Source organism: Artemia sp. Qi Xiang Cuo, chromosome 5 (assembly GCF_049724085.1).
Source record: "Artemia sp. Qi Xiang Cuo chromosome 5, ASM4972408v1, whole genome shotgun sequence".
Taxonomy (NCBI): domain Eukaryota; kingdom Metazoa; phylum Arthropoda; class Branchiopoda; order Anostraca; family Artemiidae; genus Artemia; species Artemia sp. Qi Xiang Cuo.
In genome coordinates this window covers 65,771,179-65,843,267 of record NC_142798.1, presented here as the reverse complement: position 1 = coordinate 65,843,267, position 72,089 = coordinate 65,771,179, and the positions used below count along the sequence as shown (strand labels likewise).

Here is a 72,089-nt window from a genome sequence, read left to right as displayed (position 1 = left end):
CCTAAAAGTAAGAATTTGTACGATAAAATTGCAAAAGATTTTGTCTCGTGTCGGGCACAAAATAAGTTTTATTATGCCAGTTCGATTAAGCCGATTATAAAATGTACTTTTGGACCTTCTCCATTCTGAAGAAGAGGGGTAAACATAAACTGAATCTGCTCAATTTTCCATATCATATGATTAATTCAATCAGTTCAAAACCGATAATCGTGTTTTTTTTTTAATTTACTCCGCTTTTTATTTTTATGGATCTGGTCGAAGTTGCCCTTGAACAATTCACTTTCTTATTTTGAATTCTAATAAAAAAAAAGACAATATCTAGGCTGATGGTTCCTAAATGTGCAATCTAAAATCTAGCTTATAAATAAAAAATTGGCAAATAAGAACAAAACAAATAGTTTTAAAAGTATAAAACGGTTAAGCATATTAAAAAATTAATGCACATCATACGTAAAAAAAAATACATCAGTTCTTATCATTATAAGGTTTTTTCTTAATAATATGTCGAAATTTTTTAATTTACTTGGCGAAACGCTAACAATTCTACATTTAAGAAAATAGTACTTTCGAGGGGGAGGAAACATGAGAAAGGACTTCCTAGTGTACCTTGCCATTTTTCTCAGGATGATTTTATTTAGAAGCTTCTGGATGCCCTGTCTTGGCTCTGCCATTTTTATGGGAAGAATCTTGGCGTCATTAATGACGATAAATGCCGCTAGTCATGGCGATTACTTTCTTTTTAGATTGGATGTCCTTTTGAACAAATTTAAGCATAACATTGGCAAGCTCCTTGATTTGCTGTATAAATCCCACGGACTATGATAGGTTGTGGAATAGCTAATTTTGGCTCTGTTACCTGATAGAATTCATCAGCATGAAAAAAGAAAAACTCTCGGCTTTGTTCAGGACATTTTTAGGTTTTGTTGACACTTTGTGCTGTAGTTAAATTGTCGTTAAATTCAGTTGAATAATAACTTAAACAGGCTGACACTAACCCGTAGTAAGGTTGTGCTACCATCTAGTTTTATGATTATTTTTTTTTTTTTACTAAGAGAGGTTCGATGGCGCTTGAGTTTATTGAAGCACCACTGGTGATTTCCGCGCTTTTTTATTTATTAATGAGCTATGGAATGAAACAGAAATAAATAAACAATAGATAAAATATCAATTAAGTCCACTGTTTTAATTAACAGTTAATTATCGATTCATGAGCTAAGAACAATTTTTTATAAAAATGCTAAATTGTATCTTAACTCACCACCGTAGTTCGGTAGTTGCTTTGTAAGTTGTGCTTGATTTATTGAGGATCCTTTGAAAATAATTAAATTTTTTTAAATTAAAAAGCACCTCCGGGCAATGATTCTTATCTTCTCCTCCATTTTATTTGTTTTCTATTGTCATGTCTCGTATTTAATGCTCTCTATGTTCGTTATTATTTTAATTCTCTTTTTTTCTTTAAATTTTGTTCTTTCTTTTTGATGAAAGGTAATTATTTGGTAAGAAATAAAAATTGCCGAGTTCTCGTTTCCATTAATAAGAAAACAAAATTCCCACAGAAAAATTACATTTTTCTCTAATTGTTTGCAAAGCTTCGTTCTTGCCGAGTTTTCGTTTCCGTTAAATTACCGAGTTTTCGTTTCTATTAATTAGAAAACAAAGTCCCCACGGAAAAATTACTTTTTCTCTAATTGCTTGCAAAACTTTATTCTTGCTGCAAGAGTAAGATTGAATTCACTTGGTTATTGGCACAAAAGGTGTTGGGGGGGGGGGGGGGAGGAGGAGCAAGTGCTACTAGGAGCTTTGTTTCTCACCGAGACTTAAACAGGAATATTTTTTAATTTCCGTGCTATATATATTGCTTACTGTTTTCTGGGAGGCATTTCCCTCGCTGGTTTTCATGGGGAAATATACTCTTTTGTTAGTTGGAGATAATTAATTTTTGCAGTGTTATATTTTGAAGATTTATTTTGGCGAGTGTCTTCCATTCTTGTGTTTGTTATTTTTTTTGTACTATATTACTAACGGATTATTATATACGAATGTTGTTTGTAATTTCTAAAACTTTGTAAAATTGTAATAGGAAAGTATTGTTGTAGTTTTTCCTTTGTTATCAAATGACAACTTAAATAAAGTGGGTTCTAAGGATCTTTTTCAGGATTTATATAAATGTGCTGCTAGATTTCTATTATGTTAATGTATTGTTTTATACATATTGCTGTTTAATTTTATAATCATTATTTAAACATATTTACAAAGAGTCGAAAAAAACGTGCAAATCAAATTCATTTGAGCATGGAAAATCCTTCCCTGGAAGATTTTTCCCACATGTAAAATAACAATAGTACAAACAATAAAATTTATGTTGAACACCAAATTAACGAAACGGTTGAATGCCAAATTGAAAGAACTCTGATGTCTGTTCTTTCTTCTTCTTTGTTTCTCTCAGGGGTGATTGCGCCAAACCAGTGAGTATAATCCACTGTCCGGGCTTTTCGTTGCTACCGTAAAGTCACTTCCTGCCCCCCCCCCCCCGCCCCACTATAGAGTAGCATTCAACTGTTAATCCCTTGTGGTCACGGTATAAGTATATATGAACAGTAACGAAAAGTTTGTTCAAAAATGACACATACCATAGCGCGCTGACAGGTAAGTTCCCAGTACGTCAAAGCAATAATTTCAGTTGCTTCTTAGCATTTAGCAGCCAGATCATAGCATATGTAATGCGCTAAATATTTTTCATTGTGCGTGTGCGAAGAGGCGGAGTCATGAAGAGAAGTCTAGACTAATATGTGTAAAAAATCTTTAATGGAGAGTATGATTTTTCGCTACTGATCAAATATACTTACACTGTGCTTGTGGTATAATATTTATTCAGTTGTCTTGTTTTGATCCTCAGAAACGTATATAAAAAGGCTTGATGAAGGACAAATCGTACCATTACATTCACTGTGAACAGCATTGCGCAAAAAAGAATTTGCTTATAAAATGGAATAATGAAGAAACTAAAGAGGAGATCAATAAGTAAGACAAAAATAAAGTGCTTCCCTTTCAATATTCATTTTTATATCCTTATGTCTTTTTTTTTGCAAAAAAAGACTCAACGGTAGGCAAATATGATATGGCTAAATCAAATTTGACATATTTTCGCATATTGAAAAAGAAAACTTCCCGTGTGAAAAAAAGCATTGAAAAAACTTGCTCCATTTTAAAAACACCTGAAATCTGATATTTTATGAAAGATAATTTTATATAATGAACAAAAAGTCCAGCAATTTTTTTAACGACTTTCTTATGTCTTTATGAGAATCTGTCAGACAAATTTGAGAACATTCCGGATGAAAATCCTTAAAATTTGATAAATATAGTTGTAGATGAATCCGAGGATATATTTGAAAACAATTTTGTTATAAATGAGAGGAATCCTGTGGAAAGTGATGTACCACTCAAGAATTTTAGAATCTCTTACCGAACATAACTTAATTTCAATTTAGTTGCCTCTGCTCTAGTCTACTTACATGGAATGCTATTGATACTGGGGTCTTAACGGGGATGCTATTTAATGATTTGGGCTTATCAAAGTATAGGGGTATTTAATGTCATTAGGAGTATTATTTGACGTCATCCTACTAGTTGAATTTATGGGGGTGACTGACAATATTAACGTTCTACATATCTCTACTATTTTAGATATGTACATATCTGTAAATTTTGCTAAATATCTGTAGCAAAATTTGAGTTATCTTCTTCATAGCTTTGCGAGGTCTGTGGATCCAGTAGGAGGTCCATTCACCTCTATGAGATTCTAGGAAAACATTTACTGGTTATGAATAATTCTTGCCTTATTCCAAAGAATATCTTCTAGTTGATTACAATCAGCGTGCTGCTAGTACTAATGGCGTCTTTTTAGGATCATAATCATCAATCTATAGATTGTGGCTTCCAAATCCTATGATAGAGAGCAATTAATAAGAGCATCAAAAGATATGGGGATCTTCAATTGATGACAGTAATTTCTCAGTCTCCTCGAATCTTGATCCCTTGGGTTGCATTCAAAGAGAACATGTTGTGCATTTTCTGAAGTCTGATGGCAATTTCTGTATAGGGGTGTGTGGTGGATTCCCCATTTAAAAGGATCAGGATTAATTGAAACAGTTCCAGCTTTTGGTTTATAGTAGAGCATATTAAAGCCTTAGATTTGAAAGGAGGATGCCCAAAACGTTGGGAAGCAATTTTTGTTCGGGCTCTAATGACCTCTCTAAAATTGAACGTCCTTAATCTTCTTGGGGGAGGGATATCTGCTGCCTTATTTGCAAAATTATCTGCCATTTCATTATATTTGATTCCTTTATGGCTTGGAATATGAAGAAATGCTATAGAATATCCAGTTGAAAATTGATAACTGATTTTTTGGCGTATCTCTTTCAGGTCTAAGTCATCAGCATGATAATTTATATGGCTAAGAAAATGGATTGAAGAAAGAGAATCTGACAGGAACAGAATGTTCCTTGAAGGGGTCTTCAGATCAATTAAGGCATCTAATGCAAGTCGTACTGCATATAATTCAGCCGAAAGTACTGATGAATTACTCGGAAGGAAAGCATAAATATTCAAGTTTAGGTCCGGGATACAGACGGCTGTCCCAGCTTTTGAATCTTTAACAGACCCATCCGTGTATACATGTACATAATTGGGGAAACGGGAATTCACACAATTTTCAAAGATTATATTAACATCTTGGGCTGAATAGCATGATTTATTTTTTGGTAGCATGTCCATAAGCCACTCAACATGGGCCATGTCCCATGGTGGGGAAATCACAAAGGGAAAAGAGTCCATCACCGGAGTAGACCACTCTGGAAACTCCTCTAGATAGAAATTCCAGGAAGAAGATACAGCACTCATAGGGGGTAGTTTATTAAATCTTTTCTTATATACAAAATTCTGATTACCGTATGCTTGTGCACTTGTAAAATACCGTCTTCTTTGAATCAACGCTCTTTCCTGTAGAGGGGTGATATCTGATAGTTTTCTTATTTTAAGAATTGGTATATGCTTATAAAATCCCATAGCAATACGGACTCCAGAATTTTGCAGTGACTCCAACGTGTTAAACATACGTGAAGAACTATTAGCAAAAAACTGTATGCCATATTCCATCTTTGCTCTAATATAAACTTTATAAAAATCAATCATTGTCTTAGGTGATGAGCCCTGTTTGGAATTAGCAAGCCGTTTTAGGAGAGCCAGTTTCTGGATAATGTTACTCCTGAGTGATCTGATGTGATCCTTCCATCTTAATTTGGAATCAAAAACAATTTCACTGAAGATTCGTAATTTAGGGGTAACTATTCAAAGCAATATTTGGTATGGATGCATGTTTTTGCCTAGTCTATAAGATTGCTTTGGATTTAGAAGTGGAGATAGACAGACCTAATGCTTCTGAGATGCAAGAGATTATGTTGACGTCTTGTTGAAGATCTCAGACTAATTCAAGGACGTTTCTGCCTGACTTCCATATTGCTAGGTCATCTGCATAAAGCCCAAACGATGCATGGTGTAATTGGAACTCAGATATATATATATAAATTAAACAGAAGGGGAATAAGGATTGCTTCTTGGGGTAAACCTTCTCTAATAGGGTATTCATGGCTCCTGGAATTACCAATCTGCACAGTAAATGTTCTGTTGTTAAGAAAAGCATCAATAAGGGCCACAACCCCAACAGGAAAGTCAAGATTCATTAGCACCTCCAGTAATTTCTTGTGAATGACTCTACCATAGGCATCAATCCAATCAAAAAGTATGGCAATGGTTGAATATCCTTGATTAAAGGAAGTTGAAATATCATGCTCTAGGCAAGCAATATTGTCCTGTGAGCAGTGTCCCTTTCGGAATCTTGGTTTTTCAGATGGATATAGGTTGTTTATTTCTACAAACCATTCAACCCTAGTTAAAATCATTCGCTCCAGTATTTTACCTAGTGTTGTTAGCAATGAAATTGGTCTGTAAGATTTAATATTGTTTGACGGCTGGTTAGATTTAAAGATGGAGTTAACAATGGCTATTTTCCATGATCTTGGAATTTTATGATGGGTCCATATATAATTATAAATGCGCAGAAGTGCAAATTTAAATATCTCTGGAGTTAGTGTAATCCACTTTATATGTATGTCATCATGTCCAGGAGTTGAACCCTGGTTGCTAATGTCAATTGCCCGCTCCATCTCTTCAAAAAGGAAAGGTTTTTCAAGGGAAAGTTTATTTAAGCAGGATTTTGGCAGAATAAAAAAGGGAGGTCGTCTGTCTTATGATTTCTTTTTTATATTGCTCTGCAAACAGTTCAGTTTTTTCACCGTCGCTAAGAATGTACCTGTTATTGATAGATATATCATATTTCCTATCATCAATAGGTTTATTATAGCCATTAAGTTAGCTAATATATTAGTGGGTTTTAGTTGCCGCAGTTTGGGGGTCTATCTGGGAGCAAAACCTTTCCCATGCCGTCTTTTTTGATTTTCTGCATATTCTTTTAAGCTTTGCTATTGCAGGTTTATACTCAAGATGTGTGATAGGAGAGGGGTGTTTCTGGAAATGTTTTCTGTTTTTTTTCCTATTTTGTTTCGTCAATTCAGTCTTCATTCCACCATGTCTTAGGCAATTTCTTGAGATTCAGCCTTTCCTTCTTACTATATTTTGGAATAGCAGCATCTGCAGCAGTGGTCAAACATGATGAAAATTTTTGAGATTTTTCATTTATGTCCAACTCGTTATAAACCTCTGAGTAATTTTCAGATGCTAGTATGTCTTGGAAATGTGACCAATTTGCTTTTTTGTTATTATACTTTGGTTTGGGATTGGTGGACACATATTGTGTGTTGCTTATGGAAGTAAAAACTGCTGTAGGATCTGTTTGTAGTTCAAGAACCTTTATCGGGTCTGTAAATCAAATGGTGTGAAAAGAGAAAGACTTGTATCATTTACCAGAAGCTGCTCTACACTTTTTCCAGCTTTATTTTCATAAGTTGCTACTTCCCATAATGTGCTGTGAGCATTAAAATCACCTAGAATAAGGTTATTACCTCCAATTGTTTCCTTTTCAAGAATACTAAGGATATCTGTTTCACCTCGTGGGTTATAAAAGGATTTAGTGTTGATATGTTTTCCAGAACTTAACTTGACAGATACTCCAATCATGAAAAAAGCTATCATGAAACTATTATTGAAACTCGAATTAACTATTGATTTAGAAGGGGTATTGTAGTCTAACGTTAATCAAAAGTTTTCGTACAACCGGAAGTCAGGAGAAGTTTTCTTAGTATATATTTCAACTGAGTCAAACAACTCTTGGCCTGTACAAATTTTAGGGTGACTCATTTAGTAAGGCAAAAAGATTAGTGACCACAATTGCCACTTTTAATAAGAGGTCTTTTAATAGAGAATTGAGATTTGAATCTCCATAAGTCTAAAATGAAGTTAATGTAAAGAAGAGTAGACAACATAAACAAACGAGTTGTCATCTGAATTTAAGGGGTTGTCAAGAGGTGCAAGTATTACAGTTCGATACTGTTTGGCCATGGTGCAAATATACTTCTTTTGACTGCGGCACACAAACCGTTGGCATGGTATACTTTACTTGAACGTTCTGACAAGTTCACCATGCGACGAAGGAGAAAATTACTCCGAAAAATAGTTTTAAAAGTTGGAATGGTTAATTCCCAGTATCCACGAAAGATATCGCGATTTCCAAGTGAGCAAACCAGCATTTAGGGGTGGTAGTTACTGTTCTAAACACAGCCGGGATTGATTGAAATAGATCCAACCTTAGATGTAGGTGATTCAAGTGTCAAAGATCATTACATCTGCACTGGACGACTTTTAACACTAGCAATTTTAAAATTGTTACGTTTTTTTTCTTTTTTTTTCGTCACCATTCTTTGTCACTTTTTACAAAAAGCTCCTTGAAGAGGGAGTTTGTTTTGATGAGCTTCAAAAATTGGATCCGAATTTCTCTACATCGCTGATGTCAATTGATGTGGAAGATCTTGATATTGATCAAACTTACACTGGTACGTCTTCAAAACCTTGGATTATCAATCTCATATAGTCTCTATAGCGGTCATAAAGGTACCACTTGCCTAAATGCAATATATATCAAACAGTTCGTGGTAACGAACTGTAAGTAAGGAGCGACCCGGCTCAATAGTAACCGAAACTCTAAAAACAGAATTCTGATCCCAGTAGATACATCAAAAGAATCGGATTTTTATCCTTATTTCAAGCATTAAAGTTTCATCAAGTTTAGTCTTACCCATCAGCAGTTACGGGCCTGAAAAAATTTGCCTTATTTTCGAAAAAGGGGGAAACTCACCCTAAAAGTAATAGAATTTTATTGAAAATCAAAGTATCAAATTCAGCATATCAGAGAACCCTACTGTAGAGGTTTCAAGCTCCCATCTGCAAAAATGTGGAATTTTGCATTTTTTGCCAGAAGAGAGATCACGGATGCGCGCTTTATTGTTGTATTTTTTCAGGGGTGATCGTATCGACTCAGTGGTCATAAAATATCGCGAGAGGGCTCATTTGAACAGAAATTAAAAGTTCTAGTGCCCTTTTTAAGTGACCAAAAAATTGGAGGGCAACTAGGCCCCCTCCCACGCTAATTTTTTCCCAAAGTCACCCAATCAAAATTTTGAGTTAGGCATTTTGTTCAACATGTACGAAAACCTAATAAATATGTCTCTGAGGATGACTTAATCCCCCACGGTCCCCGGGGGAACGGCTCCAAGTTATGAACTTTGCCCATTATTTACATATAGTCTTTGTTACTTGGAAGTATGCAGATGTTTTCAGGAGGGATTTCTTCTGGTTGAGAGGGGAGGGGGGGTCAGAGGAGCAGGCTACGTGGGAGGATCTTTCCATGGAGGATATTGTCATGGGGGGAGGGATATTTCTATGACGGGGGCCGCCGGATTTCCTAGCATTATTCAAAAAAACGTTCAGAAATTAAATAAAAAAATACAAGTTTTTTTAATTGAAAGTAAGGAGCGACATTAAAACTTAAAACGAACAGAAATTATTCCGTATATGGAAGGGGATATCCCCTCCTCAACGCCTTGCTCTTTACGCTAAATTTTGACTATTTCTCACAGCTCTATTTGTTAGAACAATAAATAACTTTAGCGTAAAGAGCAAGGCGTTGAGGAGGGGACAGCCCCTTCCATATACGGAATAATTTCTGTTCGTTTTAAGTTTTAATGTCGCTCCTAACTTTCAGTTAAAAAAAAATATGTTTTTTAAATATCTAATCCTTTAGTAAGACTGGAAACTTCACCCTATATTTTTTCGACAGGAGTTGCATATCTACCAGAATGAATTAGACCAATAAATTTAATGTGCTTAGATTAAGGAGAACGGATTTAACTGCTAAATGGACGAATAGTCATAGGCAGCGCAATAGCGCTGCCTAAGTAAAGAACGATGTTGGCACAATGTATTTTTTTTTTTTTTTTCATACCCGTGCACCTCGTATCGAAGGAGTTGTCGTAGAAACTTCGAAAAGGGCTCATTTGATTGGAAATTGGAGTGGCTAGTGCCCTTTTTAATAGTCGAAAGTGATTGGAGGGCAACTATCCCCCCCGCATGCCCATCATTCCCCCAAACACATACAATCAAAATTTTGAGATAGCCATTTTGTTCAGCGTAGTTGATTTTCAGATTGAAAATATGTTTTTGAGGAGGGCACTCCGCCACAACCCTCAGGGCAAGGGTTTTAAGTTATGCCCTGAGGGCATACAAGAACGATGTTGGCACAATGTATTATTTATTATTTTTTTGCTTTAGAGCAGGGCACTTCGTATCGAAGAATTTGTCGCAGAAACTTCGAAAAGGGCTCATTCAATTGCAAATTAGAGTGGCTTGTGCCCTTTTTAATAGTCGAAAGTGATTGGAACTTCACCCTATATTTTTTGGACAGGAGTTGCATATGTACCAGAATGAATTATACAAATAATTTTAATGTGCTTAGATTAAGGAGAACGGATTTAACTGTTAAATGGACGAATAGTCATAGGCAGAGCAATAGCGCTGCCTAAGTAAAGAACGATGTTGGCACAATGTATTATTTATTTATTTTTTTTCATACCCGGGCACCACGTATCAAAGGAGTTGTCGTAGAAACTTCGAAAAGGGCTCATTCAATTGGAAATTGGAGTGGCTAGTGCCCTTTTTAATAGTGGAAAGTGATTGGAGGGCAACTAGCCCCCCCCCCACGCCCATCACGCTCCCAAATACATCCAATCAAAATTTTGAGATAGCCATTTGTTCAGCGTAGTTGATTTCCAGATAGAAAATATATTTTTGACGAGGACACTCCCCCAAAACCCTCAAGGCAAGGGTTTTAAGTTATGCCCTGGGTGCATATAAGGACGATGTTGGCAAAATGTATTATTTATTAATTTTTTTCCTTTAGAGCAGGGCACTTTGTATCGAAGAAGTTGTCATAGAAACTTCGAAAAGGGCTCATTCAATTGGAAATTGGAGTGGCTTGTGCGCTTTTTAATAGTCGAAAATGATTGGAAGGCAACTAACACCCCTTCCACGCCCAACATTTCCCGAAACTCATCCAATCAAAATTTTCAGGTAGCTATTTTGTTCAGCGTAGTTGATTTCCAGAAAGAAATTATGTTTTTGAGGAGGACAGTCTCCCACAGCCCTTAGGACAAGGGTTGTAAGTTATGCCCTGGGGGCTCATAAGGTTTTTTTATAGAAGGCGTTGTCGTAGAAACTTCAAAAAAGGCTTTTTCGATTTGAAATTCAAAGGGCTAATGCCCTTTTTAATAGTCGAAAGTGATTAGAGGGCAACTAACCCGCGTCTCACGCCCACCTTTTCCCAAACACATCTAATCAAAACTTTCAGATAGCCATTTTATTCAACGTAGTTTTAAGTTCTGGAAATTAGGTTTTTTAGGATGATAACCCCCCACAGCCCTCAGGTTAAGGGCTGTAAATTATGCCCAGGGGGCATATACGGTTTTTATAGAAAGCGTTGTCGTAGAAACTTCAAAAAGGGCTCATTCGATTGGAAATTGAAATGGCTAGTGCCCTTTTTAATAGTCGAAAGTGATTGGAAAGCAACTTCCACCCCTTCCGCAACTAACACATCCAATAAAGATTTTGAGATAGCCATTTTGTTCCACGCAGTTCAAAGTTCAGGAAATTACACCTTTGAGCAGGACACTCCCCCCACAGTCTTCAGGGCAAGGGTTATAAGTTATGCCCTTGGGGAATGCAAAGTTTTATTGAAATCTTTGTCGTAGAAACTTGAAAAGGGGCTCATTCGATTGGAAATTCAAAGGGCTAGTGCCCTTTTTAATAGTCGAAAGTGATTTGAGGGCAACTAACCCCCTCTCACGCCCATATTTTCCCCAAACATATCCAATCAATATTTTAGATAGCCATTTTATTCAACGTAGTTGAAAGTTTTGGAAATTAGGTCTTTAAGAATGACAACTTCTCCCCCCCCCCACAGCCCTCAGGGCTAGGATATTAAGTTATGCCCTGAGGGCGTATAAGGTTTTTTATTGAAAGCGTAAAAACTTCAAAAGGGCTCATTCACTTGGATATTAAAAGGGCTAGTGCCTTTTTTAATAGTTGAAAGTGACTGGAGAGCGACAAACGCCCCTCTCACGCCCACCATATTCCCAAACACATCCAATCAAAATTTTGAGATATCCATTTTTTTCAACGTAGTTGAAAGTTCTTAAAATTAGGTCTATTAGGATGATAGCCCCCTCAGAGCCCTCATTGCAAGTGTTGTAAGTTATGCCCTGGGGACATATAAAGTTTATATAGAAAGTCGTTATACAGAAATTTCAAAAAGGGCTTATTTGATTGGAAATTGAAATTGCCCTTTTTAATAGTCGAAAGTGAGTAGTGAGTAATTAACCCTCCTCTTACACCCACCATTTCCCCAAAAACATTCAATCAAAGTTTAGAGATAGTCATTTTGTTCAACGTAGTTGAAAGTTCTGCAAATTATGTATTTAAGGATGACAAACTCCCCCAGAGCCCCAAGGGCAAAGGTTGTAAGTTCTGCAAATTATGTATTTAAGGATGACAAACTCCCCCAGAGCCCCAAGGGCAAAGGTTGTAAGTTCTGCCCTGGGGGCATATAAGGTTTTATAGATAGTTGTCGTAAAACTTCAAAAAGGGCTCATTCAATTGGAAATGGATAGAGCTAGTACCCTTTTTAATATTTGAAAGTGATTGGAGGGTAAATAACCCCCCTCTCACCCCCACCATTCCAATCAAAATTTTCAGATAGCTATTTTGTTCAATCTAGTAGAAAGTTCTGGAAATCAGGTCTTTAAGGATGACATCCCCCCCCCAGCACTCAGGGCAAGGGTTGTAAGTTATGCCCTGGGGACATATAAGATTTTCATTGAAAGTTTTGTCGAAGAAACTTCAAAAGAGCTCATTAGATTGGAAATTGAAAAGGCCTGGGGCCATTTTTAATAGTTGAAAGTGATTGGAGAGCGACTATCGCACCTCTCATGCCCACCATTTCCCAGAACACATCCAATCATAATTTTGAGATAGCCATTTTGTTTAACGTAGTTGAAAGTTCTAGAAATTCGGTCTTAGAGGATGACAACCACCCTAACAGACCTTAGGGTAAGGGTTGTAATTTATGCCCTGGGGGCATATAAGGTGTTTATAGAAAGCGTTGTCGTTTCAAAAAGGGCTCATTCGATTCAAAATAGAAAGGCCTAGTGCCCTTTTTAATAGTTGAAAGTGATTGGAATGCTTGACATATAATGTGCAAATTTTGTTCTGGCCTTGGGAAGGCATAGGGGTTTTGCACCCAACTTATGTTAATTTCTGCTCGTTTTGAGTTTAACTCGGTTATTTACTGTAATTTCTGTTCGTTTTGGGTTTAATCTATTTACAGATTATTGTCTGTGGTAGTTTCACCCTTGGTATATTTTTTGATTTTATTTTTGCTAATTTTTTTTTTAATGGAGTTCTTTACTTTTCTTTGAAAAACTTATTTTGTGGAAAAAGTTTTTTTAATTAACCCAATGCCCCTTCAATTACTACAGCAGAGCTTTGGATGTACTCATTTAATCCAGTCAGAGTAGATCTAAGATTTAATTTTTCTTTATTATTTCAAAAACTCGAAATATCAGTATTTCTAAGTATGAAATGAATCTGGAAAAAAACAACAACAAAGAAACAGTGTTGCCAGATGTTTGGTTTAACGGATCGCTGCCATAAATGTGGAAATGTGCAGAAAGCTCCATTTTTCTAGTGAAAATGCGCTGAATGAACGATTCAGCGCCCTCCCCCCAAACAATAAGCCGGTTTGAAAAACTTAATTCGGAACCGTAACATAAAGCATCGAAATGGCGCAAATGCGCCCCATCTGGCCACTCTGCAAAGAAATAGTATTAGTAGGAAATAGTTGGAAACAAAGTCATAGTGGAAGACGTCTTCCAAACTAATTTTTCGCCATTTAAATCTCTGCTTCTGTAGTACAGAACTGCCGTTAGAACCTTGGATCATTCATAAATACTGACTTCTTTATCAGTAGGTGTGACTCGGCTGTGGCTAGGACCTAAGTTGCTGAAATCAAAGTTTTACGCTTGAAAGTTGAACCGTGCTCAACTAAAAAAAAATACTGCTGGGATACATACTTGACGCTATAGCCTAGTCCTTGGTACTTTCTATTTTCTCCAGGTCTGTGACTACAACATGACCCGGGCATTACTCAGTCAATTTTCTGGGACGAAAAAATCCTGAATCACTTTACAATTTAATTTCACAAAAAAAAAACTATAAAAATATTTTTTCCCTTAAAATTAGTAACCAAGAATTTTCATACGCACAAAAGCCGTTACAAAAACCCTCAATATTCAAAAAAAAAAAAAAAAAAAAACATCATCTCCGCATCATTTTTCTTTCTAGCTTTCTCTGCTTCTTTTCACTAACTTCCTCAACAGGTACTTGTTGAAAAAGCCATGGTGATATAATACTCCGCCATGCCATCCAGCCAAAACGACCAGGAATCTAGAAAAAATACTCTTAGGTAAATGTTTTTTGAAAAATAACTTTCGCTAATAATTAATATTCAAATTGAACCAACATGGTGAAATTAATAGTTATCTAAATTGCAATATTTGACGCTTCAAAATTTTTTTTTTGGCATGATTCGAGGAGGAAAAAATAATAAGCAGATGTGGTCAAAATCTAGTCTCCGATTGCATGACTAAAGGGTGACATTAAAATTAGCCGTAAATGCCTCAAGGGGGATAAAAAGGTGTAAAGAGGAATAAAGTAAAACTATATAAAGAAAGGAAAGTTTAAAAATATTGGGAGGGGGAGAGCTTAGGACGTCAATAGCTAAAATTACCAAGAAAAATCAAATTATCCACACAGATGTAGTCAATTTATTATATTTCTTTATTTTTTTTTTACAATTCCATATCACGCTATTACTGCGTTGTTCTTACTACATACTGTGTTCTTACTGAGAAAGTTTAAATCTCCTGCTTAATCCTTAGCCTAGAGGCTAAGACTTAATACTAACTTAGGGAGCAACTCTTCTTTTCTGAAATAGGCGACCGATTGCATCAGTGAGAAGCAGCAATCACAGCTAAGCATAGCAAATGCTTCTTTTTAAATATAGCTACAAAATAGTACGGAAATTGCAGTTTCTGTGAAATTGGTATTGCTTGTATACAGCTTGACATGTAACTGTTACCTGTAAATTAATTTAAAAAAAACTTTTTCCACAAGACAAGTTTTTAAACGAAAAGTAAAGAGTTCCCTTAAGCCAAGAATGATCAAAATTAAGTCAAATAATCTTCCAAGCGAAAAACTACCACAAATCACTATCAATAAATAAATGAAACTCAAAACGAACAGAAACTACAATAAATGGCCGAGTCAAACTCAAAACGAGCAGAAATTAACATGAGTAGGGCTGATAGCCCTATGCCTTCTCAAAACACAATTTGCACTTTACTGAAAAAAAAAACAACAAACAAATGACCGTAGATTGTGAGTTTAATTGACATATACGACATTTGTTCCTTAAGGTTTTGATAAATTTTTTTTTTTTAATAAATTACTTTCATAAGAAAGTAAGAAAGGTGAAAACATTTCAAACTTACTTTTTTTTTCAGTAAATCGCAAATTGTGTTCTGGTCTTGAAAAGGCATGGGGGTTATCAGCTCTACTCATGTTAATTTTTGCTCGTTTTGAGTTTGAACCGGCTATTTATTGTAATTTCTGTTCGTGTTGAGTTTCATTTATTTACTGATAGTGCTTTGTGGTAGTTTTACGCTTGGAAGATTAGTTGACTTAATTTTTGCTCATTCTTGGCTTAATGGAGCTCCTTACTTTTCTTTGAAAAACTTGTCTTGTGGAAAAGTTTTTAAATTAATTTCTGTGAGTTTTTTTTTACATAGTCTTTTTCATGGAAAAAATAATATTGTATATCCTTTCAGTTTTTTTTCTACAAGAATCCATAGTACGGGACTATGGGTTGCTATTTGTATGTTGGAGAAACTTTTTCAACAATTTTTAATCCTGACACAAACAATAATTTTTAATTGAATTTTATAGCTTCTGAAGTTGACCTGAAAAATAAAACTTAATATCATCCCCAAAAGATTCTATCTACGCTCTTTGACAACCTGGATACACTTACACTCTTTTTATTTATTTAAACTGTAAGATCAGAAGTAGTGATAGTAGTATCCCCAAAAGTTTCAACTTAATTTCCCCAGTCGTTGTCGATATATTGCTGAGGTGTCTTATTGGCAGCCATAAACACAATGCCTTTTGATTTATTTTAAAGCATAATGAACCAATTACATAATTTTGGGGGGTTGACATGCCTAATATCCCTAAAGACCTAGTTGCTGGACCTTTCTACTATGCTGAACAAAATGGCTGCCTAAAAATTTGACTGGATGCGTTTGGAAAATGAATAAGCTTGAGAGAAGGGCTGCTTGCCGTCCAATCTCTTGTTACTCTTAAAAAGGGCACTAGACACTCGCGCTGTAATTGGAGTGCAAGGGAGAGAACTTCCCCCTCATATATCTAGTAAAAACATTTTAAACAAGTAAAACAAAGCGAAAACATTTCAAATGTATTTTGTTTTCAGTAAAGTGCAAATTATGTTCTGGTCTTGAGAAGGTATGGGGGTTGTCAAAGGCATAGTTTCCAGAACTTTCAACTACGCTGAACAAAATAATGGTTATCTCAAAATTTTGATTAGATACGTTAAGGGAATTCATGGGCGTGGGGGGGGGGGGGCTTGTTGCCCTCCAATCACTTTTGACTAATAAAAAGGGCACTTGTACTTTCAATTTCCGATCGAATGAGACTTTTTCGAATTATCTACGACAACAAATGGCCATCTCAAAATTTCTGTCAGATTCATTTCGGGAGAATATGAGAAGGGGGGGGGGGGTGATATCCACCCTCCGGTCACTCTGAATCTTACAAAGGGCATTAAAACTTCTGATTACCAATCCAATGAGCCCCCTCCGAAGTTCAAACGATCATCCTTTTGTATATATACCTTATATGCCCCCAGGGCATAACTTAAAACCCTTGCCCTGAGGGTTGTGGGGGGTTGTCAAAGACATAATTTTCGGACCTTTCAATTACGTTGAAAAAATGGCTAGCTCAAAATTTTGATTGGTTGTGTTTGAAGAAATGGTGGGCGTGGGAGGGGGGTTAGCCCTCCAATCACTTTTAACTAATAAAAAGGGCACTAGTCCTTTCAATCAAGGGCACTAGAACTTCTGATTACCAATCTAATGAACCCCCTTCAAAGTTTATAAGATCACCCTTTCTATATGTACCTTATATGCCCCCAGGGTATAACTTAAAACCCTTACCCTGAGGGCTGTGGGGGGGGGGGAGGGGTTGTGTTCCTCAAAGGCATAATTTCTAGACCTTTAAAATACGTTGAACAAAATGGCTATTTCAAAATTTTGATCAGATGCGTTTAAGGAAATGGTACGTGTGGGAGGGGAGTTTGTTGCCCTCCAATCACTTTCGACTATCAAAAAGGGCATTGGCCCTTTATATTTCCAATCGAATGAGCTATTTTTGAAGTTCTTACGACAACAAATGGCCATTTCAAAATTTCTATCAGATGCATTTCGGGAAAACACAGGGTGTGGGGAGGGAGGGGGTATCCCCCCACCGATCGCTCTGAATCTTAAAAAGAGCACTAAAACTTCTGATTACCAATCCAATGAGCCTCCTCCAAAGTTCCTACGACGACCCTTTCTATAAAAGCCTTATATGTCCCCAGGACATTAGTTACAACCCTTGCCCTGAGGGCTATGGGGACGTCATCCTCAAAGACATAATTTCCGGACCTTTCAACTACGTTGAACAAAATGGCTACCTCAAAGTTTAAATTGGCTGTGTTTTGGGAAATGGTTGGCGTGGGAGGGGGTTAGTTGTCCTCCAATCACTTTCGACTATTAAAAAGAGTGCTAGCTCTTTCAATTTCCAATCAAATGAGCTTTTTTCGAAGTTTCTAAGAGAAAAAATGGCCATCTCAAAATTTCTATCAGATGAATTTCGGGAAAATACGAGGTGTGAGGGGGGGAGGGTATCCACCCTGCGATCACTCTGAATCTTAAAAAGGGCACTAGAAACTTCTGATTACCAATCCAATGAGCCCCCTCCGAAGTTAATACTTCGAACTTTAACTCCTTCGGTATGAAGTGCCCTGGTAGTAACAAATAATTAAAGCGACATGACGAACTCGAAAATAACGAATTCTAGAGGATTGTAGAGTATGAATTAGAAACCAAAATCAATTCAGAAATAAAAATATAGCAGTGAAAGTGTTTCCCCACTATTTGTCGTCGAAAAGCATTGGTTCTTAGGCTCTTTACTTTTGCTGTGTAACTTTAAACTTGACAAACTTTACAATTTTGGAATTAACGTAAAACTGGATTCCTTTAACATATATTTTGCTATCTGGCTTTCACTAGCAACGATATCAGTACACTTTAGTATACAATTTCTATTCTCTCTTTGGTAAAGGACTAGTTTTTCAGAATTCCACAAATTCAAAGAAATATTACCAGTCACTATATTTGTACAATATTGCACATATATGTTGCATAAACCCGAAGCAGCAATTTGTTGTCGTTATGTTTCAACTTTGCTCTTTACTTTCATTTTTGATTAATAATTTTTAATTAAACAATTTGTTCTTTTAATTAATTTTTATTAAGTGCAATGGAAGACTTTCAACTAACGATTAAAAGATTTTAATCCTTTGAAAATACAGTTGTGGGGTACGCAGATATGAGCCAAAACAGAAGCGACACCATCATTGGCCAATAGAAAGATGGATTTGCTCCTCGGGTTGAAGAAAAAAGGGTGGGGGTGGGGGGGGGGAATCAAACTCTTCTGTAAGAATATATCTTTTATATCGGGAAGATTGACTTCGCTTCTATTCCACATCTGAGTCGAAAAGTTGGGTTCTCCAACCACCAGAATCCCAAATAAGTAAATATCCCATTGATATTTTTTTTTTAATATACGGAATCCAAAGAGTATTTTTTTTTCAATAAGCTGTTTATAAAGATTCAAGGGAATCTCTGAAGAAAGTTCAAAAAACTTACCAACAAAAGGAGGAACCAAAAGTAACTGGAAATTAGGGATAGCACTTGACAAACACATGTCCAAATTAATATGTCCTTCACATGCCTGAAGAAAAAAAATGATTAGAAAAAAAGAACGGAAATGTGACAAGGATTGTCATCGTCAAAATTTATGTCATAAGAATCATAATTTATGATTTCAAAGGCAGTGTAAAGTGGGGAAAACATCTCACCGCAATTTTTCTTTAAAATTTGTTATTTTTTTTAAGTTTTCAGCAACTGCATCAGCCCCTCATGGTACGCTTCTTTGTTTCAAAGTGACTCCACTTCATAAGTGTATTTGAAGGAACTGTACCCCTAAAAAAGTGTACCACTCATCGTGTTACTCTTTTATTTATTTTTCTAATTTAACATCTGTTCGTCTTTAGCATCTTATTCACGGTAGTTTAGAGGTTTTTCTTTCAGACATATTTTTTGGCATATTCAAATTTTTCTCATGTCCCCACGCTAACTATATTGACTTTCAATCTCACATTAAGTTTTACCACGTTGTGGCCTTGGTCAAAATGGTAAGTAGGAGACTTTGTTACGCCACCCTCATATTTAGCTCATAAAAAGCAAAATAAAACAGGCAATTTCCATTGAAGGACCCCGATTTAAATAACCACTGGAACGATTTGAAAAAAACTCATAATCTTCGTCTTAGGGAGATACAGGGAAGCGGGGGACATAGAGTCCATCAATAAAGTTCATATCTACTCTCAACAATCAACTTTCAATTAGCCCAAAGTTTATTAATTAGCCCTTTTTTTTTTTTTTTATTATTATTAATCCCACCTCCTCTCCTCTCAGTGGCACTAACATTAAAAAAAACTACTTTTAAACATTACAAAAATCTAAATGCCACCTACACTCTATATTTTACTAAAATTAGCAGCCAAAGAGTGGTCTTCGCATTATTGTACTTCTACTAAAATGATTTTTGATCCATATTAACAGTAAAATAAAATTCTCTCCCGCAGAGAGGACGTCCCACCTCCACAGGAAGTCCCCGCTTGCGGTGGCCATTTACAACAACAGACAAAATTTTCTCAAATTCCAATTCTGCAAAGAAGCCACTACTAAAAAAAAAAATATAAAAAAAATATCCCAATAAAAATAAATAAAAAAACCAACAAAAAACCCAAAAAAAAACCTCTTTTACATTATCATTTCAGATTATTTTTACAACACACAAAAATGAACACACTAATATTTACGAAAAAAAAATAAGCTGAAATGACCACCAAACCCCATTTTTAAACTTCATTTTTTCTCCTTTTTTCCTATTTTTTCCTGTTTTGGCTGCTAATTAAAAAAGAAAAAAAAAACAATTATCAATAATTTTCTTTAAACTACCTTACTGGCAACGCTGTTTTCTCACTCACTCACGCAAAAAAAACTATCTCTTACCAATAAAAAACTCAAACTCTCTCCACTACTTACTCTCTCACTCTCTTTTTCCACTCACCGTATTTACAAAAAAAAATTCATAATTCAAAATAAAAAAAATACTCTCTCCACTCATTTCTTATCTTCAATAATTCCATTTTCTTCTCAATGAAACTCCTAAGACCCTCTAAACACACCACTTTCTTTCTTTTCCTTCTACTCCACACATAATGACACATATTTCCAATAATATAACACAGAGAATTTTTCTTTTTCAAATCCAAATCCGAATTCATGTCAAATTTCACCAGCTTCTTATTTTCTTCATCACTTTTAACTTTATTTTTCCAGTTTTTACTTAAATCAAAAACAAACTGAAAAATTCTCTTATTTTCATTACACTTGATGAACTCGTGGTCTAAACAATCTTCAACTACTTAAAAACAAAAAGAGCATTTTTTATCTTCATTTCTCAGGAAGCGTGACACTCTATTTCAGTAAGGCAAAATCATGCGTATGACTTGAAACATAAGCTCTCTCACTTTTGGTTCCATGGGGAAAGAATGTAGATTTCTAAAGGCATTTTCAAAATTTACAAATGGTTATTTTTCTCTTACGTGATATCCGTTATTTTCCTCTTCGGGAGTTAAAATCCAGGTTATCTCAGTTTTTATTTCTGTACAATCTGCCATGAGAAGCCCCTTTTTTAGCAGTTGCTTTAATATTGGGAAAGAATTTTTCATTAAAACCGGGATGTTTGTGTCTGAATTTAATGAATAAGGATTGTTTAGTAGGGGAATCAACAACTCTCTGGTTATTTGAAAGTGTTCTTGTGGTCCATTTAAAAATTCAAGTGTCATTCTAGCAAGTATATTTTGGCACAGTTTTCTAAAATCCAGTACTCCTAGACCTCCCGATTCCTTTGTGCAAAAGAGCAACTTCTTACTCAGTTTTTCTAGCTTACCGCTCCATATAAAACGCCACATGTAGGTTTCAATTTTCTTTGCTATAGGTTCCGGGAGGGGTATTACTGGGGCCAGATAAAGTATTCTTGATACACAATACATGTTGACAAAAGTTGATCTCTGGAACAACGAAAGATTCCTGCCTTTATCTTCGCCACATAGCAAACACTGAATCTCGAGTACTTTCTTTTCCCATGCGTTCTGCCAGCAATTTCCTCTGACTGAAAACTCCACGCCAAGTGTCTTTACTGTAGGACTGACTTCCAGCCAAGTTTCCTTTTCCAAGCTCCTAATCCAACTCGCCTTTGCGCTTTTTGCTAACGGGAGGATCTTGCTCTTTTTCTTGTGAGTCCTGACGGCAAAAATTTTCTCGTACCATTCTAGGCCCCGCATTACAGTTTTAATGTCACTCACTCCATCGGTGAAGAAACTCGCATCGTCCACAAAGGCCTCAGACTTGAGAACTAAAGTTAGCAGTACTCTGATACCCGTTATTCTGGCTTCTATGTATTTTATCAACGGGTTGAGATAGATCTCGAACAGAAATGAAGAGCTTGGGTCACCTTGCCGGAGGGATATTTCAAGGGGAAATTCCTCAGTGAGGCTTCCATTTACCACCACTTTCGCCGCTGCGTCACGGTATAGGTTCTTGTAAAAAACGACAAATTCACCACAAAACGAAATTAATTAGCCCTTAGGGCTAGAATATAGTAATTGTATAATTTATTCATTTGCACAAAAGGAACCAAGTCCTTGGCATCCTACAACCGTTTTAGATAAAATGTGTAAGCGATCCAAGTTCGAACAACCTATAACATTATCACAGTTTTAATACAATTTACTGATAAACGTTTTCATTGGCCTGAGATAGGTCTTCTCCCAATAATGTCTTTTAAGAAATATAAAATGCTCAAGACCAAAGTATCCATAAGATGTCGACTTGAATAGTGCATTACAAGTATAATAATGCACAACAACCAAGTATCTATGGATGAAATAAATCTTCTATGTGAAATAGATAATTCTTGACAACTTTGAACCCTTGTCACGAGGTTGTACATGGTCGTTTGGGATAAAAATAGATACCTTGAAATTTTGATTCTACGCCATGCTTGGCCCTGATGGGCCATGCGCGCAAGAGTTATTACGGGAGCGGGTCTAGCAGCCACCTGACCACTGTTAGACTAAAAAAAAAAAAAAATAGAACAAAATTTTTTGTTCTAACGCGAAATTCTACAACGATGGGTTCTATATGAAGAAGTATGGTTAAACAATAATTTAAGGGTTAAACTATCTCAAAATATTTGATCTTTGTATTGTTTGACAAATGCTTTTCAATTCTCTTATTGCTTTTTATTTGAATATTCGCACAATTATTTATCTTAGTAGGGGAGAGTGGTGGACCTGTGACCATTTAAAAAAAAATGTTTTTACGATAACTGTATTTCAGTATGAAATGATTTATTAAATTCATGACAAACTTTAGTTCTTAATACACACATTTAATCCCAGGAACAAATGTTTCATCAATGTTTTTATACTAAATAAAGGTCAATATAGGTCATGTACCTTTGACCACATACATAAACAAGTACAAAACCAGAAAGAAACACATTTACTACTTCTTCCTTAGCAAGTATCAACTATTCTAAATTAAATACTAACAAATCAGTTTCAAATCGTAGATTTGAAATTGAGGAAGAGTCCCACAGGTTTTCACTGGAACTGGAAGTTTCAATAAAATATCTGATTTATCCTTTGATCAGTGATACTCCTTTTGATCAGTCCTTACATTCTAAAAGAGTTGGTATCACCTATTTTCTTTAGATATTTAATTTGTAACTCACTCTCATATACGTCTATTACTGCTGCAACAAAATGTTTCACATTCCTTTTGGAAGCCAACTTTACGACAACAGAATTGCCTTTAGAAATTTTACTTCTTTCAGAATTTTTCCTCATCTTCCAAATAGGCCAAACAAACAAAATCTGTGTCATAATCTTCATCATCATCCATTACCAAACCAGTATCTGGACAAGAAAAAGATGTTGAACCAACCTGAAATCACTGTTTCGCTAGTCTCTTTTTTCAGCCTACCTGACTCACTTTTTTCTTTTCCATCTTCTGTTTCTCAATTTTTTCTTTTCCGGAGTGTCAGTCAATATTCTTGACTTGCCTCTCTGCCTCCGTTTGGTGACTTCTTTCCTGGGCCCTGCCTTTGGATGAGGTCTAACCGTCTGTGGTGAAATGATTTCAGTGGCATTTTTAGATGAAAAATCAGTGGCTTCCAAGGTTTCCTTACCATTCTGATTCAAATTTTCAGCGACAGGGAGTAGTTTGTCTGTTACAGTTGAAGATGAAAATTCATCTTCCGTGAAAATATTTTCATTGAGTGGCACTAATCAAGCTATCCTAGAGCCATTTACAATATTATTCGGGCAGAAGGCCTTCGGATATACAAATCTATTTAAAGAAGCAACATAAAGTATTTTGATAGGCTTGCCAGAATTACCTGGTGTCAACATTCAATCATTTGCTGCCACGTTATAAAAGGTTCAAAAATAGACCTGTCTAGTGGCTCTATTTTGTGATGACTGGTGTGAGAATGAAATTTTAATCAATGTATCTTAGGATATTTTGCCCACGTGATCACTGGTATGGTCACATGACTCTCGCAGTTGTCCATCACAAGAATCACTGATGTAGCAGCTGTTGGTTTGACATGCTTAATGGAGTCTTCCAGAAACTCCAGAAACAATTCTCAATTGTACCACCCTAACCGATTTGCTGCTTTTATAGGGCCTGGTGTTGCACCTATCAACATAAAATCTTTAAAATTGACCCTAGGAAATATTAACATAGGTGGAATATTGATGCCAACAGCATTTGTGGCGGCTATCCTCGTAATATTAGCGCCTCTTTTACCATACGTAGCCCTTTCAATTTGCTTTACTCCCTTAGGGGAAAATATCTTGGATGGTGTGTGAACAGTTGAGAAACCTGTCTCATCAACATTCCATATATCAGACGGCTGAAAATCATAGTGGTTCAAAACATTCTTGTAATTATTAAAGACAAGCTTCAGTTTCTTTGTTGAAAGCTGTTGATCTGGCAAGACTAGTTGGCTCTGGGTGTCTTAATAGGAGTTCTATGGAGAATATTGTCCTGAAATCCATTAACCATTGTATATCAGCCATTTTATTGGCATTCCATGATGGTGGATAATTTTTGTTATTGGCAACAGCATACTGGAAAGTTAACTGCCTGACAATGTTTAAAGAAAGACCATACCGCACCATGGCTGCTTCCTTGACATAACTCACAAGCAACCTTTCTTCTTCCTCACTGAAAACCTGTTCTACATTAAGGTTTCCTTCATAAATAAATTTTTTCTGACCAGCTGTTTGAAACCTTATCAAATGATATATCAGTGTTGGCCTTTTCAGGTTAAAATGTCTCGCGGCTTCACCAATGCTCGTATTTTCCCCAAAAATTTGTTGGACAGCTCTCTCCATATCTTTCCTTGTTGAGGGCAGATCGTTTTAATAGTCTACCTTCTGGACGCCTATAGAGCCACTAGAGGTGCTTTAACATAGAGCAGTGAGATTAGTCAGAAACTTTTCACATTGACCATCAACACTTGAAAATACATCAGAAACAAAAATGATATGTTTTTCCTTAAATTTATGAAATTCAAAACTTATGAGAGAAGTTAATATTACGATATGCAGGCCTCCCGCTAGATTTTTTGTGAAATATATGAACTTTATGAACTTTTGACCACAAAAATATGAACTTTATGAACTTTTGATTGTATTTTTTATGAACCTATTATGAACCTAAATTAACGATATGTGCACCTCAGAAACTGTCCGTGGACACAAAAAGTGGCAGTTGGTGTTTTCATCATTGGTGCACATATTCTTCTTGTTTTTCTTTTTTTTTTTTTCATGAGTTCAGTTAAATGCGTTTAATTTGTATAAAGGTACAAAATACAATAGTACAAAATAGTCCACTCTACTTGTTCCTTTTGTTGGCAAAAAATGACGAAATTATGGAGGACTTTCATTTGTTTACCCTGCTCTGTATCCACTCAACCTCTCTGGCTGCCTCATCTTCTTCGCGCATCTTCCGACTCAAAGCCTCGATCATACTTTGTGCGAGGCTTATTTCTACAAAGTCTTTGGCATCTATGGCTTTTTTCAGCTCGTCATTAGCTTCTTGAAGAAGCCTTTCTGCTACTTGTCTCTTCTCCTTTTCAACTGACTTCTTCTCAATCAAATCTTTTTCCAGGTGTTCAATAGTCTTCTTCTCAGATAACATCCTCTTTTTTTCCTCTTCTTCTCTTGCCTTCTTCTTTCCTTTTGGACTCCTCTTCAGCCTGTCTAGATTGCTAAGCTTCCAGGTACAGTTTATAACTCTGGCATTTCGCCCCAAAATCAACAGCTCTCTGGTAATAGGGACTATCTCAGGCCTGTTCTCGAACTTCTTTAGAGCATCAGAGACTATCAGTCTAGCATTGAGCATTTTGACTTTCATCGATGATTTTTCCTCGGTCATGATCCGTCCTGACCAGGAAAAATCCCATTCAACGTCAGCGTTCCCATGCGACATACAGAGAGCTGCTTTTACTATCTTTGAAACAAGGGGATATTTTGTCTGTTCTTGATGGTTTTTCAGACTAAAAACCGAGTTCCATAAAACATCAATCCTCGCTGAAGTCATGTTCTCAGGCAAACTCGGTTCAAGCTGGAGGAAGTTCCATTTGTCAATGGCAGCTTCAGTATTCACACGGAAAGACATAAATCCAATGATTTTCACAAAGTCGCTTGTTCTTGTCTCAGGATTCGAATCATCCAGCCGCAGGCACTTAGACCTAGTGATTTCTCTTCAATATGGCGGCAAGCGGCCAGGTAAGGAGTTCTGGCACTACTTCTGAAGTTCAGAGCACCAACTTTTTGTACCTTGGACAGGCATTCTTCCACGCCGTCACCGCATGCTACTTTATCGGATGAAAGAAAATCCCCATTTGAATTGGAGAGCTGAGACAAAGTTTTTTTCCCTTCTGAATATCAGTCAAAGCACTTTGCTTGACAAAACGGCTGGCGGTCAGTATTGCTAGTCGACGCATTTCGTCATACAGAATGTGGATAAGTGGTTCTTCACATTGAAACAACTCTGTGAACTGAGTAAATAGCTTTCCGAAAGATATGACAAAAAGGACTAACGCTTTGGTTGTGGTACACTGGAGATTGCTAGTTATCTCTCGGTATTCACTAGACTTCATCAATTCTGATCTTTTCTTAGGGATGAATTTCAGGAAATACTCATCGAGAGAATCCCATTGCTCATCAAGTCTCTCAGCTGAAACAACGAGGGTTAGCCATCGACTTCGTACATGTTTCAGGAAATGATGTGGAGGAAGCTTGAGATTCTGCCAAGAAGTTATGTTACAGCTCATAAGCTTAAATCAACTATTTAGGAATATTACTACTAGAAGACTCTATGAAGGTAGCAAAGACTCAAGCCAGAAAAAGGAAAAGACTAAAAGATAGCTTAGTACAAGAGGATATAGGGGCAATATAGAAACAAAGTTAGATATAACAATGTCTTTTTGAACAGAAGGAAATGTATGTGCACAAAACATGCTGAGTGTTACAGTTTGAAATGTTTTAAATAAAACTCTTGCACATGCATTTGCTTCGCTTGTCTTTTATAAGGAAAAAGACAGCAACTGCAAGTGCTTTCCAGCTGATGACAAGAAAAATATGAACTTTATGAACCTTTTTTTCTAAATTATGAACCATTTATGAACCTAGGTTAAAAATATGAACTTTTTTCATAATTATGAACCCAGTGGGAGACCTGGATATGGCATTTTCAAATATAAAATCCTAGTATCTTCTTTCTTGAAAATCTCTGTTAATTCTAAGCTCTTCTTCGGCTCTAGACGTTCTAGAACAGACCGAATTCTATTTATTAATTGTGAAAAATCTAGATTTTCAATTAAGTATAAAATACTATTAATTTCAAATACATATAAGTTGAATGATGAAACTCCTAATCGATTTATCCCGGAAATCTCAGCTGAAATTAAAGAAGGAAATATAAAAGATTTTTACAAAGCAATATTGATCGAACATCTAAATATAATAAATTTTTTCGGTTTGTGTGTTTATTTTAGTTTATCCATGTTGGGGTAGCTTCTAACACCCCACCTGTCCAGTCCTGTCCAGTATTTATTTTTGTTTCTTTAACCAAGTTATTTTTAGTTATTATAATGATTACGAAGAGATTTTTTTTTGGTCTTAAGCAAATTAATTAAAACAGTAAACAATAAAATTACAATCGAATACTACATAAACAAAAGCAAACAAATAGAGCCACTCTACACTAAATGAAAGATTTCACTTTTTCGCAGTTAAAGGCTTGAAAATTCTGTTAGGTGATTTTTGGGCATCCAAAATTTGATGATGGGATTTTCATCAAGATCGGATCAAATTAAAAAAATCGATTAAAAACACGATTCAAAAATTGGGTTTTAATTGGTATTTTCTAAATGAGGTCAAGGTGAACCTTTTACAATGGATAACCAGGACCGTGACTAGAAACAGCACTACAGGGTGACCCTGAGGAGTGGGGCCCCTCGAAAAAAAAATTATAGTCTAGTCAACGACATAGCCTTTGCACTGGATTTTGATTGATAGAAAATCTATCTAGTTTTGTGTCTTTTTGTGGGCCTTGTCGATAAGAAAGCAGCGCCAAGAAAGGAGAACCGTGTTGGGACCAAGATGGCCCCAGGATTGCACAAAGCCTCTATTCATACTGGAGGTCTTGGGATTTCTTAGCCAGCTTAAGCCCTTCATGCAGACGTGAGATGATTTGCTCGTCCCCGTTCTACAGTGGTTCTGGGACCATTGTTTTTTTCCGAGGGCATAATAATTTCAATGACTGATGTATAAAATAGCAATTTCGAATGTAACAACGTTAAAACACAACTATCGTATAGACCTTTTGACTGACGAATTCAGACGCTTTGAACTGGACTTATGAAAGTTTCAGAAACTCATAATCCAGCGGTAGGAAATTAGAAATTAGGTTATATAAAATGTATTTACTCAGGCACATAAGGATAGATGTTATCCTAGCCTAGGTACATTTGGTGTAAGAAAAAAAAAAGGTACAGATTATAGACAACTGGAATTTGGTAGGTATAACAATCTAATTATAACCAATATACTATTTTGTCACAAAATAGCCCATATCGTTAACATGGTATTCACATGATGGTAAAACCTTATTGATTATGTTACTGTAAACCAAAGACTGGCAGGATCGACACAAGATACTAGGGTATATAGGAGTGCTGTTATTGATGTTAAAAGTAAACATCACCATCTAGTAGTGTTTAGGATTACTCCAAAGTAAAATTTATGAAGAGTAACTATCTTCCGGCAATTTATGACGTTGGTAGATTCTAATGAGAATTTGAGAGCAACTTTCCAGGAACAGAGGAATACCAATGGAGCCCAGGTATAAAATTGCTGAAGATCTGGAAGATGAAGCCAGGCGGCATAATAGTAAAATATTGTATTAGCACGTTAAAAAACTGAGAGGGAACAGTCTATTCGGACTTGTTCCAGTTAAAGATAGGAACAGGGTTATAATTAGTTATAAGGACAGAGTTAAACACAGATAAGTAGAAGATTTTGAACACGTGCTAAACCATGATGTAGTTACAGAAAAAGACATAGGAATGAATGAAAAAGTTTGTGACACTTTGGAAGTGAAGGAAGATCTATTTTGTCAAAGTACTAAAATGAATAAAAAAATAGTAATGTCCCAGGTGCTGAAAGTGTGGTAACTGAGTTTTTTCAATAAGAGGGTTTGGAAGTTAGAGATAAATTACTGAAAATTATGAATATGAACAGTGAAAAGGGGAAGCACCTAGCAATTTTAAGATAACTTTAACTATACCTCTCTATAAAAAAGTTGATAAGAGGGAGTTTGGTAATTATACAGGCATTAGCTTGGTTTCTGTAGGAAGGAAAATTACTTAGTACGATAATAATATTTGGATTTAGAGATGACATAGATCATCTGGACTTAGAGATGGTGCAGGTCCATTTTTGTAGGACTTCGTTTTAAGGAGCATAGCAAAGGCTATGAGAGAGCACAGAACCAAATGAGAAAGTAAAACTCTTCTAGACTGAGATTATTCTGAGGCACAGTGAAGATGTTAAAAAGCCAATGCCCAGGCAGTTTTTTCACTGTTGAAAGAAGTTTAGAAGAATAGAAAAATAAGTCTGCGAACCAGGAACAGAATATTGGAGGCTACAGTGGTCAAGTACGGTTCTGAAGCATGGGCACTTCGAGAGACAGAGCAGAATTTGTTAAACATTTTCCAGAGAAATTGTCTACGGTTTGTATTGGTCTGACTAACAAGATTTCAGACATTAAGCTGTACAAAAATTGTCATTCAATCCCACTTTCTAGTTCTACAATGACAAAAAGGTTGAGATGGCAAGGACACGTTCTGTGAATGAAGGATGAAAGACTGCCAACGATCACTCTTGTTAGCCTAACATCTAGGACCAAACGAAAATTAGACCGTCTCCAATGGGGTAAGAGGAGGCCGTAAGGAAAGATTCAAGGGATATTGGAACTTGTTGGGAGGATTTAAAGAGGGAGACTTTGAATAGATTGGGACGGAGGAGGAGCGTACGCAGCTGTGCTGGCCTAAGGCCGTTACGCGCTACAGTGAGTTATTGGCAGCAGTTACAATAGCAATAACTTTTGGCGGGCTCTTTTAAAGTTCATAAATTTCACTTATTTGGAGTCAACATAATATAGGAATTCTGTTTGTGCGTAGTGCTTTCAAATTCTCCATGTATAAACATTATTAACTTCAGAACTAATAACTAGAAACAATTTGTGTCAAATTTTTTTTTTGGAAAGATTGGAAAATCTCCCCAAATGTTTTTATTTTTCCCACTACTTAAACTACTCAAGTTTAAAGAAATCTTTTAAAAGAAAATTGCAATTTTAAAAATTATTTTTCAAACTAGAATTTAGAATTTTAAGCACATTTAAGACCCAGATCATTCGAATATCATATTATTTTTTCCTTTTATACAAAACGAATTATAAAAAATCTGGGCAGCATAAATTCAGTAGCGGTCCTGGTCTATCTTACGCCAGGGGAGAAATCTTGATTAGCACCCCCCCCCCCCTGTCATCCACAAAATCTTGTAGGCCAAATTTTAACAAAATTCTCATTTATTAACAAAATGACTTTCAATTTATTAATTAATTAATGAGTTATATTTTAATAATTTTTTCTTTTATATTTAAATTATCTAGTTGTTACTAATTAAATTAACTGTAATTATTCAACTATTTTTTATTTTTAATTTGTATTTATTTTTGTAGTTAATTATTAATTTATTTTTATTTATTAACTGCACCCTCTACTTAATTTTAATAAAAATACAATTAAAAGTATTACAAAACGATTATAACCGATAGTCCTAAAACTGCCTCTGCATAAATTCTCAAAATAATTTTTAGTTAATTGGATTCGAAATGAATGACTTTAGACAGAATAGAAAACACATAGTCTTACAATAATTCAACCTCGAATTCAATTCAGAAGGACTGAAAGTTGTTCTTCTTAATCAACGAGACAATTATTTATCACATACTTATATTTCACAATTATTTATCATATACTACATTTCTTAACGAAAAATAAACGTTTAAATGGGAATAAGTCCATTTATTAGAAAGTGAAAACAGATCATAAAGAAAGGAAAACGAGCAAAAATGGGTTTTTTAAAGACCAAATGAAAATGCTGAAAAAAACACAACAAAGGAGGGGACAAACGCCTCTCTTCTTCAGCACGAAACGAAAAAGTATAATCGAAGCGAGTACCGAAGAACAAAACAACAAATAAAACGCAGAAAGTCAATGTAAATGTGAAAAAAATAAATGAAAAAAAACAAAAAAATTAAAAGATGAATAAAAATCAATAAAAGCCAAAAATATTTAAGAATTAAAACCAAATACCTAACAACAATAGAAGTGAGTCATTCACCAATATCCGTGATTTGCAAAGAAATTCAAAATTGAACCGCCATCGACGGATACTAGCGAATAACTGGGAATTAAAAGAAAAACATTCATTCACTCAAATCAAAACGAAACAGCATTGAATGAGTTTGAGAGCTATGTTATCTGACTCCTGATTTTAATAATTGTATTCCTCGCAGACACCCTTTGAGACTTAAAGGGTTGTTGACGTGTCTGATTAAGTGATTTGGAAAGTGTTACAAGGTTTATATCTGGGACTTTTAAAGTAGCGGCTTCTCTTTTGAGAAAACCGAAATACGATTCATTTCTTCTTAAATCACCTGAATCCCTGTTCAAAGCTAGACCTAAATGTTGGTATTTATAAATTTCAACAGCTTCTCTATAGTGCTGGACAATACCTTTGTCATGCGAAATTAGGCTAGCTTGATTAAACAAAATAGTATGGCCTGGGTTCTCAAAAATATGCCCTGCATCGGCAGGGTCAAAATTTTCTGTTTTTTCCGCTTTTTAAATGTATTATTAATTGAACTAGAGAGCTGAGTTAGTCTATACGTGAGTCGCTGATCAGTTCTTCCCATACACCAAAGACCACACGAACAAGGAATTCTGTAGACACTGTGTGGTCTTTGGTATATCGGAAGAACTATAAATTTATAGTTATATACTTGATTCGCCACATCCCCCCCCCCCATATACGACTATAAACCGCATTTTCGACGTAACACCTTAAATTTGGCATTATTCTTAGAAACAAAACATCTACTGTGCTTCAAATGTTCTTGAAAAACTCCGCTTTACCAGTTTTCAGTTCACTAGTCTTTTCAACGCTGTCATACTGCCTCAAATCTTGTAAGTTAGGCCTTTTTGGAAGACATTTACTATGACTGATAGAGATTTGCTTCCTTTGACCTATGGATACGAAACACGAAAAACAAACAAAGCCTTTAAGAATCAAGGGTAAGGAATTCCAAATCCGGTATTCAGGTAAAATTTAGGTAAAAATTAAAGAGTAAAAATAAGGTAAACATTAAAGAGAAATAACAAGGAAAACAGCCAAAAACGCAATCTATGGTAAATGTGCGATTTGTAAGAGATCGATTTGTTAAAAAAAAATTAACACAATTTTTGTAGAATATTTGTAAAAAAAAAAAAAACAGCTACAAACACGTTATTCCCGCCTTTTGGACAATCGTAACGATTGCTGATTTTAGCCTCCCAACTTCCAAATGTATGGGAGTAAGGTGGGAGTAAGTATAAAGCACAATCAAAAATTGCTTTTAAGGAAAAATCGGTAAAATATAAAATCAACAGTATATTGATTACAATCACCTTAATGTTATTGGTTCTATCATGCTTTGCTTTCAACTTACTCCAAACCCTAATGGATAGGAAAAATGCTGACTTCTTTCAATAATCTTTCAATAAATATAGGATTGAAGATTCAAAATCACAGCGTCAAAACTTTGAAAAACATGAATAGAAAAGCACAGGCCACCCACGGTCAAAACATTCTTGTTTTAATCCTAAATGAATGACTAATTTTTTCTTCTCTTTTTTTTAATAGACTTAATAGACTATTGTTATTATTGTTTATGTCGTTGTTAATGTTGATGTTCATTTGCTTGTCTTTCTTTTATTCGTTCTAATTCTCTTTAATGCGACATCCTTTTCATATTCTTGTTGATGTGCTCTCATTTAATATTAATGGCACAGAACAACTAAAGTAAGAAATGCCATAAAAATTTTGAGTTTATTGAAAAAGTAGACAAAATAGGGCTGCATACTTACTCTCCAACTCCGCTGCGCATATTGAGATCCACGCCAGCATCAAATAATTGTCCATCTTCTCCAAAAGTGGGTTTAGCAATATACCTCATGAATTGAAAACAACAAATATATATAACAGCAGCCATTCCAAACAAACCCTGAAATATCGGAAACCAATTTAATATAATATAAATTTATTACCCACAAAAGCAAAAACAACGATATGGAGTACAGAAAAATAAAAGAAAGTAAAAACAGCAAAATAACTTAAAAAACTATAAGCAAGAAACTTAATCAACTAACTTCAGGAAGGAAAAATTCAAAACAGGGTCATAAACAGAAAAAAAAAATTCATGATTCTCAAACATAAGGCTTCAGTAAGACCTTGGCCCACACAATGGGATGAAGCAAATATCCCGCGTCCCTATCATCATTGACCGGCGTACACTGGATTCGTCCATATCGCCACTACTACTACTACTAACAACTCACCACAGCACCAAGCCGCCTGAGGCCAACACAACTACGCACGCTCCTCCTCCATCCCAATATTTTCAAAGCCTCCCTCTTTACACCCGCGCACGAAGTTCCCATTTCCTTTAAATCTTTCTTTATGACGTCCCCTTGATACACCCTCCCCTTGGTCTCCTCCTTTGTATTAGCCACCCTCATTATAAGGATCATTGCTTTATGTTAATTATCAATGTATATATATACAGATATATATATATATATATATATATATATATATATATATATATATATATATATATATATATATATATATATATATATATATATATATATATATATATATATATATATATATATATATATATATATATATATATATATATATATATATATATATATATATATATATATATATATATATATATATATATATATATATATATATATATATATATATATATATATATATATATATATATATATATATATATACGGGAGGATCTATAATACTTCAAGATCCTCCTGCAACATTCCCTGCAATTTTCAACCTAACAACCTTAGCCATTACTGAGACATAGTTGATACGCCTTTTTGAAAACCTGGAGGCCCTTAAACTGTTCAGATCAAATTCAATAACAGTAATAATAGCAGTAGCAGTTACAGTCAACATATATTGATGGCGAAGAAAAATTCTGGATATGCACGCAACTATGCTTCAGAAGTTTCAGCAAGATTATTACTTTTGCACATAGAAGGGGTTCCATGAATTCCAAAGAATTGGGCAGTCAAAACTTCCCCTTTCTTGTTTATACTAGTACAAATCTTTTCAGGCTACATGAGCTCATGAAAATAACTTTATGACCCTCTTCCTCAAAAACTCGCCGATGAATAGTCACTACTGACTAATTTTGAATAATCTCCAAGAAGCCTTGTGTAGGAACCAGAGGCTACGTATTCTCCTCCTCCACTCCATCCTATTCAAAGCTTCCCTATCTATTCTATTCAAACAAAAAACCTAAGGACAGTCAACTTCTATTATCCCTGATCCATGAAAAAAAAAAAAAAAAAAAAAAAAAAAAAAAAAAAAAAACGCAGTGGCATTTTATAAGAGCTGTACTCAGGTCAACCTACGTTCACAGCAAAGAAAATATAGTCTATCTACAATCTATGTTAAACAATCTAAAATCTAGCGATTTACGGTAATTTCAGTTTAAGACCATTTATCTAAGACGGTATATCAACAAGGTCAAAACCTATCCTTTAATTCACTATTTCGGTACCATCTTGGTAAACGAAGCAAAAATTTACGATACCTGAAGTATACCATTCGTAGGGTACAACAATATTTTTTCGGAAAAAATGGATAGTGCCGCAAAGGAAAATAATAAATGGAGAACTAAAACTCTGGTATAAACTACACAGACCCTTTCAATTAAATCTACCTTTATTGGCCAAAATTTTGCCATATGCTACACTTAGATTCTTACCCGCTCTATTTATCAGGATTGAACAGGCAGAAAGAGAGAACAACCGAACGATATTCTCAGCCAATAAAATGAATAGAGAAATTTTCATTTATTTTTAAAGTTACTTGTTGAAGATTTCTAAGACTATCTACCTTATTTTTGCCCTAGGAATGGTGTATGAACGGATGGATGATAGACTTATCTATCAGCAAGTGAAATGACATCATTTTTATACCATCCTAAAAAGGGCTTACGCCAGATTTATCTGTCACTCACTCGGACTATCTGTCTTGGCTTTTTCTACAATTAAACCATTGCTTGATGCCCGCAACTACCTTAGACCTTAGTTCCTCCAGTGCCTCCGGAGGGACACAGGGCGTCGGTGAGTAGCCTCCAATCTTCCCTCATGTGAGCTGCTGCTTATATGTCTTCCCACACTGGGATGAGACTCGTATGGAGGGCTCTTCTGTCACGTGCATATGTCCTACGGAGCGTGTTCTTTGGTTTTCCTCGGTGACGGGTGCCTTCCAGTTGCCAGAGGAGGAGCAGTTTGATTTGATGCCCGCAACTAATGGATTTTAATTAATGTCTGGCATAATTAAAATCAAGTAGTTGCGGGCATGCCCGCCTAGAGTCTCAGGCAGGTTGACTAAAAATTTAAAATTGACACAGGACCGTTAGATTGCCTGGAATGACCGGCAAACAAGGCACACCCGCCTATGGTCTCAGGCAGGTTGACCAACTTATGCTCAGGGGCAAAATTTAAGCTGAGTTAGAGCTCCTAGGTAAAAAATGAGTGACATTATAATCAGGCGTGCAAAAAGTTCCAAAGCTGCCAGTAGCAGAATTCTAAAAGCTCCCGACAATTTAGCAGCACAACTTGTATTTTGACAGCCTTGCTTTGAGCAAAAAGTATTTTTATGTGTAAAATTTGCAGAAAAGTAACAAATGTAACTTAGTACAGCTTGCAGTTATAAATATCAATAGTTTTCTGAATCAAAATTAACAACGTAATCTAATTCAGTGGCAAGCTATATACTAGCCATAAATATCATACCCCATATTTTTATATGTACCATTTTATCAAAACGTACTTTATCACATTACTCTAATACTGCTAGAGGAGTATAGTATTCAGTCTGAAGTATACTGTATAGGCTATAGCTTACTGCTGATACTTTACGGATGGAGTTGTACAGTCCAATGCTATTGGTATGATAAAAATAATGCATACCCCACTTCATGCTTGATACACATTGATCACTATACCACAACTATAAAGAGCACCATTTGATGTTCTGGGGGAACAATATTGATTGGCAGCCTAACAGTCACATACATTATGAAGTGGTGATATTAGCTTTGCCCTAATCTAATCCCCAAAATAAACAGACAATTGCTGCTAAACTGTAGTGTGGCTGTTTTAGACTACTAATCTTCCACGTTCCAGCTTTCCCATTGCCTGCTTTAATTGTATGTACACCTTGATAGCTACCAGTCCTTCTAAGATTCTTTCAACTAAAAAATAAATAGTTTTGAGAGAATTTGGCTATTTGGGCAAGATTTGGACAAATATTCGCTTTCAGTTGAAGAGAAGTAGAGTAAGTAAAAACTTGTCCACAAGGACGAAGGATAACAACGACTTAAAAAGGAAATTTCCTCTTAGCGACATTGAAACTCAATGAGATTTTAGTTTGAACAAGTTTTAAAAAGCAGCATCATGAAGAGGTGCATCTCTTCTTGCAGAAGAGAAGAGATACATACATCTTGTGAGAAGAGATATTTCAGAAGAGATACATCAACTGGTAAAAAAAAAGAATATTGAAAACGATAACAACTATTTTTGTTTTGTAGTTCCTCTTTTTTAGAGTATTGGTTTGTGGTGGGGTGGGGATGACCTGACCTACACTAACCTAACCCTCCCCCCACCCCCTAATGTGCAAATATATAGCCCAATTTATATAATTCCAATGTAATATATCACCCATCACTTGTTTTTCACTGAGCTTAAGCTAATTATTTCTGAATATAGACAGATATCGGTTTGTTCTGGAGTTTTACACAGCGTAAACTTGAGTGTTGGCAGTATAATACATAATTACCCTTTAATCTATCACGCATTCAATTATTATGTATTTACTATTAATATATTATGCCCAAAACCTATAGTGAAAAAATAAGACTCAAACTAAATTGCAGAAAATAGGAGAGAAGGGTATCATCTTAAAGGGTCCATTTAATTTCTGAGTTAAAGAGCATAAAAAAAGTCTCGAGTGGTATTTTCATCTAGTTTATAGCTCAATAATGAAAATATCTCCAAATCTATCACGAAATCCCCTCCCCCCTCTTTGTATAGGTACCCTGCTTTCCCTTTTTCATTTTAGAAAAATCTTTCAATCTAAGTTAAGTGAAAATGATAGTTACTAGGGATGGATTATAACTAGTGATAAATTACTAGGGGTGGCAACCCTGAACGAAAGGGTATTTTTGGGAAATCGATTTTTTTTTTCAAGAAGACAGATTTTGGGGAAATCTCCTAAATTCGGGGATAGTTGAAGCACTGGTATTTTCAGACAAAATCTGACAACAAATTTTACTAGGCCATGACGACTGCCAAGTAATATTGCTACTATGCTACCCCACTTTTTGCAGGGCGGAGCACAACTTGTGTTTTAACAGCTTTTCTTTGACCAAAAATTATTTTTATATGTAAAAATGGTATTTTCAGACAAAATTTGCAAACAAATTTGAAAACTGCCTAGCAGAATTGGTACTTTGCCACCCCACTTTTTGCACGGCGGATTAAAATCTATGAAAATACAGGAAAATTAACATTTAAAGATAATTTCTTAGGCTAGTACCTTTGTATTTACAATTGAAAAGAAAATCTATAAAATGGGTGGAATTTTTTAAGACACTAGAGAAATAAAAAAAAATAATAGAAAAAATTACTCAAGTGGGAACATCTTGGCTTCAAATCCAGAAGCTTTTATCAACATGGAAAAACAGAAGAACAAAAGAAATAACAAAACAACACATGAAAACAAAAGAAAAAATAAACACAACAAAAAAAAGAAAGGCAAAAGGAAACTCACATTTAAACAAAATCAAATCCAGTAAAAATACACAAGCCAGAAGGCAGGATGTCTGCTATATACTGTTTTACGCGTACTCGTATGTCTGAATTAATTTTCTGATGATTCTAGCAAATACAAACACTACTTTTTATTTAAAATTCTTATGTATGCCCTAGGTTAAAATAATTAAAACAAACTGGAGGTTTGTTACAAACTGCAACGATTGTGTATGATAAATTGAATGAATCTTTTGGTTTAGTAATCTGGCATAAGCTCGTTGATATCTTGATATCTGATAAAAGTAAACATACTTTTAGCATTTTTTTTTATTAAACCATTATAAATTGGATTTAATTTATATTCACATTTACATTTATTTATTCTAATTCTCTTAAGGATACTCTCTTTAGTAACCAATTTTCTTCAATTTACAAAATGCTCACTAAAATATTTTTCTTTTATCTATTGTTTGAGCTGTCCTTTTTTTGGGACATGCATTTCTGATTAAAATGTCTTTAACAAAAATAATTTCCTAATATGGATATTCTGGCAAGAATAGTTTTATACCCTATCTACTAAAGAAATAATTACTCCCTTTTTAACTTGAATTGTGTGACATTCTCTAGTATTAAGTGTTTCCCTTTTCTTATATGTGTTTTTGTTTACAGGTTGTGACCTGGGTTTCATATTAAATTGCCCAACTTAATACCTGGCAACGAAAAGATTACATGGTGTCAGAAGTGGTATAATCTGAACAACAAGAAAAATAACAATTATTATTTGGTGGTTCACAAAATATTGAAACAGCTAATTTATTATTATTTCTATGGATCCATATATCTCAAAAAGTGAACCAAGTACTTGTACTTGTTACGGGACCAGACACGGACGCCTCACCTGTCATCTAGATGACTACGAACACAATTGACTCCCATTTGTCGCAATCTTGCGCCAGCTCTTCAGCAAACCGGAGCCAGCAGCTCTCCCACTTTCTGCCAAACTTTCAAAATCCGCCAATGGGGTCGAGGTCGTTTATGGCAGTTGTCCATCAATTCTTAAATTGACCGCCAGGTCGCCTGCGCCAATCTAGCGACGGGGCAGCTAGAAGCACTTGCTTTATGATGCGGTCATTGGGTCTTCTAAGGACATGGCCAAGCCAACGCAGTCTTCGCTGTTTGACAATTATGGCGGTAGGTTCGATGTTACAGCAGCGGTGGCACACATAGACATTTGAGATTCTGTTGGAGTATAGAATCCTCAGGATTTTTCGTAGACAGCGGTGGTCAAAGACAAATCATGGAGATGAATCGCCTTCAGTGGCCAAGTTTCGACTGCATAGAAGAGAACAGATCTAACAGCTGTTTTATAAACAGAAATTTTTGTCTTCATGCTGATCTCCTGCTGGATCCACAAATGGCGGCAGAGTTGTGAGAAGATGGCTTGGGCTTTGTTGATTCTGTTCTGTACGCTAAGGTCACAGCCTCCACGAGGGTCTATTATTGAGCCAAAATAGGTGAAGCTGTCGACTTTTTCCAATTTTTGTCCGTAAAGCACAAGCTGATAATTCGACTGTATATTTAGGTCTATGACTTTAGTTTTAGTCATGCTGATCTTCATACCCAGTAGGTGAGAGAAATGTTCTACTTCATTTAACATTGCTTGGGCAGTTACTGGATCAGCAGCAATAGCGTCGATGTCATCTGCGTAGTCCAGGTCAGACACGTTAATGCCCAATCCCATAATAACACCACCAAAACTCTTTCTAGAATCCAGTTTATACAGTAGTTGAACAAAACAGGGGACAATATGCACCCCTGTTTTACACCACTTTCAACATTGAAGGATTAAGTTTCTTCGCCCAGCACTCTTAATGTCGATTTGAAATGCTCGTAGTAGGCCATCAACAAGTCTATGAATTCAACCGGTATACCATCTTCCAACATGATTCGCCAAAGGTTTTTGCGGGTTACAGAGTCGAAATCAGCCACAAAATCAAGGAATATGATACTTATGGGGATATTGCAGCACTCGCACTGTTGGAGAATAAGGCAAAGAGTGAAGACCTGGTCAGTGCACCTTCTCCCTCTTCGAAATCCGCACTGATTTTGACGTGTCCGCTCATCCCTTGCTTCCTTGAACCCTTTAAGCAAAATCATCACAAATACTTTGGTAGCCATATCCATGAGTGATATCTCTTGGTAGTTGCGGCTGTCACATTTGTCCCCCTTTTTAAATACTGGTATTATTACTGACACCTTCCAATCAGATGAGAAGGTCTTCTTCCCCATATCAGACTGAAGAGGGTTTCTAGTTGCTCTGTTACATAGTGTGGTGAGGCCTTGTAGACCTCGGGAGGGAGACCATCTTCTCCAAGAGACCTATTGTTTTTCAGCCATTTGGTTGCGTTTAGTATCTCTGAAGCTGAGGGTGGTACCATGTCGATTTCATATGGTGGTCTTTCAGCTGTTGGTGGCAGCATCGGCGTTGCATCTTGGCTATCTGTATTTGGATTAAGCAGGTCTTTAGAGTGATTCTTCCAGTGATCAAGTTTACCGTGTACGTCAGGGATCACACTTCCTTGAGTACCTTTAGGGACCAGCAATAGGTGACTTTATTCCAGTTATTTCTTTGAGGGTTCTATACAACTTTCTTGTGTCATTATTTCTGGCTGCTTTTTCGATCTCTAAAGCAACCTCATCACAGAATTGCTGGCCGTCTTGACCTAAGCTTGCTTTAACCTATTTACGTAGCAACTTTTTTACTGTGATTGATGCGCTTGGTGCCTGTCACCTAGCCTTGATTAGCTTTACAGTTTTCTCTGAGACATAAGTTTTCCTCGTCTTTGCAGGGACATAGCCCATAACTTCAGTGGCCACCTTTTCAATGGTGTTCTGGAATTGTTTTCATCGGGTGGTAGGGTCTTCATCACAGTCTGTCAGGCTTGTGAACTGGTTCTGTAACTTCAGACAAAAGTCTTCTTTCACTATTCTCGAACGAACAGACATGCATTTTACTTGACATTTGCTTCTTATGTAAGCTTGATTCAAGCTTATACAAAAACTCTACATAGCAAGATTGCAATGCTGAAAAATATTCTTGATTTAAAGTTTAATCTGAACTGAATATGTTCAATATTTTACCTTGCAGCTCAGAAAAAGTACAACAACTAGCAACCATGAATCAAGGAACTGTGTTGAAAGATTATTACAACAAAAAATCATACCCAGGAAATTTAAAACTAATAAAACATGTAGTGACTGCCTTGTGAGAGCCTGGCATTAAAGACAAGATCAATTACTTAACAAGTTTGATTAGTCAGGAATTACTTACAATGTCTCCATAGGTCATTCTTGGATAAAATATAGAATGTACAACAAAGAAGACTACATTAGTCCCTAAAATCATATTCCTATAAAATGTCAAAGTGTCTACATTTTCTTCCGCAATTTGCTTCTGGCCTTTTGTAGCTTGTTTTCCCTTTTGAACCTAAAAAAAAAAAAAAAAAACGAAAACAGAGTTAGTAAAAGAGAGCATTTAGGCATTAAAAATGGGTTTCTACATTCATAATGTACATCTAGACATGTAAACAGAGATGCACTGTTAACACCTAAGGGCTACAGGGTTATTCCGAGAGTTGTTTTCAGGGGGAGTACAAATTAATCCTAGAAATGGAGCATTTATAGGAATATTATACATATTTTCTGTAATTCGAAAGTGATTCAGACAATATTTCTATTTTTTCTAAACAATCATTTACTTAGAAAATTTCTCAAACCACATTGGCTGCCATAATATAAGAAATGAAAACCAAAGAAAAAAAGAAAATATTAAATGATGAATAAAACTTGACTTTGAATATATTATATATTTTATAATATATTTGAATCTATTATAAAAGATTCACTTTCCACGTTTGTTTTGTTGGTTTTCTCTTTGGCACTTTCCTTGAATATATTATTTTGTTTTGTACTGGAGAAGAGAGTTGGTTGTCCTCTTGAAAAATTTGCTTTGTTTGTTTATTCAGTATTTTTGTTTGGCCTTAAGAAACCCATTTTTGATCGTTTCCTTCTCTTACATTATGGCACTGGTTTTAATTATAATAATTTTTTGGATTTTATTGAATTTTATTCATCTTTTAATTTTTGGTTTTTTCATTGGTTTTCATTGGCTTTCCACATTTATTTTTGTTGGTTTTTTCTTCAGCACTTTCCTTAAATAAATTATTTCGTTTACGTTTTTAAATTTGTTCTGCATTCAGCCCAATAAGCTGGACAAGACCTTAAGAATTCTAAAATATTAATTTGACAAAATATTCCAAAAACTATGGCATTCCAAAACCTTAGGAATTTCAATAACAAAAATGAAAAACAAATTTCTGGAAATACAAAAATTAAACACTTGTTTCTTTAAAAACAAAACTGAAACATTTATTTTCTTAAAAAGGCCATTTTAGTGCTAGATTGGTATTGCACTAGGGGGCATCACAGCGATGGACAGGGGTCAGTGTGGGCTGGTAGGGGGCAGAGCAGATTTGGTGTCTTGATGGACCCATAGTACAATGCCACTCTGGCACTAAAATGGCTTTTTGAAGAAATGTGTCTTATTTTTGTTTTTAAAGAAACAAGTGTTTTTTTTTCAGAAATAAGAGTTTAATTGCTTTGTTATTTCAAAAATAGTGATTAATTTTTGTTATTTCAAAAATTAGCAAGAATTTTTTTTTAACTTTCTGTTAAAGTTTTTGATAATACATGGATAATATGCAATATACTTTATAATGTGCAGAATAATCATAGCTAACACATTTTGCATGCAGTCCCACTATACTTTACCCTTCCTCCTTGATGTGCAAATATACAGCCCAAATTATATATTTCCTATCTATTCTCCCACTGTGTCTCAGTTATTTGAACCCCTGTAACTATAAATTGAATCAACTGTGACAAAACAAGACTGGAAAAATAAAATATAGGTGGTAAAATGCATTGAAAATATAAAATTTGGGCTATATATAGGTAAATATTGAGCAGTTCATATTATTGACCTACAAATAAAGTGAACATACCACTCAATGCCTTTTTTATGCTCTTTCCAAATATAATTATTGCTTTTGGTGCAAATTAACTTTGTCCCCACTCCTATATTTACCATACTAGGGTACATATTTGCACACTAGGGGGTGGGGGTAAAGTTCTAACTTACCTCTATAATTAGAATTAAATCCTTAATCCAAATTTAATATTCATTTGCATTGGAAATGAACTTTACCCCCACCTCCTAATGTGCAAATATATACCCTAGGAGTGGGGTAAAGTGAATTTGCACCAAAAGCAATAACTATATTTGGAAAGAGTATAAAAAAAGGAATCAAGTGAAATGCTCACTTTATTTGTAGTTCAATAATATGAACTGTTCAATATTTACCTATATATTTGCACATTAGGGGGGGGGGTAAAGTATAGCAAGGCTGCACGTAAAATGTGCTAACTACGATTCAGTGGTGTAATTTTGTCAAAATCCTGGAGGGAGGGGGGCAAAGTTGGAGCCAATTTTCCCAAATCAAGTGAAAATAACAGTTAAAAAAGCCATTTGGTCATGGTTGCAGCAGCAGTTGCAACCTAGTAAAGAGCAAACCACAGCCCATAGTAATCAAAAGTTGAAAAACGTGTTTTCAAAAAACTGACTAGTGAGAAGTAATTGCCATCTGACACTGAAGCAGGAATGGTAAATATTTTTTCGGTTGATCTTAGAAGTAAAAGTTTATTGCAAAAAGAAATTTATGGTGATTTCAAAAGAGCATGAAACCCCTTGAAAATGGCGTCAAATCGAAATAAAAAGTGCACCAATGGAATCAGCATGGTCGAAAACCTATTGTAGGATAATTACAGTCCCCCACCTTGAACACCAAGCAAAATGATGGTGGCACTGATAGCACTGGTAGCACTGGTAGCACTGATCTGTCTCCCTTCTTTTTCTTTTTTTTTCTAGAAGAGCTAGGGGGTGGCCAGAGCGTCATAGAAAGGTGTGTAATAGCTAATTCAAAAGGGAATTAAATTTGTAAGTGCCCTTTTTAAGTGACCAAAAAGATTGGAAGGCAAACAGCCCTCCCTCCCTACAGGCCCCCTCCTCCCAAATAGTCCTATAAAAATTTTGGGATATCTGTTTGGTTTGAAATAGTTCAAAAGTACAATATATATATGGTTTTGATGATAATATGACTTTCCAGAGTTCCGGGAGAAGGGCTGTATGTGGTATTGGGCATATGGATATTGCACGTATCAGTATCATGCATATTGGTATTGCATGTATTGTATCAGGAATATCGGTATTTGCTGTTGTTTTTTTTTAGTCATTTTCTTGGCTCATTTTTTTAAAGCACGTCCCGGCAAGGCATCATGGTTGCAGCGGTAGCTGCAACCTAGTAAAGAGCGAACAACTTCCCACAGTAACCAGATTTTAAAAACGATTTTTGAAAAAAAAAAACTGCCTAATGAAAAAAAATCCCGTTAGTCATTGACTCAGGAACTGCATGTTGTATTTTAGTTCGTCTCACAATTAAAAGTTTATTGCGAAAAGAAATTTATGTTGATTTTGAAAAAAAGCCTCATACCAGTCATACCCCTTGAGAATGGCGTCATATCAAAATGAAAAGTGTACCATTGGAATCAACATGGTCAAAACCTTGTACTTAGAAGTTACAATCCCCCTCCCTGAAAAACAAGGAAAATCACTTTTTTGCATTGTTAGCACTGATCTCTCCCGTGTTTTTTTTTTTGTTTTTTTTTCAACAAGTCTAGTGGGCTGCCAGAACATCAGAGAGAGATTCTTAATGGCTAATTCAAAAGCTATTTCTCATATCTAAGTGCTTTTTATTAATTCTGCCATCTGCAAGTGCGATATGGCACTTTTTGTGCTATTCCTCAAAGGGTGGCACTAGCAGGCTTCCAGAACATTGTTGGTAGATCTTTTATCGCTCATATGAAAGATTGCACATATCTACGTCTTTCAAATAAATTCTACCATCATCAAGTTCAAATGGCACTAAAAACGGCACTTTTGGTGTCTCAGGTAAAAAAGCTGCACTGTAAAAAAAAATTGATTTCCAACAAAATGTTTTGCTTAACTTCAAACAAGAAAAAAAAAATCCAATTTTTCTTTTGGAATTGTGGCTTGCTTATTGAATTCAAACAAGTCACAAAAAGATCCAATTTTTCTGTTAGAATTGTCACTTGCTTATTGAGTTCAGAAAAATTATTGAAATTATTAAGATTTATGTACTTTTCAGTAGAAAAAATGTAATTTTCTCTGTAAATAGGCTATATTCAATCAACACGGTTTGAACTTCAACAGTAATTTAAGGTTTCTTGAATATCATTTTAAATTTGATTATAAGACCATTGATAGTAATATATTCAGTATAAATTCAATTTAAATATTTGAATTATAGCACAAAAAGCGAAATCCTGGCTTAATTTTGAGTATAAAAGATAATTAAAAAAATAAGGAAAAATATTTTTACTATGAAATAAGTTGAGCTTTCTTGTCTGCAAAATGAACACGCAGACATTTATGTACAAAAATTATCTTTAAACTTTTACAATTGCTTTTTTTAAATACATTTTTTGCGAGTTTCTGGAAGTAACCTAACCTTAACAGTAGTAACGGTGAAAATATATTGCTTTCTGAACCCAATTTTTTCTAACTAAGAACGAAAATCCTTTTGTGGGAACAACTTATGTTTTTGCAATGAACATCATTTTTGTAATGAGACCCAAAAAGCGTTTAAAAAAAAATTCTTCCCTGGATTTGCCATAAATTTGCTGCTTACGCTGAATAACCAAGTACGCAAATATATCGAAGAAAAGAAAAAAAGACACCTGCAAGGCTATTTTAATCCATTACATATATATGCGGGAACAGTAACCCTCCCCAAAATAGATGTTTTCTTAAAATAGTTAACATTTCAGCAGAATCCGGGAATACTAGACTTTAATTTAACTTCTCGTGATTCAAAAACTCTGGTTTCCTAAAGAACGGATTAAAAGATAGTAAGTTATCCCAATAAGTTTTATCAAACAGTTCATAGTTTTAAACTGAAATTAAAGAGTGACTTGGCTCAATTGTAACCGAAACTTCAAAATGGAATTTTGATAACATTTAATAAGAATTGGGTTTTTATGCGGATTGCAAATATATAAATTTAATTACGTTTAATATCTACCCACCAAAGGCTCCAAGCCTCAGAAGAAAAAGGGATTTTGAAAACAGGGAGCCTGATTTTCGAAAAAGGGAGAAACATCCCATCAAAAGTCAATAAATATCAAAGTAAGTTATACCGTCAGATTCAGTGTAGAAGGAAGTGTTTTGGGGTTATATCCACGCATGCGTGGACTTGTATGTTTTTGCCATAATACTTATCACGGTTATCTTTATATTTTTTTTTTTTTTTTTTTGTTCTAGTGTCCCTTTTAAGAAACCGTAAAGATTGGTGGGCAAATGGACCTTCACTCAATACCTAATTTGTATCTTATTTTGTTTTTGAATTTTATGATTTAAGATCAAATTGACAAAAAAAAAATCATCTCCTTCAACTACCTACAAACGTATAATACAGAAGTAGATTTAATGTTAAGACCTTCAAACAACGAAGCAACGTTTTTACCTAGGGGGCATCCAGATCAGAGAGAGAAGACATTCTGATTGTGATGGTAATTATTCAGTTTAGTTTATTAATATTGATAACTTGTGTCTTATGTTTCCCAAAATGTTTAAGATAGTGCATTTTTATAAATAAAAAAAAAGTTTGGTAAAATTCTATGGTACTGTTATATTAGCTGTAAACCATGCAAGAAGGGAAGTTTGGTTAGTGCTAATGAAATAAAACAAGATAGGATAAAAATGTAATAGTTTAGAAACAAATTCGGTTATATGTTTGCACATTAGGGGGGGGGGGGAGGGGGTAAAGCATAGCATATATTAAATATGTAACCTAGCCTAGGTACCTTTTTTCCCCCCTAAACTCCAAAAAACTAAAGTTTAAATATTGTAACCCCAAAGTTTAAATATTGTAAACAGAGCTAGAAACCACTGTTTGCAATCCATTTCTTCATTGAGAGAACCTGTTTGACTAGTTTCTTTTATCATCAATCTTGTGTGGCTTACAGCTAATAGAACAGTACCAATTCTACTTTAGCTACTTTTGTCTATCTTGGAAAGGGGTTAGGTCAGGAAAATGAAACTTTCACGGATGGGTCTACAGGCTAAAGTATGGGTACTTATGCACTATCTGGAACACACACAAAAAATGAAGTTTGGTTGATGCTAATGAAGTAAAACAAAATAGGATAAAAATATAATAGTTTAGAAACAAATTTCAGCTATATATTTGCACATTAGGAGGGCGGATGGGGGGTAAAACATAGCATATATTAAATACCTAACCAAACCTAGGTACCTTTTTGTCCCCTAAACCCCATAAAACAATAGTTTAAATATTGTGAACCCAATAAAAGACATGCTTTACAATCCATTTCTCTATTGAAAGAAACCCGCATCTTCCCTATATAGTATAGTGCATGTGTTCCAGATAGTACATAAGTATCAAAATATGTCCCAGGAGGGTATTTTGAAGTACCTACCTCCACCCCTTCTCCCTCTAGAGGGTCCTTAAATTTGCCTACATGACAGGTCTATACTTACTGAAATTTTGACAAAACAACATTTTACCTTAATTTTCAGTTATCAGTTTCTTTTTGTCAAAGTTTAGTTTCAAAAGTTCAAATCCTGTTATTTGAGTAGAGGTTTAAGCCCTATCAATGCTTTTTTTCTTCAAAATTTAGGAAATGTATTTGCATATCTTTAAAAGCTTATAAATTGGGATTGAGCAAAGTTGTGAAGCTGAAAATAATTTTGTTGTACATCATATAAGCAGAAGATCTATTTTGCAAGGTTTAAATTTTATAACACACAGATTTTATGAGGTGGCAAACCAGAGATTTGATGAGATCTGATGAGTAGGTCAAAGGTATTCAGAAAAAACAGGATTTGTGACATTATTATTGTAACCGTTCACCTATGGAGGTAGAAAAAAGGGAGGAAGTCTTTCTTTTATTTGTGCCTCGATTTGATTTCATCTTCACTTCAGGTCCGAGTGTCACTGTTTTCCTGATTGGAAGATATTTCTTACTCAAGTGTCTTCTGTCGGCCTGCTACTATACCATTGATTTACTGATTTCCACCATGAAAAATGCCATTGTTAAGAGGTGTCATATTATCTGGGAAAAATTGTTTGTTGTAATTTTCTGTTCTTGTAAAATAAATGAGGTTATTTTTTATTTATTTATTGATGCTTCAGAAAGAAAAAAGGGAAACTGAATCCTGATAACTAGATATTAGACTGCAGACCTAGGAAATTGAACAACACTAGTGATGGAAATCCAATAAAAGAACAAGAAATCCAGCAAACAAAATGGAAATCCAATAGGAATCTTAAAATCCAACATGTTGTTTTGTCAACAAACTGAAAATTGAATTTGGGTATGGGAATTCAACATTTTTGTTTCTCAACAAATTGGAAATTCAATAATGACCATGGAATTCCAAAATAGTCTCCAATATTCAATTTCAGCTGTTGAACTCCAAATTTTGTTGTTGATAAACATTACAAACTATTTTTGTTGAATCTCAAACAATTTTTTTTTACAGTGTGGGGCTATTGGGCAAGCAGAACTTTAAAAAGTGATGTTTAATGGCACTCATTTTTAAGGCATGTCCCAGGAAGGCAGATTTTAAACCTATTACTCATATCTACATGCTTTTTATCAATTTTACAATCCAAAAGTGTCATATAGCACTAAAAATAGCACTTTAGGTACCACTTCTTAAGTGGAAGAGTTTGGAAGCATAAAACTGTACCATTGCAATAATTATGGTTCAAAGCCGTTAATTGGAGGCTTATAAGATCCCTCACATATACTCCCCATCCAGACCCTTTTAGTAAATTTCATAAATCAACTAGTCATATTGAAAGTAAAAGATTATTGTGAAAACAAATTAGCTAAAACCAAAAACTTTTCAACTAAACATCTACCAAAATTAAGCGTATTGATTAACAGTTTTGAATTGAACCTTCAAACTTCAATCTGCGGTGAAGCCTGTTAACTACTTTTAACGACGATAACTGAGGAGAGAGGGTGTCATTGTCCCCTTATTTTTTGCTTTTGCTTAGGTATTGAAATCACCTTTTTTGATCATTTCATTGGAAAAGGCACGTTTCATTTAAAAAAGTTGGGAAAACAAACAGAAGTGCACATTGTGGGAATGTGCTATCAAGTCAAATTATTAAAAAGCAATTAAGTATAAATACAATCTTTTAAATGAGCCCTTAAACAGCTTTTTTTGTTACAAAACCTTCTAGTTTCTGCTAGTAAGTAGGTGATTTATAAAGCTCTGTCTTCATTATGGCTTTTTCAGGCAAAGTCAGCTGAGTAAAAACAGCTTTTTGCTCTTTGAAAAACAACCATTCCTGAAAAACAAGTATTGTTTTGTGAAGTATGAATAATGAACTTCATGTTACAGACTGAAATTTTTCTTAGCTGTCAAGGTTGTTTGTAGTATTTTTTAGAGCTGTCTTATCTCCCCTAGATTGTTGATAATTAGCAATTATATTAAAATAAGTTTTCAACTGAAACTAAGAAGTGACATTAAAACTTAAAACAAGCATACATTATTCCTTATAAATAAAAAAGATCCTGGCAGCATTGTTTCTGCATTAAATTTTAATCAAAAATGAACAAAGATTAATTTATAAAAAACAAAGTTTTTCTGAGGGAAGCAAAGAGCAAAGTTGAAACTTAAAATGGACAAAAATTATTACTTCACAGCCTATTTAATATATATTAATATAACTAGTACAAATAAACCAACTAATTATGTTTCCCTATGCTTTTATGATTATACAAAACTAGCGCTTTACTGAAAACACAAAATAATATAGGAGTTTTGGTACAGTAAAACTAAACCAATTAAGGAAACCTTTTATAGAATCAAAATATTATCAATCCCTTTTAAGATAAAGCAACAATCCATTTTAGGATTTTCTTTATTTTTTTTATGTTTAATTTGGTATCACTTCTGCACAATGGCTCAGTTGACCGACCTGCTCTTGTTTTGGTTCTTGAAAACAAATGCCATGATAATTTTGTACACAAGTTCAAATTAAGGCCATCTTGATAGTATTAGGACTATAGACTAGCTTTACAATTTGTATCATATCTTGAAATTCACTCTTGTATACAGAGAAATAACTGGATTTCCAGAGTTCATATTATGTCTTATTTGATCTTCATTTCAAGTGATACTAAAGCATATTTTTTACAATTAAGACTGTATATTACACACTATTGGTATTATAGCTGGTGAGAGCAAAATGCTGCTTGATAAATCAATCCAATATTTCTGTATGCTGTTCTTTGCAGTTATTAAAAAATATTTAGTTTTACGCTTATGTTTTTAAGATAATTTTAATTGTATACTGAAAGTTACTAATGTCACAGCTGGTGTAAGACTATGAAAAGCTTTATAGATTTGTTTAGTGTTGTCAGGCTACATGCTCACTTTTGACTCTTAAGTCAATAACCCTGTTTTTTATACTTGACTTTTGTGTTTTCAGTAAAGTGCTAGGTTTGTATAATCATAAGAACATAGGGAAACATAATTAGTTGGTTTATTTGTATTAGTTATATTAATATATATTAAATAGGCTGTGAAGTTATAAATTTTGTCCATTTAAAGTTTCAACTTTGCTCTTTGCTTCCCTCAGAAAGACTTTGTTTTTTATATATTAATATCATATAGGGACTATCTAGTTTCTATAAAAGTACTATAAAGGTAAATATATTCTAGAAAAAAGAGGTTTCTGCTGATGCTTGAATTATGCAGGTTTATCATAGGTTTTGACAAGATTTTGGAAGAAACTAAATTTCAGCTGGGACAGGGGGGGGGGAGGGGGGGGTCAAACTGAGGTCTGGGAGGGGCAGTTGCCCACCCCCTTCTTCCCCATAGCAAATTACAGCCCTGCTATGATTATTCTGTATTTATGAAGTAATAATTTTTTTCTCAACATGGTTCCTTCTCTCCAGTTAGTTCTCTAGATCAGTGGTTCTCAATCAGTGGTATGCTTACACCTTGGGGGTATGAAAAATTTTAGGGGGTACATGGCCAGCCAACAAAAAAATAAAACAACCCTTTAGCTCTAGGACTGGTAATTTTATTTATTTTAATCAGAAATGGAATAAGTTCAAGTTCTATTTATTTCCATAAATAACAATAACAAAAACAATATCCCAAAGGGCTCAATGGCCTGTTATTTGGGAAACAACACAGAATAAATGACTAATATTAAAACTTGGCATAAACAATACTAAACAATGTCTAATTTATAAATCTATAAGGAAAAGAAGTCAACTCACTGACAGTCCACACAAAACAGCAGCCCTCCTATCACCCGACAATAAAAAAAAAAAAAAATTCTCTACATCATCAAGGATCCAACACCAACAAAACAAAAAACACCCCCCCCCCAAAAAAAAATTATCTAAGTAATTAACCACTGGAATGAATTAAAGGACTCTACGGTAAAATTCTACTTTAGCTACTTCTGGCTATCTGGGAATGGAGTTTGGTTAGGAAAATGAAATTTTCAGGGATAGATTTACAGGCTAAAGTATGTCCCGGGAAGGTATTTTGAAGTACCTACCTCCACTCCTTCTCCCTCTAGAAGGTCATGACCTTTGATGGCCTTTGAAAATCTATGTGTTATAAAAGTGAAACCTTGTTAAATAGATCTTCTGCTTAAAATGAAGTCCAACAAATTGTTTTCAGCTTCACAACTTTGCTCAATCCTGATTTATAGAGTTTTAAAGATATGCAAATACATTTCCTAAATTTTGAAAATTAACATTGATATGGCTTAAAATACTACTCAAATAACAGGAATTGCATTTTGAGAACTAAAGCCAGAGAAAAAGAATCTTATAACAGAAAATTAAGGTAAAATTTTGTTTTGTCAAAATTTTAATAGGTTTTGTCAAAACTCAAAGACCTGTCATGTAGGCAAATTTCAGGATCCTCTAGAGGGAGAAGGAGAGGAGATAAGTACTTCAAAATACATTCCCAGGACATATTTTAGCCTGTAGACCCATCCCTGAAAGTTTCAGTTTCCTAACCTCACCCCTTTCCAATATAGGTAAAAGTAACTAAAGTAGAATTTTACCGACTCTACTTTCAGTGCTCCTTCTATCCAGTCTTTCAAACATCAACTTGACAAGGAGTTGGAGAAAGAGCATTGGAGGTTTGACTGGGAGTCATCACCTCAAGAGCAATACAGGTCCAGAGGACCTTAAAGCTCTCAAATGGATTAGAGTGATTAAGGTAAGGTGAATATACATTAGCATCAGGCCAAGTGGCATCAAGTGGTATATTTACTTTATTCATGTCAATAACATGATTTGCGAAAAATTTACCCTCTTGCCTCCTTGATCCAGGAGGAGCATTCAACCAGTCATAGGCTAGCCTTGAATTGGTGATAGCCTAGCCTACCTACTCCAGCCTACTATTTTTAAATTATCAGCAAGTTTCCTTTTCAAGTCATGAACTAGAAGTTCACCTAAAGGACTCTTAATTTAAAAAACAAAATCCATTCAGATTAATCTTACAGCCATATTCTAACTAGAGTAATAGTCTGTGAAGAAGGGTGTCTAACAAACATGTACAGAAACTTTAAATATTGTACATAAAGAAACAAAGAAATGAAATACTTTTAAGTGTCTAGAAATTTTCTGTTAATTAAATTATTTAATTACATATTCTGATCATAAAATAATTCTACAAACTGCAGACATTATTTCAAAATTTCAACTGTTTTGTTTACTTTCCAATAACTCTTGTCTTTTCTAGCAGGAAATTAAACCTCTCTAGTTTACATCTGAATTTCTTCCACGTGCTTCTTGTGAAAAAGGTTACAAGTAAAAATTTGTTTGAGCTGTTTGCTGGGGGTAGGCCTTAGGTTTATGCTTTTACTTTATTTTAAAGGCTCATGTTTAATAGCAAAGAGGAGAGAGGATTTTTTTAATGCAAACTAGCCATATCTTCTTGTAGGCTAGGCGAATCTGGTAGTAAAAAAATCGTGTCTAGATTTTTTAGGGTTACAATGTAGGATAAAATTTGGTAAATTATTTGCAAATCATATTATTGACTCACGATTAAAGTAAACATACCACTCGATGCCTTTTTTATGCTCTTTCCAAATGCTTGTGCTGGGTCCTCATCATCACCTCGTCTGGTTGTTTAGTGCTGTTTGATATATTTTTGTTAATTATTTAGGCTATTTGTCATTTTGTGGTGAATTTTTCTTTCTTTCTTTTCTTTTTTACTCCACTATTTTTGTTCATGTATGTGTGTTATAAATAAAATAAATAAATATAGGCCAATAATCATTTTTGTTGGAAATGAATTTTACCCCCACCCCTATATATACCAATTCAGGGTATATATTTGCACATTAGGGGGGTAAGGGTAAATTTTATTTCTGATGTAAATAGGAGGTTAGTTTAAACTTTACCCCCCCCCATAATGTGCAAATAAATAGGCCTACCCTGAATTGGTATATATAGGGGTGGGGGTGGAATTCATTTCCAACAAAAATGATTATTATATTTAGAAAGAGCATAAAAAAAGGCATTGAGTGGTATGTTTACTTTATTTGTAAGTCAAGAATATGATTTGCAAAAAATTTACCTAAAATTATAGTTTACCTTAAATTACCTTAAATCGCACTTGCTAGCGATATGGACGAGTCCAGTGTACACCAGTTAGTGATGATAGGGCCGTGGGACATCAGCTTCATCCCATTGCGTGAGCCATAGTTTGGTTTCCCATTCCTTATCAAGATTGGCTTTGAAACTGTCAACAGATGGTGAACTCACTGTCGTTTTGCTCAGATCGTTCCAGAGGCTTATGATGCGGTTGGAGAAGAAATGGTTCCTCTTCCTTGTATTAGCACGCTTCCGTTTAGCCTAGTTAATTTTGCTATCTTGGAAAGGGGATAGGTTAGGAAAATGAAAGTTTTAATAATAAATCCAGTGTCAAAAATGTACTTTGGGGAGGTACTGCCAAGTTCGTGTGGTAAACCTCTTCTGATTTCTAGGTCTTAGCCTACTTGACAGGTCTATACCTAGGCTATTGAAATTTTGGTAAAATTCTAGTTTCGCTACTTTTTACTATCTAGGAAAGGGGTTAGGTTAGGAAAATGAAACTTTCAGAGATGGGTAAATATTTACCAAATCATATTATCGGCTTACAAACAAAGTAAACATACCACTTGATGCCTTTTTTTATGCTCTTTTCAAATATGATAATCATTTTTGTTGGAAATAAATTTTACCCACACCCCTATATACAAATTCAGGGTATATATTTGGAAAATACGGGGGTGAGGGTATATTTTATTTCTGATGTAAATGGGAGGTAAGTTTAAACTTTACCCCACCCCCTAATGTGCAAATATATACCCTGAATTGGTATATATAGGGGTGGGGTAAAATTTATTTCCAACAAAAATGATTATTATATTTGGAAAGAGCATACAAAAAGGCATCAAGTTGTATATTCACTTTATTTGTAAGTCAATAATATGATTTGGTAAATATTTACCCAGGGATGGGTCTACAGACTAAAGTATGCCCTGGAAAGATATTTTGAAGTAGGCAACCTACCTCCACTCCTTTTCCCTCTAGAGGATATTGACCTTTGATGACCTTTAAAAATCATTCTGTTATAAAAGCAAAACTCCACAAAATAGATCCTCTGCTTAAATGAAGTACAAAAAAACTGTTTTCGGCCTCAAAACTTTGCTCAATCCCAATTTATGAGGATTCAAAGGTCTATAAATACATTGTCTAAATTTTTTAAAAAACCCATCAATATGGCTTAAATTCTACTCAAATAACAGGAATTACATATCCAGAACTAAAACCAGAGAAAAAAAGTTGTAACTGAAATTTAAGCTAAAAGTCTGTTTTGTCAAAATTTTGATAGGTGCAAATTTCTAAGACTTAGAAATCAGGATTGGGTTAACATAGAAGCTTGGCAATATGTTCCCAGAGTATGTTTTTGACTTTGGATTCATTACTGAAAGTTTCATTTTCTTATCCTAACCCCTTTACAAGATAGCCTAGCAAAAAGTAGCAAAGCTAGAATTTTATCAAAATCTTGACAAAACAACATTTTACCTTAATTTTCACTTATCAGTTTCTTTTTCTCTGGTTTTAGTTCTGAAAGCATAATTCCTGTGATTTAAGTAGGCTAAAATTTTAAGCCATAGGCTGTCAATGGGTTTTTCTAAATTTAGGAAATGTGCTTGAAGATTTTTGAAAACTAAACAATTAGGATTCAGCAAAACTGTGAAGCTAAAAACAGTTATGTTGTACTTCATTGAAGCAGAAGATCTAGGCTTTTTTGCAAGATTTCACTTTTATAACACAAAGATTTTTAAACATCAGGAAAGTATCATCTTTGAGAGTCCATAAAGGACTTAAAATTAAATGTATTTTACCATAAATTTTAGTAAATTTGTAGTTTACAACATCATTTAGCTAAAATAAAAGTGTATACATCAGTTGATTTCTTTTCTTATGCTCTTTCATAATTCAATAATCATTTCTGGGGTAAATTCTGTTTTAATCCCTTAGTAGGCAGGGGTGTAGCTTAGGCTTTGAGCTTGGAAGGGGGGGGGGTATAAAGAATGTGCTGACAAATTGTCATGTGTGCCAACAAATACTGACACATAAGCTAAATTAAACTAAAAACATAAGCTAAATTTCAAGGTGTTAAAAGTGTGTGCTGAAACCCTGGAAATTTGGGAGGGGGAGCCTCCTCCCCCTTAGCTCCACCTCTGTTAATGAGGCCCCAAAAGGTAAAACAGCCCAAAGGCTAGTTGCTAAAAGCTTAAAAACATGTTAAAAAACAGTCTAGTAAAAAAAATTGCCATTTGTTGCTGATTCAGGAATGGTAATTATTATTTTCCTTATTCTTAATAGTAAAATGTTATTAAGAAAGAAATTTGTGGAAATTCATAAAGAGTCTGAAACCCCTCTAAAATGACAACACCAAAACTGATGTCACTTTTGAGTGATTTCTAGCTCTTTTTAAAATTCTGGCAAATTTGTTTTCAAAATAACATTCTTCTACTAAGACTAAGGAAAATAATAGTTACACTTCCTGAAACTGTTACAAATTGCAATTTTTCTCACTAGCCAGTTTTTCATAAAAAACATGCTTTTAAACTTTTGGTTACTATTGGCTATTTTAAGCCTTTGAAGGGTTCAAAATGGAATTTGCCCTAGAAGCAATTATTGGATTATAAAAGAGCATAAAAAAGGGCACCAAGTGATATATTCACTTTTGTCCTTGCTTAATTATGTTGTAAACTGCAAATTTACCTAAATTACTTGGTAGGCCTAAAGGTCTAGAATTTGGCTTCTTCAGAAGGAGACCTCCTAGAAGAAAAAAACACATTTTTAGATTACTAAGTCTATGGTCTTATTTAGGATAGTTAGGTTTGTGTTATTTGACAGTTCATCCCCAGCCCCCTCTAATGATCTTGTGTAGCCCTAGGCTATGCAAAGAAACTAACCCAAAAAATGATGGAATTCTTACTTTATAATGTGCAGTAAGTGTCAATGAATCATATTTCTTTTCTACATAGCCTTAGGCTATATGAGACCACAAGAGAGGGGCTGGTGATTAACTGTCAAAATTGAGCATATATTGTCTTCCTTGAAGGGGAGAAAGCAGTGGGTCAGAGTTTTTGGTGAAGGTGGTACAGCTTTCTATTCTGAAATAGCAGATGTCTTAAGTGGGCTGCCTCAAGAAACTGTTTTTGGACATAGAATTTTTAATATCCATATTAACAATGCCCAAAAAAATGACTAATAAGCTAAGCCTATATGCTGATGACTAAAAAATTATTGGTTCCATTGACACACAGCAGGGTTTAGCCTCATTAATGTCAGACCTAGATTGCTTTTGCAAATGGGCCAATATATGAACACTCAAGTTTAATGTTCAAAAGTGCAAGGTTCTCCATTTTGGAAGAAATAACCTGCAATGGCAAAATTCAATGTTATCAAATTCCAGTGAGAGGCAACCAATTTCCAAGAGTATCCCAGATAAGAGATTTGGGGTTTGCTGTGGATAAAGATCTTATATTCAACTGCCACACTTGTGCTGAAGTAGCAGGGGTTAACCAGACTCTTGGTATCATCAAGCACACAATCACCAGTAGATCCCCAGCAATAGTGACTAAACTCTATAAAAGCCTGGTGAGACCTAGACTAGAGTATGGAATGTGCATTGCCACACTAATTAATTAAACATACCAAATGGCTCTTAAACCTGTTCAAAATGGGTGATAAAATGCATAAAGGGTCTCAAAGATAAAGAATATGGATGTCGCCTGAAGCTACCAACTCTGACATACCATCAATGCAGAGGCAATATGATAAGGACCTATAATTTGCTCAAATCTGACTACAAAGATATGTTTGAACCTGCCCAGTTGTCAAGTACCAGAGGTCATTCAGCAAAGAAGCAATGTAAACAAAATCAATAAATAGAAAAATGTATTGGCCTAGATAATATATGATTTAGGATATATATTTTTTCATATTAGGGGGGTGGGGAACTGGACTCATTAAGAGTTTAAGCAGCTCATATTCCAGAGGTACACAACATTAAATTAGGTGATCTAGAATATATTTACTGAGGGAGGAATGATGGGGTAGACAGGGAGTAGGGCTCATGATAAATAATGAAGCTGCTCAGTCTTTTTTTAGGTTAGGAAGGTAGTAATATAATACTAGTTGCTCATTTTATAACTAATCAGGGCAGGGGATCAGTCTTAGTAGCATATGCCCCTGTTGAACCAACTGTTGGAGATAGTAATTACTCAGATGAGTTTTACATACAGTTACAGGAGCAAATAGACAGGGTCCTAGATAGAGATATGGTTTTATTATTAGGAGATTTTAATGCCCAGGTCAGTAAAAATTGTATAGATGGTATCTAAGCCTAGGTAGATTTGCTGATGGAAAGGAAAACAGTAATGGCTGTAAACAGTATAAAACAGTATACCAATTTTGTAGGTATAACAATCTAGTTATAACCAATACAGTATTTGGTCATAAAATGACCCATAAGTTGATATGGTATTAACATGATAAGAAGACAGATGACCTTATTGATTTTGTTAATGTAAACCAAAGTCTAGGTATATAGGAGTGCTGTTATTGACAGACTGGGAGTGCTAGTTTAAAATTGTATACAAATTCAGCCCCTTGGGGCTTGTTATAGGAATTTTTTGAAATAAATATCTTATCTTATATCTGCCTTTTCTTTGCCTATGATTAATTAAAAAAAAAAGAAAACCACAAAAGTTTTTCATAGAAAAGTACATAGTTGCATTTAACCAAAGATTAGCAAAAATAAAGTCAGATAATTTTTCAACCTAAAAATACAATAAATCACCATCAATAACTGAATGAAACCCAAAAAGAATGAAAGTTACAGCAAATAACCAAGTTAAACTCAAAACAAGCAGAAGCTTCCAAAGTGAGAAGTAGTTCTAATGCCACCTAGGGCTTCTAAAGACCAGAACATAATTTGTACATTACTGAAAATTAAACTATTTCAAGGTATGTGTTGTTATTTCTTAATGCATAAAAAAGTCACCATCATAACCAAGATTACTGAAAAGAAAAAATGAATGCACATTGACAGTTTATAATATATCATACTGATATTTATTCTGGGAAGTATTTATAGTTTTGTATTTATTAAAATAATAAAAGAGAAAATTTTAAATATATTTGTTTTCAGTAAAGTACAAAATATGTTCTGGTTTTTAGGAGGCATAGGGGTTGGTAGCACTGCTCCTCTTTTTGGTATCTTCTGCTTGTTTTGAGTTTAACTTGGTGAATTATTGTAATTTCTGTTGGTTTTGGTTTTCATTCATTTGTTGATTGTGATAGGGGTTTTGGTTTTCATTTAATTGTTGATTGCGATTTCTTTACATTTGTGATTTAATTTCTTAATTTCTTTTGTGGTTTTCTCTTTACCTTTCTTTGAAAAACTTTTTTTTTTGTTTTTAAATTAATTTGCATATATTTTTTATTGACATTGTCTTTTCATTGATTAAAAAAGAAAAATTTCACTATTTTGGATTTTGTCTTTAGGAATTCATATTTTGGCTCACTGATTATGTGTTGGACAAAGGTTTGAGGTAAATTTTCATAATTGTTGTACCATAATAATTTGGATTGTTGGGGCTCTATTGGGCTGACATAATTTAAACCCTCATTATATCACAACCTTGAGTAAAGATAAAGATTAATCAACCACCTCCCCCTCCTAATGCCCTGAAAGTGTCAACTTAATTCCCTTAACCTTTCCCAAGATATTCCAGATACATTTCTTTGACTTGGATGTCAAAGAAATGTGGATGTCAAAGAAATTATTTGGATTCAATTCAATTTCCTGCTCAATGTCCCATGCCAATTTTAACTAAATACCCTTAGCTGTCTCTGAGCTATTAAAGTATGATCTGTGGACAAAATTAAATACATAGTGTCTTGATTTAGTTTGATGTTTCAAAAAAATACCCCAAAGCTCCAACATAACACCCTGAACTTTTCCTGGGATATTTCACAGGCATCCTTTTGATAATCTGGATACACAGAGTTTATATTAATTTAGTTTTGCATCCCCCTCAATTTTTCCTGAAAGTTCTAGCTTGATACCCTATTCTATTCCAGAGGTATTACATCTGTGTCATTTTGACAATTTTGATGCACTTAAACTCTTTCGAGTAGTTGAATTATAGTATTAGTAGCAGCAGTTGCAGTTACAAGTAGTCACAGTCACAGTAGTCATAGGTGCAGTCAAAGTTCCAAGTTGAATGTGTAAAATATAATATAAAGACGCTTCTTGTTATTGTACTAAAGTATTTTAATTTTGGGGAATTATCACAATCTTGCTAGCAAAGCCAATTTTGCTTGGCATTGATGTCTGTCTAAAGCTGCAAGATCACTATTCAGGCTTTGGCAAAACAAACAAGACTATAAATTGCAAGGAATAAGTTTTATTTTAATTTTGTCACACAAAAGTAATTTGTAATGTGGCTGATTGCCTTTACATAGAAAGCAAGTTAATGTTGCTTTTTGGTTTTCAATACCAGAGCAGATTTTTACTATCACGGCTTTTCTATAAGCCCTAAAGCCAGGGCTATATTGTAAATTTCTTTTTTTTTTTTTGGGGGGGGGCTTTTTTGAAACACATCAAAAGTTTGTTTAGCCTATATACTGTTTTGTTATGTTATTAAAAGTCAGAAAAACTTTTCGGAGGGGGGGGGGCTTCAAAGCCCTACCCCCACCCTCCCTGGATGGAACCTTGTCTAAAGCTCACTATTTTTCTGATGTTATGAACCAAAAACTTTATTTCTTGATAACCAACATTCCTGACTATATAATAAACAACTCCTTACTAGTATAATGCAGACAAGTGATGGGGGGGGGCTGTAGTTCTTCTAAAGAGGGTTTTTTGCTATCATGATACCAATGGTTTTGGATCCAATACCATTTTTAGGGCATTTCAGGCTGTGTAACAAAATTTAAATGGGTGCTTTTTGTTTTTGGTTACTATATGCTTGAGTTTGTTCTAAGGGGCAGTATATCACAAATATCTTGTCATTGCTTCTTTGTGCCAAGAAATACAATTTTTGCATTTTGCTTGTGAAAGATGCTTGAAAAAGAAAACCTCATCTTATCTTATACACTCTATTATTAACTCCTTCCCAACTAAAAAAGAAGAAAAAATTATTTCTCTATATCTCTCTTTTTTCTCTCTCTCTTTCTCTCTCTCTCTCTCTCTCTCTCTCTCTCTCTCTCTCTCTCTCTCTCTCTCTCTCTCTCTCTCTCTCTGTTCCTCTAACTTACAGGATCCTCAGTGCCATTAGGGACATGTCCCTGTCTAATTTCCAGCTCCTCCTGTATGAATAAGTGAATTGAGTCTCAACTAATTTTTGGCTTCTCATCCCAGGTACATTAAGACTCTTCCATTCTTACACTATGCAGAGGATTTCAGTGCCCTTTTTTTATGAATTATAGCACAATGGATGATTTTGTTGTTGTTGTTTTGTTGGTTCTAGGTTCAAAATAGATTTGAAAATCAGTATTAAAAGACTTAAGTTGCTTGACATGGAAATAATTGAGGATAGAGAGGTAATCTTAGGTAACAAGAAGGCAAGCTGAGGGTATAGCCTCACTTACCTAGGTTGTCAAAGGTGTGAATGCAGTCAATGTGTAAAAATTAAACTAGTCAACAAGCTGGCTGTTTTTTTTTTTGCCTATGAAGGAAGTCGGTAAAGAAGGAAGACAGGTCTTCAGACTCTTATTAGGATAGAGTAAGCCTTAGTAATAAAAGTGATTAAGCATGCCTCTGAAAAGTTTTAGGTAGGCTATTCTTTTGAATAGCTATATATCAAGCAATAACGTGTATGAAAGATGTTGCTTGATTCCTCTTTCTTAAGGTATAATGAGAGAAAAAATAAGCTGGCTAGATCATGTCTAATTGATCGATGATGATAGCTGAACATTTGTATTTTGGCATCTTGGTGCCAAATGTTAAGCTAGACATCCTAAAATGACAAGGGAATAGGTGATAGAGGTATAAGAAATTAGAACTTTATGAAAGGTAGTAAAGAGTGGAGGGATTAGGCTGGAGGAAGAGCATTTAAATATGTGTTGATAACCTGAGATTAAAATAAGAGTAATTTCCAAGAAAGGGCTACAACAAGCAAAAATGGGATGAATTTGCACAAGCATCATAGTGTTGCAGTTTCTGCTGCAAAATCAGGTGTTTGTAGTATGTTTCTCAACCCTGGTTATTGGGATAGGTTGACCTTTTATTTTGTTGGGGTATTATAACTAAACAATTTTGCTTATTTTTATTGATGACTGCCTGTAGTTATGCTTTGTTTATAGAATTGCTTGTTCTTGTTGGAACATTAGTAATTTTTTTTGCTTTTAATTTAGACATTTTAATCTATCACATAAAAATGGCAAAAAGTCTTCGAAGCAAATGGAAGCAGAAAATGAAAGCTGTAAAGAGAGTAAGATATGATGCAAAAGCTACAGAAACACTAAAGAAAATTTTAGCCGTTCAGCAAATAAGAGAACAAGAAGAAGAAGCTAAGAAGGATGCTGAGATGAAGGTAAAAGCAAATTTTAGCAGGATCTCACATTAAGACAAGTGTAGCCAAAAAAATTGAAATAGGAATGGCAGATTAAGAATGGGAAACATAAGAAATGCAATAGTTGGTTAAAAAACTATACTGTTTAAAAATTGATCTGAACTTTCGTACATTATGCAAACGAGAACTGCCAGAAAATTCCCGTGGTGGTGGGGGGGAGGAGGGCAAGTGTCACTGGAAGCTTTCCTTTAACCTAGATTTAGTTAGAAATATTTCTCATTTTCTTACTTTCTCACATTTCTATGTCTTCTTGTTTCCAAAACAGGGCTATTTCCCATCTTTCTACCAAGGTTAGCCCCAAGAACTACTGTCCCTCCCCCCTAAAAAAAGGGTCCTGACTGTTTAAGAAAACATAAATAATTTGTATTTTCTCTTTTTTTCTATATATTGTTGTGCTTATTCTTAAAAAAACATTCATTGTAGATAATTATTATAATAAAGTAATTTTATCAAATAAAGAAGAGCTTCTTTTTATATTTTGAGTTGGTTTAAATCCCACATCAGAAAACTTTTGATATATGGAAGTATGCTCCATTCACATAAATAACCTCTATTGACAGCATAGACGAGTGGCTCCTGTTGCCATATTCTCATTAATTATTGGTGAGTTTGCTGATTCCTTCTAGTGTTTTGTATGTCTACTTCAGTTGTGTGTGTGTGTGCAGAGTGGGCATGGTTTGCCAAGTTCAAAATCATGGAGGTCAGATTTAGATTTTTAATCTTAGAGTAGTTAATTTAGTTTGTATAGAAATGAAGTTAAAGAAAATTAATGGAAAGTGAGGGAAAATTATTTATATTACTAAGATTTTATGGACCAAATGAATTTTTTTTGTTTTTTTTTTGTTGAACTTAAGAAGTGATAATTAAGCATTTTTCAAATTGTGTTTTTACCTAAAAATAGGATTTAATTGAAATTTAGTGAATAGATTGAAAAATGTTTTAATTTAAAATTGACTAATTGAAAAATAATATAACTAGGATAATTTAAAAAAAAATATTTTGAAAAAAACTATTCAGTTTTACTTATGTTTGCAAATGTTGAAATACTTTTCCTTAATTATTCATATTGTGTTGTTAATAATTGTAAGAAAACTGTGTTTTTTTACTAAAACATTTTCAATCTTGATTTTGAATTTAAAAGTTGTCAGACGCATACAAAAACTAATAGTTAAAAAAATTAACTGTGAAATTCTGCAGAAAATTGTTGAAAATTATAGATGAAATACAGTTGACAAAGAGTTTAGTTTGATATTGTACACCCATTAATCAACTTACATTAAGAGTTCAGCATCTCGTTATTATAATATTGGTGTGAGGTTCAAAAAATTGTTTGGTTAGCGATTTTTTATTTTTATTTAAGCTGATGCAATATTTTTTAATGTCAGAAATGTTATGTTTAACAACTAATGAGTGATTTTGTCAAGGGATAACCCCCCCCCCCCCCTCTGATTTCTTTACTTGAAGCCGCCCTTGAGTTCTACTGTCTGGCCAGAGCCCATGATTGTGTATAGAATAAACTAAACCATGAGTGACCAATAAAGTAGGGGGGAGGGGTAAGATTTTAGTTTACAGATTTCTACAAAATGGTGAGCTTTCCTCCCTTCCTCAAAAATACTGCAAGGTAAAGGTAATGTTTCTAGTTTTGATATTACTGTTAAGGAAGTGTATTAGAAGAAGGGGCTCTGTGTGGGACCAGAATTTCAAGATCATTGTATGTTGAGAATAAAGGAAATATGAGACCAAAGAACAGAAAGTTATTGATGCATTTCCATGGACTTGATAGAAACGAAAAACTATTTTCAAGACGGGGATTAGAGTATTGCCGTGCAGGACTAGAAAACTCAAATTAAGTTTATTTTGAGTAATATTAACGTCTAACTTCTTAAAATATTGATTTAAAAATAAAGTCTGAATTTCTTAAAACCTTTTGAACTCGTAGAAAGGGGGGCTTGTTTCCACATGGGGGCTATTGCCCAACCTCCTTCCAAGGGTGGCCCCACGGGGTGGGGGGAAACCCCCCCCCCCAAAAAAAAAAATCTTGATTTTGACTGAATTTCTCCTCTAAAACAGGCAATTTTTCATTTTTTTTTTTTTTTTTTTTATCAGTTTAGTTTTTATGAAGTTTTTTATTATTTTAGTATAAATCTCTCACCATAATAAGAAAAAGTGCATTTGCAGACAAAATTGAACCAATTAGCAGCCTTTATACGAGTAGGCTACTCATAATATCTTTTAGATTTGACTTTTTCAGGAGAAAGAACCAACCTCCATGGAAAAAATGGATATCGAGAAGGATATATACAATGTAAAAACGATGAGAAATTCGAAAAATCAGTATCCCGAATGGATCACAAAGAAGCAGAAGAGACACGTGTCTGCAAAAGCTCTCAAGAAGAAAAAACAAAAGGGAAAAAAAGTAGCTGCAAATCCTATTTGGAAAAAAGCAATTAGCTAAATAAACTTTTTCAATGTACTTGCCCTTTTGTTTTGTCAGGAATTTCCGTAAGAACATCTAAAGGAACATATTTAACATCACCTTTGAGCTTGGTGACAATTTATTACGGGAAAATGTCCTAAGGACCAATAATGATTAATCCTAGCATAAATTAAAATTATAATAAAAATTCAATTATTTGATATATCTATTGATATTAAAATTCAACAAAAATAAAAAACATTCCACCAATGAATGGTAATGGAAGAGTTTTCAAATTCAAGGAGATCCTTAAAGACTACTACCGTGATTATTTAGTTCTCTACACCAACGGCAGTTTCGACAATGTCGACGGTTGTAGTGGATTTGCTGTCTCCATAAAAGAAAAGTAGAACACAATTTGCTTTAAGGGTCATACAAACAACATTTTTGAGGCAGAAATTCATGTCATATCTAGAACCGTTACCGTAGACAGGCTTGAAATCAAATCCTTTATGTCTTAGGGATTATCTCGTTGCCATTACGCTACGGTAACTGTAATTCAATAAGATATTATCAAACACCTCATGATTTTGCAAAAAAAATGATAGGTGACGTCATAATCAAAGGTTACAACCATCATGGTTGAAGGGCTAGCTGCAACCTAACAAAGGACAAACCAAAGCCCTTAGTAACGCTAAAAATTGCTAGTTAGATTATTTCTTACAAAGATTAACACGAATGCGACCCCAAATGCCATTATTTGATTTATGTCTCACTGGTTTCTTACCTTTGAGGTTTTAGCTTTTATTTTTCCTTTAAGAAAGTCTCCTGTTGATTGAGCTCAGTACTGTAAATTTTAATATTTAACATTAACAAATTAATATGGTTCACTTTGGTGTTGCATTTTGTGGGTTTCATTAAGGCAAGGTACATATTGAACCTACGATAAAAATAGCTAGTTACATTATTTCTTGCGAAGATTAACACGGATGCGACCCCAAATGATATTATTTGATTTATGTCACACTGGTTTCTTACATTTGAGGTTTTAGCTTTTATTTTTCCTTTAAGAAAGTCTCCTGTTGATTGAGCTCAGCACTTTAAATTTTAATATTTAACATTAACAAATTAATATGGGTCACTTTCGTGTTGCATTTTGGGGGTTTGATTAAGGCAAGGTACATATTTAACCTTACCTTTGAGCTTGGTGACAATTTATTACGGGAAAATGACCCAAGGACCAATAATGATTAATCCTAGTATAAATTAAAATTAGAATAAAAATCGAATTATTTTGATATATCTATTGATATTAAAGTACCAAGGACACCAAAATGAAAACACATTTAGCCCTCTTAATCTATTTTAGGTCTATTCATACCTGAAAATCCGGGTTTCCTATGATTTTTTGTTTAGCTGCTATTAGCATTTTTAGTTTTAATAACTTCGCAAAACAGTGTTGTCAATAATAAAACAACGATAAACTTCGGAGCTGAATAATATCAGCGAAAACTATTTCCTACGAATCCAACACTGTTTTTCATTTGTGAAAATTCAAATTTACAAAATCTGTTGATTGTTATATATATATTAGTGAAAATACATTTTGTGAAAAAATATGACCTCAAGTTCAGAAAGTGACTATTCTGATTTGTCAGAAAATATTTTGATGATGACCAAGCGCTAGATGGTATGCAAGATACCATTTCAGGATACTTGTTCCAGCTAGACCCCGACGCCGCGCCGGCTAATCGACCAAACGCCCCCGCCGAGAGGCTGGGCGCCACCGAAGTGTCGTAAGGCCACCGGCGCGCAACACGCACGCCGCCGCCGACAGAGGCGGCTGCGTTCGGTCGAGGTCAAATTAATTTTGCGGCGATTCTTTATTGCGTCAACCGCAAATTCGGAGCCTTTCCTTCTTGTGTGGTTTAGTATTTCGATTTTCCTGATTAGAAATCAAGCAGGGCTTGTATTATCCCTGAATTTTTGGGTATTCCCCCGAAAATCTATGCGTCACCCCGAAAAAAAATTTGGTTCCCCGAATCCCCGAAAACCACGCAATCACGGTGCCACCCCTAGCGATTTATCAGCAGTGACTTTCCCTGCCAAATATTACTTGGCATACCATAATTCTTCACTACTCTCTTGTTCATTAATTTTCGTCTCTTTTGTTACTTTGCATAAGAAAGAGACAGATGCAATTGCAAATATTGCAATATACAAAGTTCTTCATATGTCGACAAAAAACAGGATCGTCTTTATGAAATGAGTTCAAATCACTTTTAATGCAGTTTCCCAATCGCTATATCTTACATCGTTTGTAGTCAAGAATTTTATTTTCAAACTGAATCCCAAAAAAAAACCTTCTATTGTGACAAATTTAGCTATAGACTAAGCTATGTACAAGGTTTGGGAATTAAAGATTGAACTGGAAGTTACCTAAAAAAATATGATTCAAAAATAAATTGTAAATTATTGCCTATAGGAGGGGGGATAGGGGGCTATCATTTTTAAATGATAGTACCTCATTTTTTTATTGAAAGCGGGGATGCCAAAAGGTTATCCATACCGCAGCTATGGTAGCGGATTCTGGGGGGTGAATTGGGGTCAAATTCAACAAAGAATACATTATTTAGCGACTTATGAAGGGCTTCCTCTACGCCCAGCTCTTTTTAATATACTAATGCATTTTCGCTATACAAGCAAAATTTCTCAAGATATGTATTGACCTACCTCAATCGAATGACTTTCTAGTAGATAATTTACTTAAAAGTTTATTTAATATTTATTTTAGTGCCCAGATAATAAAATGTTTTAAATATTTATGTTAAATTGTTTATTAATAAAAGAATATATATACATGATAAAATGACTTTTCTACTGTTTAGATTTCATCAATTACTAATAGGTATTTGTTGACAACAACTAGTGCAAGTAGATTATCTGAATTCACAGTGTACTGATTCTGATGTAGTGCAATGTCAGAGTCACATTTTCTACAGTAGAGTGTAACTTCAATCTTGTCATATCTCTTTGTATAGTCAATTATACCATTATCATTCATTCTATAGAATTAACATGTTTCAATTTGTCTATTTGAAGCAATTTCACAAAGAGTGTCCTCAAGTGTCGAATCACATTCCGTCACAGCCAAATAAAAATCAGTGGGCTTATAATCATAACACCCAGTGTTTTCACAACGATGACGTAGAAACCATATTCTTTTGTTGTTCCAACAGTTGAATCGTTGACCCGGTTCCTCCTCCCAGAACAATCTAAAACCACGACGATACCAATCTCGTACTAGTAAACTAAAATCACGGTTAGGATTCTTTCCAATCATACCGGGATATTTACTCTCCCACTGATTACATTTATCATACTGACAAATAGGGCATAGGTGATCTATAGGATGAGAGTCAAACACCTCTTCAAGACAAGCATTACATCCTTTAATTTGTACAGCATATCCTCTATGCAATTTACACGGGTTGCATAATCTACACTTTTCATCATACTCTTCAATCATTGTGCAATTCTCACATGATGACCGGCTGCCCAGTGAGTACATGCATAACGGATATGTATGGAATATTTTGCCATGTGTTGACACTCTCACTACCACAATGAAACTGAGCTAACAACTAAAAAAAATTGTTCGAGGGAGAGAGAAAGGAGTAAATCATCTTGAGCACCATCTTTCTTATGAAAAAAAGTCCTAAATTTCTAAAAACTAATGTTTAAAAGCATATCCACAATATCATTTTGTCGTGTCGTGATCAATATATCAATAAATTGTGTAAATGCATTTGGACCACGACGTAGAAGCTTCATACAATATTATAATGATGGAGAATCGGTTTTAATTATATCGACAAGCATTCCCCGATAAAATAAATTCCTTTGAATAGACAACTCCGTAAAATAAATATATAAAATTAAACGCTTTTCCATAAGAACTAGATTCCTCATGATTCTATCTTTCTCGAATCTATCCATTTTTTAGAGTCATAACTCTCTCACAACCAACTTCAGACTAAACCTAATTTCTTTTTTCTACTCTAGAAAATATACGCTAGTCTACTACATAAAGAAAAAATACCATTGATTTAGAAACAGTTTTATTGATCATAATTACAATAATAATATTCACTGATGCATTTTGTTCTCATCAATATATTTCGATAGGACATCTAATGCTGACCGAAGTTTATTTATATGGAGAATATTTACTTTTCCAGCAAAACACAGCTGCTCCTCCTGCTTGAATTTGCTTAATGATATCACGTATCTAGCATACATAGTTTCCCATTCAACACATAGTCTACAGCCAGCGGTTATTTCCACAGCCACAATGGATAGTCGTATATCGTTGCTGCTGCTGCTGTCGGTTCCATCATTAATCTCCAATAGTGTAAATGTACCACACATTTTTTTTTCTCCAATAATAAACTTTAAAATAAAAAATAATCTATTTGAATCAAAATATATTAAAAATATGAATTTTAACGAAAAATATTCATTTTATTCAAATCCTAATTACCAATCACGTTATACTCGTTCCTCTTGGCAAAGAGTGTAATGACCTGTAGAATTAACTACCAGAAAAAAAAAACCTGTTTGTACGGGGGCGCCCCAGAAGTATAAGTTAACATACTACTAACGGCACGATCGAGTTTTCTGAATTTGTGATTGCGATGGCTAAGAATGTCAACGACATTGATGCTGAAAAAGAAATCAAAGAGGCCTTCGACGTCTTTGACAAAGACGGCAACGGGCGTATTACTGTCGAAGAATTTCGATATGTTTCCGTTAATTTAGGTGAAACAGTCTCTGATGATGATACAGCCGAGATGCTTAAACAAGCTGCGTGAGATGGTTTCTTTTTTTTTAGCTATATTTGTATTTTTTTTTCCTTTTTATACATTTATAGTTGTCAGTATTAGTGATTTGGATTAACAAATTAGTCGGGTAAATTTTTATTTTATCAAAAAAAAAAATAGTAATTTAAATAGAAAATAAATAACTTAAATCCTCGTCTATAAGATAAGGGTCTAGCCAGAATCCCATGTATAGACAGGTGTCTGACCAGAAATCAAAGTCTTGGCAACTACCGTTCACATGTGAAATTCAGTGAATTAAAACATTTAGTTTCAAATGGATTACAGTCGTCATTTTTTACCAATCAAGACAGCTTATGCTGGCAAAATTTTCAAATTTTCCTGTTTTTATTGTCCCTAAGATAATGGATGAGACCAGCTAAACAAGTTATTTATATTTATTAAATTTTATGTCTGATGCTCCTTATTATATTAAAATGAAAAAAAAGATTACATAATAAGAAAAAGTTAAAAATAAAATAAAGATTGTATAAATATAATATTAAAAATTTGGAACTTGACTCTTGTTGAGTGTCTCTATTAAAAAATACCAGACTAGGATTTATCAAGTCTAGGACTGGATTCTTGGCTGTAAATAGTTTAGCAAAGCACCCCATTTTACATGTGAACGGTAGTTGCCCAAACATTGATTTCTTGCCAGACACGTGTTTAGACATGGGATTTTAGCTAGATACGCATGTGATGGCCGCTTTACTCAGTCTCAAGTGTGTGTCTATTTCTCTACAAGATCTCTTAACGTTTTTGAAAGTTGTACAGTTTAACATTTACGATCCGATGCTTAACAAGTGTACCTTTGGTTGCGATAACTTTTTGAGGGGTACCATTTTTTTATATTGCTTAGAATTTTGTGTAAAACAAATGATTAATGAATTGTTTCTTGGCCTTATACCTTTTGTTTTCAATTATAGTTTTAGATCGTGACATAATATTTCTATTGCTTTTGTATATAAATGGCATCCAGAACAAGAAAGATTTCGGAAATGTCGTCTAGCTTTTTTCGCTCTGACGCTTTTCTTTGTGTTTGAAAATCTTAATTGATAATGCTGGTGTAAAAATTACCATATGAATCTTTGGATCCAGTGTCAAAATATTATTTGGATGAACAGTCCTTGGTGGTTTACTTCTTGATAAAAAAAAAGAGTGAGATGAGGTTCAAAATACCCCTTTGCAGACCTTAATTGTTATATGCATTATGAAAAAAACAGCTTTAGTCGCCTGGAGTTGTCTGTGGGAGGGATGCAGAACACATTTCCAGAATCATTCAATAGCTTGACAGAGTGACCCACTAGAGTTTCCAAAAGGTTGAACGAAAAGGACTAGGCTTTTTTGTGATGCTGAAATACGTGTGGGAAATTGTGTGGCTGGACACAGGAGGTGGCTAAACCCGACATATTGATCAGGGGGGGGGTTCGGGTCGGAGGGAAAGTGGAGTACTACAGACATCGTTTTAGTCAGTGCCTAAAAAAATAATTAAAAAATATATTTTATAATGACAACATGTAAAATAACTTCTGTCTCTAATACCTATGAGCAAGAACTAGGAAGGATTGAGACATGTTTTTGGTGGGTATCTGTTCCATCTCTTTTTTAGAAGATCTTTGTTTATGCTTTTTTCTTTTTTTCTGACATGGAACGAGGAAGCGAAAAAACAAAACATATCATCTAATTTTAATTCTAATACTTATCTCTGTTTCTTATTTGCTGTTTATTTAAAAAACAATATCTTTTTTACTGAGCTCTAACAAACACCCCTATTCTTGAGTCGAACTTAAAAAATTATAAAATTAATTTTTAAAACATTTGCTCAAAAAAAAATAAATATGTTTATTAAAATAAGTATTTATTACTTACCATATAATATTTATGGTAGAACAATTTAATATAGCGATCAGGAATTCAGAGAGCCCGAGTATACTCGAGTAGAATATGAGAGGGACTTTGCCCTAATCGAACAGGCAAAGAAAATTTCTCTGTCAAAATCCCAAGAAATTCTGCCAACTGCTTGACAGGGACCAATTTTTAAACCAAGGTGTACAAAATGAAGCGTTGATACACAAAAACTTAGGTTTTTGCGGCTAGACAAAGCCTAAGTTGGATTCAATATGAAAAACATTTTGGAATTCTTAAATTTAAGACAAACTTGGCATATAAAGAGTCGTTTTGTGTGGTAGGGTAAACCCAAGTAACCAAATAGGGAATCAATAAGCAAATACAAAACAAACACCTCATCTACATGTAATTCTCATAATGAGAATTCTTTCGTCATTTTGTTTGATTGAATAAAAAAGATAGTTGTTAATTATAGCGACATTAAAACTTAAACGAACAAAGATTATTCCGTATATGAAAGGGGCTGGCCCCACCACAACACAGCAAAAGGAAAAAAACTGTTTTTTATTGTTTTTAAAACTAAATTTTTGAGAAATATTTAAACTGGACCTTCCATATGTAGATTTGGCGCAGTTTAAGGGTCATGTAATTAACAGACTA

At 34.5% G+C, this 72,089-nt stretch overlaps 3 protein-coding genes across 6 annotated transcripts in view; 2 read left to right on the top strand and 1 right to left on the bottom strand.

Moving 5' to 3' along the window:
- The window catches only part of dos (daughter of sevenless), a 68,564-nt gene extending 66,425 nt beyond the window's left edge, over nucleotides 1-2,139 (top strand). The window contains exon 6 of the mRNA XM_089089862.1: nucleotides 1-2,139. This exon is cut by the window's left edge and continues 1,845 nt beyond it. The gene's annotated coding sequence lies outside the window, so the exon portion shown is untranslated.
- Nucleotides 2,140-13,800: 11,661 nt separating this feature from the next.
- LOC148952403 (transmembrane protein 208) lies at nucleotides 13,801-52,714 on the bottom strand. Of its 2 annotated transcripts, none has more exons than XM_089088951.1 (5): nucleotides 52,633-52,714; nucleotides 41,252-41,407; nucleotides 32,926-33,062; nucleotides 18,669-18,753; nucleotides 13,801-14,067 (listed from the first exon to the last, which is right to left on the bottom strand). In XM_089088951.1, exons 1-5 carry the CDS (start codon nucleotides 52,636-52,638, stop codon nucleotides 13,939-13,941), a joined length of 513 nt encoding a protein of 170 aa, XP_088945077.1. In that variant the 5' UTR covers nucleotides 52,639-52,714; the 3' UTR covers nucleotides 13,801-13,938. The 2 variants fall into 2 exon arrangements, with proteins under 2 accessions (XP_088945077.1, XP_088945076.1); XM_089088950.1 differs by lacking the exon at nucleotides 52,633-52,714 and adding an exon at nucleotides 52,441-52,530.
- A 110-nt stretch (nucleotides 52,715-52,824) lies between these two features.
- Nucleotides 52,825-64,755, top strand: LOC148952402 (protein LLP homolog). 3 transcript variants are annotated; one of them, XM_089089859.1, is made up of 3 exons: nucleotides 52,825-52,934; nucleotides 62,065-62,243; nucleotides 64,534-64,755. In XM_089089859.1, the coding sequence occupies exons 2-3, from the start codon at nucleotides 62,088-62,090 to the stop codon at nucleotides 64,735-64,737; spliced, it is 360 nt and encodes a 119-aa protein (XP_088945985.1). In that variant the 5' UTR covers nucleotides 52,825-52,934; nucleotides 62,065-62,087; the 3' UTR covers nucleotides 64,738-64,755. The 3 variants fall into 3 exon arrangements, with proteins under 3 accessions (XP_088945985.1, XP_088945984.1, XP_088945986.1); XM_089089858.1 differs by having other exon boundaries at nucleotides 52,886-52,971; XM_089089860.1 differs by lacking the exon at nucleotides 52,825-52,934 and adding an exon at nucleotides 59,220-59,255.
- Nucleotides 64,756-72,089: the final 7,334 nt, after the last annotated feature.

What these genes read in the sequence shown, in the direction of transcription:
- LOC148952403 (XM_089088950.1), bottom strand. Translation starts at nt 52,470, where the DNA reads ATGCTCCTCCTGGATCAAGGAGGCAAGAGG. An exon ending in ATGCGCAGCGGAGTTGGAGA is followed by an intron (nt 18,754 to 32,925) that starts GTAAGTATGCAG and finishes TTTTTTCTTCAG; the next exon opens with GCATGTGAAGGACATATTAA. An exon ending in TTTGGTTCCTCCTTTTGTTG is followed by an intron (nt 14,068 to 18,668) that starts GTAAGTTTTTTG and finishes TATTTTTTCTAG; the next exon opens with ATTCCTGGTCGTTTTGGCTG.
- LOC148952402 (XM_089089859.1), top strand. Translation starts at nt 62,088, where the DNA reads ATGGCAAAAAGTCTTCGAAGCAAATGGAAGCAGAAAATGAAAGCTGTA. An exon ending in AGAAGGATGCTGAGATGAAG is followed by an intron (nt 62,244 to 64,533) that starts GTAAAAGCAAAT and finishes TGACTTTTTCAG; the next exon opens with GAGAAAGAACCAACCTCCAT.